This window comes from Arachis stenosperma, chromosome 8 (assembly GCF_014773155.1).
Source record: "Arachis stenosperma cultivar V10309 chromosome 8, arast.V10309.gnm1.PFL2, whole genome shotgun sequence".
Lineage (NCBI taxonomy): Eukaryota > Viridiplantae > Streptophyta > Magnoliopsida > Fabales > Fabaceae > Arachis > Arachis stenosperma.
The window spans coordinates 9,838,159-9,910,247 of NC_080384.1; the positions used below are offsets into that span (position 1 = coordinate 9,838,159).

Here is a 72,089-nt window from a genome sequence, read left to right on the forward strand (position 1 = left end):
TACAAGCATCTGAGGCTTAGTGAATATCTCTTGGATTCCCGATTGCACGATGCATGGTTGATCGCCTGACAACCGAGTGCTCGCCTGACAAACGAGCCAACCATTCCGTGAGATCAGAGTCTTCGTGGTATAGGCAAGAACTGATGGCAGCATTCAAGAGAATCCGGAAGGTCTAACCTTGTCTGTGGTATTCTGAGTAGGATTCAATGACTGAATGACTGTGACGTGCTTCAAACTCCTAGCAGGCTAGGGCGTTAGTGACAGACGCAAAAGTATCAATGGATATTATTCCGGCCTGACCGAGAACCGACAGCTAAATTCCGCTATGCCGTGACAGGACATATGCAATCGCTTTCACTGAGAGGATGGGAGGTAGCTGCTGACAACAGTGAAACCCTACACGAGCTTGCCATGGAAAGGAGTAAGAAGGATTGGATGAAGGCAGTAGGAAAGCAGAGAGACGGAAGGGAAGGCATCTTCATACACTTGTCTGAAGCTCTTACACCAATGATATACATAAGTATCACTATCTTTATATTCTATATTATTTTCATTCATCATCATATACATTTGAGTCTGCCTGACTAAGATTTACAAGATGACCATAGCTTGCTTCAATGCTAACAATCTCCGTGGGATCGACCCTTACTCACGTAAGGTATTACTTGGACGACCCAGTGCACTTGCTGGTTAGTTGTGCGAAGTTGTGTAATGCCATGGTATTGAGCTACCACGTTTTTGGAGCCATTACCGGGGATTATGAGAGTTGTGAAAAAGTATTGTTCACAATTTCGCGCACCAAGTTTTTGGCGCCGTTGCCGGGGATTGTTCAAGTTTTGAGCAAGCTTTTGGTAACAATGCCTGGGATTGTTCTAGTTTGGACAACTGACGGTTCATCTTGTTGCTTAGATTAGGTATTTTTTTTTTTCGAAATTCTTGAAGGTGAATTCTAGAGTTTCATGATGATTTGTTGAAATCTGGCTGGCTGAGAAGCCATGTCTAATCTGATTGGACCGAGGTTTCAACTTATCACCACAAGAGCGTGTTGATTCTCATCAATTTTGCTCTTGGAGCAGTGATCTGCTAAGATTTGGCTGACCTTTGGTCATGTCTAGTGTTTTGGACCGAAGCTTTCTTTGAAAGCTTGGCTGGCTGTGAAGCCATGTCTAATTCCTGGACCGGAGTCTTAGACTAGCATTGCACTGATTCCTGGAATTCTCATTAAGAATTTTGATACCTTTTCCCACTTAATTTTCGAAAAACATAAAAAAAAATTTACAAAATCATAAAAACAAAAAATATTTGATGTTTCTTGCTTAAGTCTAGTGTCTCATCTTAAGTGGTGTCAATTGCATGCATTCATTCATGTGTCTTAAGGATCCTCAAGTAATTCTTGATGATTTTTGTGTTCTAATCTTTGAATTCTATTGACTTGAAGTATTTTGTGTGTCTCATATGCATTCTCATATTGTTAGTGTCAGTAGTATACAAACTGCTAAGTTTGGTGTCTTGCATGCATTGTTAATTGATTCCTGTTGCATTTTGATTATTAAAAATCCAAAAATATTTTTAATTTGTGTCTTTTCGAGTCAATGATACAAAGAATTGAAGATTCAGAACATACTGCAGAGGAATTATACAGAAAAAGCTGAGCATTCAAAAATGCCCAGTGAAGAAGGCAGACTGGCGTTTAAACGCCAGCCAGGGCACCTGGTTGGGCGTTTAACGCCCAAAGAGGTAGCATTTTGGGCGTTAAACGCCAGAATGTATACCATTCTGGGCGTTTAACGCCAGGATGGTGCTAGGGGGAAGATTTTGTTTTCAAAATCAATTTTTTTCAAGTTTTCAAAGTTTTTCAAAATCAAATCTTTTCAATCAAATGTTTTCAAAATCAATTTCTTTCCTTTTTCAAAGATACTTACTAACAATCAATGATTTGATTGAACATTTTTTTGCCTTTTCTGTTGAGGAAGGTTTTATGTTTGAATCATATCTTTTCTTGTTAGGCAAGTCATTAATTTTTAAAATCATATCTTTTCAAATTGTTTTCAAATCATATCTTTTCAAATTGTTTTCAAATCATAACTTCTCAATCACATCTTTTTAAAACCATAACTTTTCAATCAAATCTTTTTAACCTCATCTTTTTCAAAATAGTTTTCAATCAAATCTTTTTAATTTCTAATTTCAAAATCTTTTTCAAAAATCACTTGATTTCTTTTTCACTTTTAATTTTCGAAAATTATCAATCAAATTTTCAAAATGTTTTCAAAATCTTTTAAATGAATTTTCGAAAATTCTCTTCCCTCCTTCTCACATCCTACTATTTATGGAGTACCACTCCTTCTAAATGCACAATTCGAACCTTATCTAATTAAAGTTCGAATTCTTCTTCTCCTTCTTCTTTCTATTTCTTTGTTCCTCTGACACTTCAAGGAATCTCTATACTGTGACATAGAGGATTCCACATTTTCTTTTTCTCTTCTCTTTCATATGAGCAGGAGCAGAGACAAAGGCATTCTTGTTGAAGCTGATCCTGAACCTGAGAGGACCCTGAAGAGAAAGCTAAGAGAAGCCAAAGCACAACTCTCTTTAGAGGACCTGACCGAACTCTTCAAGGAAGAAGAACACATGGCAGCCGAAAACAACAACAATGCCAACAATGCAAGGAAGGTGCTGGGTGACTTCACTGCATCTACTCCTGATTTCTATGGGAGAAGCATCTCTATCCCTGCCATTGGAGCAAACAACTTTGAGCTTAAGCCTCAATTAGTTTCTCTAATGCAACAGAATTGCAAGTTCCATGGACTTCCAATGGAAGATCCTCATCAGTTTTTAGCTGAATTCTTGCAAATCTGTGACACAGTCAAGACTAATGGGGTTAACCCTGAGGTCTATAGACTGATGCTATTCCCTTTTGCTGTAAGAGACAGAGCTAGAATATGGTTGGATTCTCAACCCAAAGAAAGCCTGGACTCTTGGGAAAAGCTAGTCAATGCCTTCTTGGCAAAGTTCTTTCCACCACAAAGATGGAGTAAGCTTAGAGTGGAAGTCCAAACCTTCAGACAGAAGGATGGAGAATCCCTCTATGAAGCTTGGGAAAGACACAAACAATTAATCAGAAGATGTCCCTCAGACATGCTTTCTGAATGGAGCATCATAGGTATTTTCTATGATGGTCTCTCTGAACTATCCAAGATGTCTTTGGATAGCTCTGCTGGAGGATCTCTTCATCTGAAGAAGACGCCTGCAGAGGCTCAAGAGCTAATTGAAATGGTTGCAAATAACCAATTCATGTATACTTCTGAAAGAAATCCTGTGAACAATGGGACTAGTCAGAAGAAAGGAGTTCTTGAGATTGACACTCTGAATGCCATATTGGCTCAGAACAAGATATTGACTCAACAAGTCAATTTAATTTCTCAGAGTCTGTCTGGAATGCAAAATGCACATGGCAGTACTAAGGAAGCTTCATTTGAGGAAGAAGCTTATGATCCTGAGAACCCTTCAATGGAAGAGGTGAATTACCTAGGAGAACCCTATGGAAACACCTATAATTCTTCATGGAGAAATCACCCAAATTTCTCATGGAAGAATCAAGAGAGACCTCAACAAGGTTTCAATAATAATAATGGTGGAAGAAACAGGTTTAGCAATGGCAAGCCTTTTCCATCATCTTCTCAGCAACAGACAGAGAGTTCTAAGCAGAATACTTCTGACTTAGCAACAATGGTCTCTGATCTAATAAAGACCACTCAAAGTTTCATGAATGAAACAAGGTCCTCCATCAGAAATTTGGAAGGACAAGTGGGTCAGCTGAGCAAGAAAATTACTGAACTCCCTCCTAGTACTCTCCCAAGTAATACAGAAGAAAATCCAAAAGGAGAGTGCAAAGCCATAACCATGGCCGAATGTGGAGAGGAAAGAGAGGAGGAAGACGCCACTGAGGAAGACCTCAGTGGGCGTGTACCAATCTCCTCTGAGTTCCAATGGGAATCTGAGGCTCAAAATGAGACCATAGAGATTCCATTGGACTTACTTCTGCCATTCATGAGCTCTGATGAGTATTCTTCCTCTGAAGAGGATGAGTATGTCACTGAAGAGCAAGTTGCTAAATACCTTGGAGCAATCATGAAGCTAAATGACAAGTTATTTGGAAATGAGACTTGGGAGGATGAACCTCCCTTGCTCACCAAAGAACTGGATGACTTGTCTAGGCAGAAACTGCCTCAAAAGAGGCAAGATCCTGGGAAGTTTTCTATACCTTGTACCATAGGCACCATGACCTTCAAGAAGGCCTTGTGTGACTTAGGGTCAAGTGTAAACCTCATGCCCCTCTCTATAATGGAGAAATTAGGGATCTTTGAGGTGCAAGCTGCAAGAATCTCATTAGAGATGGCAGACAATTCAAGAAAACAAGCTCATGGACTTGTAGAGAATGTTTTGGTGAAGATTGAAGACCATTACATCCCTACTGATTTCATAGTCCTAGAGACTGGGAAGTGCATGGATGAATCCATCATCCTTGGCAGACCCTTCCTAGCCACAGCAAAGGCTGTGATTGATGTTGATAGAGGAGAGTTGATCATTCAAGTGAATGGAGAATCCTTGGTGTTTAAGGCCCAAGGATATCCCTCTATCATCATGGAGAGGAAGCATGAAGAGCTTCTCTCAAAACAGAGCCAAGCAGAGCCCCCACAGTCAAACTCTAAGTTTGGTGTTGGGAGGCCACAACCAAACTCTAAGTTTGGTGTTGAACCCCCACATTCAAACTCTAAGTTTGGTGTTGGGAGGTTCCAACACGGTTCTGAGCATTTCTGAGGCTCCATGAGAGTCCTCTGTCAAGCTAATGACATTAAAGAAGCGCTTGTTGGGAGGCAACCCAATGTTTTATAGTTAACTATTTTCTTTTGTTATTTTATCTTTTTTGTAGGTTGATGATCATAAGAAGTCACAAAAACAATGAAAAAAGCAAAAACAGAATGAAAAACAGGAAGAAAAACAGCACACCCTGGAGGAAGAAGCTGCTGGCGTTTAAACGCCAGTAAGCCTAGCAGTTGGGCGTTTAACGCCCAGTCTGGCACCATTCTGGGCGTTTAACGCCAGAAAGGGGCACCAGACTGGCGTTAAACGCCAGAAAAGGGCAACAACCTGGCGTTAAACGCCAGGAATGGGCACCAGCCCGGCGTTTAACGCCAGAAATAGCTCAAAACGTGGATTTTGATGCTATTTGGTGCAGGGATGACTTTTCCTTGACACCACAGGATCTGTGGACCCCACAGGACCCCACCATCACTCTCTCTCTTCTTCCCCCACTCACCAATCACCTCAATACCTCTTCCCCAAAAACCCTTCACCTATCAAATCCCATCTTTCTCTTCACCACTCACATCCATCCTTCATAAATCCCCACCAACCTCACCCTTCAAATTCAAACCACTTTCCCTCCCAAACCCACCCTCCATGGCCGAACCATTACCCCCTCTCTCCTATATATACCCTTCTTCAACCCTTCATTTTCACACAACCTAAACACCCCTTCTTTCCCTTCTTGGCCGAACACACCACCTTCCCCCTCTTCCTCATTTCTTCTTCTTCTACTCTCTTCTTTCTTCTTTTGCTCGAGGACGAGCAAACATTTTAAGTTTGGTGTGGTAAAAGCGTTGCTTTTTCATAACCATTTATGGCATCCAAGGCCGGAGAAACCTCTAAAAAGAGGAAAGGGAAGGCAAAAGCTTCCACCTCCGAGTCATGGGAGATGGATAGATTCCTCTCAAGGGTGCATCAAGACCACTTCTATGAAGTTGTGGCCTTGAAGAAGGTGATCCCCGAAGTCCCCTTTTCACTCAAAAAGGGTGAATATCCGGAGATCCGCCATGAGATCCGAAGAAGAGGGTGGGAAGTACTTACCAACCCCATTCAACAAGTCGGAATCTTGATGGTTCAAGAGTTCTATGCCAATGCATGGATCACAAAGAACCATGACCAAAGTGTGAACCCGAATCCAAAGAATTATCTCACTATGGTTCGGGGGAAATACTTGGATTTTAGTCCGGAGAGTGTGAGGGTGGCGTTCAACTTGCCTATGATGCAAGGAGATGAGCATCCTTACACTAGAAGGGTCAACTTTGATCAAAGGTTGGACCAAGTCCTCACAACCATATGTGAAGAGGGCGCACAATGGAGGCAAGATTCAAGAGGAAAGCCGGTTCAATTGAGAAGGCATGACCTCAAGCCCGTGGCTAGAGGATGGTTAGAGTTCATACAACGCTCAATCATTCCCACTAGCAACCGGTCCGAAGTTACCATAGACCGGGCCATCATGATTCATAGCATCATGATTGGAGAAGAAATAGAGGTTCATGAGGTTATAGCCCAAGAACTCTACAAGGTGGCGGACAAGACCTCCACTTTGGCAAGATTAGCCTTTCCTCACCTCATTTGTCACCTCTGTTATTCAGTTGGAGTTGACATAGAAGGAGATACCCCCATTGATGAGGACAAGCCCATCACCAAGAAAAGGATGGAGTACACAAGAGACCCCTCTCACCATGAGATCCCTGAGATTCCTCAAGGGATGCACTTCCCTCCACAAAATTATTGGGAGCAACTAAACACCTCCCTAGGAGAATTGAGTTCCAACATGGGACAACTAAGGGTGGAGCATCAAGAACACTCCATTCTCCTTCATGAAATTAGAGAAGATCAAAGAATCATGAGGGAGGAGCAACAAAGACAAGGAAGAGACATTGAGGAGCTCAAGCACTCCATAGGATCTTCAAGAGCAAGAAAGAGCCGCCATCACTAAGGTGGACCCGTTCCTTGATCTCCTTGTTCTTTATTCTTCTGTTTTTCGATTTTTATGCTTTATGTTTATCCATGTTTGTGTCTTGTGATCATTAGTGTCTTAGTGTCTATGCCTTAAAGTTATGAATGTCCTATGAATCCATCACCTCTCTTAATAAAAACGTGCTTAATTGAAAAGGAGAAGAATTGCATGAATTCTGAATTTTATAGTAGTTTAATTATTTTTGATGTGGTGGCATTACTTTTGTTCTCTGAATGTATGCTTGAACAGTGCATATGTCTTTTGAACTTGTGGTTCATGAATGTTGGCTCTTGAAAGAATGATGAAAAAGGAGACATGTTACTGAGGATCTGAAAAATCATAAAAATGATTCTTGAAGCAAGAAAAAGCAGTGAATACAAAAAAAAAAAAAGAGAAAGAAGGAAGCAAACGAAAGAAAAAAAAAACCGAAAAAAAAAGAAAGAAAAAGAAAGAAATAAAGTTGTGATCCAAGGCAAATAAGAATGTGCTTAAGAACCCTGGACACCTCTAATTGGGGACTTTAGCAAAGCTGAGTCACAATCTGAAAAGGTTCACCCAATTATGTGTCTGTGGCATGTATGTATCCGGTGGTAATACTGGAAGACAGAGTGCTTTGGGCCACAGCCAAGACTCAATAAGTAACTGTGTTCAAGAATCATCATACTTAACTAGGGGAATCAATAACACTATCTGGATTCTAAGTTCCTAAAGAAGCCAATCATTCTGAATTACAAGGGATAGAGTGAGATGCCAAAACTATTCAGAGGCAAAAAGATAAAAGCTCCGCTCATCTAATTAATACTGATCTTCATAGATGTTTTTGGAGTTCATTGCATATTCTCTTCTTTTTATCTTATTTGATTTTCAGTTGCTTGGGGACAAGCAACAATTTAAGTTTGGTGTTGTGATGAGCGGATAATTTGTATGCTTTTTGGCATTGTTTTTAGTATGTTTTCAGTATCTTTTAGTTAGTTTTTAGTATATTTTTATTAGTTTAGTTAAAATTCACTTTTCTGGACTTTACTATGAGTTTGTGTGTTTTTCTGTGATTTCAGGTATTTTCTGGCTGAAATTGAGGGACCTGAGCAAAAATCTGATCCAGAGACTCAAAAGGACTGCAGATGCTGTTGGATTCTGACCTCCCTGCACTCGAAGTGGATTTTCTGGAGCTACAGAAGCCCAATTGGCGCGCTCTCAACGGCGTTGGAAAGTAGACATCCTGGGCTTTCCAGCAATATATAATAGTCCATACTTTGCCCAAGATTTGATGGCCCAAACCGGCGTTCAAAGTCACCTCAAGAAATTCCAGCGTTAAACGCCCAAACTGGCACTAAAGCTGGCGTTTAACTCCAAGGAGAGTCTCTACACGAAATTGCTTCATTGCTCAGCCCAAGCACACACCAAGTGGGCCCGGAAGTGGATTTTTCTGTCATTTACTCATCTATGTACTAGTTTTCTATAAGTAGGACCTTTTACTATTGTATTAGGGAGCTTTTGATCATGTTTTGATGATTGAACCCTCTTTTGGGAGGCTGGCCATTCGGCCATGCCTAGACCTTGTTCTTATGTATTTTCAACGGTGGAGTTTCTACACACCATAGATTAAGGTGTGGAGCTCTGCTGTACCTCGAGTATTAATGCAATTACTATTGTTCTTCCATTCAATTCCGCTTGTTCTTTGTCCAAGATATCACTTGTTCTTCAACATGATGAAGGTGATGATTGACGCCCATCACCATTCTCACCCATGAACAAGGTGACTGACAACCATTCTTGTTCTACAAGCATCTGAGGCTTAGTGAATATCTCTTGGATTCCCGATTGCACGATGCATGGTTGATCGCCTGACAACCGAGTGCTCGCCTGACAAACGAGCCAACCATTCCGTGAGATCAGAGTCTTCGTGGTATAGGCAAGAACTGATGGCAGCATTCAAGAGAATTCGGAAGGTCTAACCTTGTCTGTGGTATTCTGAGTAGGATTCAATGACTGAATGACTGTGACGTGCTTCAAACTCCTAGCAGGCTAGGGCGTTAGTGACAGACGCAAAAGTATCAATGGATATTATTCCGGCCTGACCGAGAACCGACAGCTGAATTCCGCTATGCCGTGACAGGACATATGCAATCGCTTTCACTGAGAGGATGGGAGGTAGCTGCTGACAACAGTGAAACCCTACACGAGCTTGCCATGGAAAGGAGTAAGAAGGATTGGATGAAGGCAGTAGGAAAGCAGAGAGACGGAAGGGAAGGCATCTTCATACACTTGTCTGAAGCTCTTACACCAATGATATACATAAGTATCACTATCTTTATATTCTATATTATTTTCATTCATCATCATATACATTTGAGTCTGCCTGACTAAGATTTACAAGATGACCATAGCTTGCTTCAATGCTAACAATCTCCGTGGGATCGACCCTTACTCACGTAAGGTATTACTTGGACGACCCAGTGCACTTGCTGGTTAGTTGTGCGAAGTTGTGTAATGCCATGGTATTGAGCTACCACGTTTTTGGAGCCATTACCGGGGATTATGAGAGTTGTGAAAAAGTATTGTTCACAATTTCGCGCACCAAAAACCCTTAATGATATTTGTCCCGTTTGAGATGAACTAGTCGATCTATGGGCGGTTTAAGCTTTAACGACGCGGAATGCCGTTGTACAGCTGCTCAGGTTGAGTTATAGGGCGGCCAAGCTCCAAGCACTGTGGGTGGAACACCTACAAAAGAATCTCCGATACTCAAGTCAAGAAAGGATTCAATAATAACTATAAAATAGAAAGAGTTCACTCTTTAGTCTGTGTGTTCTCTTTCTTGTTGGATCTGCCTTTTTGGTATTGTTCGTCTTGTTTAAATAAAAGGAGAGGCTGTTGTGATGAGCACCTGTTATCTCAGCCTCTTTCATTATTTTGGCTGTGTTGTTTTCGAAGTATTCTTTTAGTGGTGAAGTGATTTGTTACCTAACTTATAGCTCATGTGGTTGACTATATTTTCCTTCTAAGAACTCTGAAATTGAGAACAGTAGGAGTGAACAACATAAATTGAAAAAAGAGGTGAGCAACTTAAAAACGTAAAATGGTATGCTGGAGGAGCATATACGGGAATTGGAGACTGAGGTATATAAGTCATTTACACAAGGATTTGAATGATCCGTGGCACAAGTCAGGGCTTTATCTCCTGATGTTGATGTAGAAAGTTTGGATGCGACCAAGGTTGTTATTAACGGGAAGTTGGTTGATGATGAAATGTTGGATGAAAAGAAAGTAGAAGACTCCAACACTGGAGAAAAAGATTATTGAATTGTAATGCTTTAGTATTTCGAATATTTGAAATATTCACTTTTGTTTCGATTTGACATTATCAGTTTGTGTATTTTGACGATTGTTTACTGAGTATGAAGCTCGGTTTAATTTGATTGATTGCGTAGATTTGTAGTTTTGGACTATAAAAGTATTATAGCAATTTGTATTCATCTGTTGTGGCAAAAATATACAAGTTTTGAATTGAGCATCCGAGCTTGTTAAAAACTTCTTTGAGCAAAAACCCAGTGTGAGAAAAAAGCTCATGAGTAGAAAAAAGAGTACAATCATATGCCTTTTTATGACTAAGTTGTGTACAACCTTAAGGATGAGACGTTCCCGTTCAGGGAACTGGGTCTCCCTTTAGTGTTTGCAGCATATAATCCCCCATTCTGAGTATCTTAACAATTCGGTAGGGTCCATCCTATGTAGCTGCCAACTTGCTATGTCCATGGTTTTGTCGAGCCTCTTTTATCTTTTGTAAAATGAGGTCCCCCTCCTGAAAGGTCCTAGGGATCACCTTCTTATTATATCTTCTTTGTATCAATTGCTGTAGTGCCTTTTGTTTCAAAGATGCCTCGTCCCTGTATTCTTCTACCATGTCAAGTTCGGCTGTCCGTGCTTGGTCATTGGAAGTATTCGTATGGAGCTCGACTCTCAGTGTTGGATTGGCAATCTCTACTAGAATCATCTGCACCGTATACCAACTCGAATGGGGTTTTCCCTGTGGCTGAGTGAATGGTGGTGTTGTAACCCCACAGTACCTCTGGTACCAGGTCCACCCATTGTTCTTTTGCATCACCGAGCTTTTTTTTCAAAGCTTGTAAGACAACTCGGTTGGCTGCCTCCACCTTGCCGTTTGTTTGGGGATGCTCTACTGAACTAAAATGATATTTGATATGGAAGTTCTATAAAAAAGAAGCAAATTTGACATCAATGAATTGCCTTCCGTTATTAATAACGACCTCACCAGGAATGCCATATATGCAGATGATGTTTTTCCAAAAGAAAGATTGTACCTTATATGCTGTGATTTGTGCTAGTGGTTGTGCTTCTATCCATTTAAAAAAGTAATCTATTGATACTAAAAGAAATTTTACCTGTCCTGGCACTTTTGGAAATGGTCCTAATGGTCAATTTAGGATGGTCATTTTAGTAGGTATGCGGATGATTATTTTAAATTTTATGTAGATGATTATTTTGACTGAATTGGATTTAGTTATATATAATTAAAATATATTAGATGTTCAATTCATTAAGTAAGCATATGATTATTTTTATTCTTAAGTAGATGATTATTTTTACTAAATGTGAGTGGCGTGTGGCAAGCCAAGTAGCGAAGGTGAAGTAGGATGATTATTGATGAAGGTGGGGGTGGCAGCCGGTTGAAAAAGAAGAGGATATTAGAGTGAAATGTTTTGGTAAATTAGAATTTTGGATGGTTATTTTTTTAAAATAATTAATTGGATTTTTTAAAATTTGAAATTTAAAATTAGAACATTTAAAATTTAAAATTTAAAATTTGATGTGAAATAACTGAATGAGAATTTTTGAATTTAAGATAATCTGTGGAGGAATTTTTATTATTTATTCTTATTGGGCTAAATAACTAGCCCATTGTACACATTGTCAAGATTTCTCATTGACTCCCTAATGAAATTTTTTTTAATTAGCTGAAAAATACAAATTCCGTATTGTACTATTGTATTCTTGTATTCTACAACAAGCATCTCATTTTTCTCTTTTCTAATTATAAATCAAACAAAAAAATATCGAGTTTTCACCAATAATTTTAAGTTTTGAATTAATTCACAGATAAGTATGATAAAGGGATTAAAACGTATTTATTCATTACAAAATTATTTTATTATTTTGTCTTATTAATTCTTATCTCAATAAGGGTTGAAAAATAAAACAAAAGTTTTTTTTAGTTTGTATTATGCTACGTATACATCAAAATTAGTCACTAGTATAAAATATATGCTGCAATATAAATACACGTTAAAAATAAATTAAGTCACACTTGTATTTATACACAAATACATTAGTGACTGATTTTAGTGGCTGATTTTGATATACAAATAACATTTTTGTTTAGTTTTAAATTGACCTAAATGGGAGAGAATGTAATTAAGATTATATATTAAATAGTAATATAAGAGTTATAATATGTAATTATGTAAATTTAGTATGTATTTACCTTATTAATTAGGTACTCTTTTAAGTCACTAAAAACAATTAAGTACTCTTTAAGTACTCAAGTATTCTAGTGTATATAGATTGTTAGAGTATGTTTATTAGGATGAAAGTGTCTAGAGTTCTTGTATATATATATAGATGATTTTAATAACAAAAAACTCTAATATGTTTATTAGGATTAAAATGTCTCATATGGTGCTTGCTCCATTGTTTCATCACTCAATTCTACATATTTAAATAGAATTTTTTTAGACAATACAGATTGTGAAGTGCAAAGAGAAAAGAAAGGCATGAGACTTTTTCATATTCTCTGAGTTTTCGTTTGCTAGGCTCGCCTCAATCCCTCTCTGCTAATATATAGGCCAGCTTTTTAGTTACGGCAAAATAGGAGTAAGTATATGAGAGGGATGGATAATGGCGGCGACCAATCTAGCCAAGCTTAGAGCCAGAAGGGAGCCATTTCGAAGATCATGATCATCATTGATAGCTTCTTGTGACCTTCCTCCTCCCCATCTTCGTCTCTTTATTTGTTGTTGTTAACGATGTTGCTTTTGAATATCATCAGCTATGCAGTTCGAGGTGCTTCCTCTCGTTAATAAGTTCCAGCTCACCGAGGATCCTCACTTTCTGTAGGGGTGCCTTGGGTGTGTTATTATGGCTCATACAAAGACCTTGATATAAGCTTGTTTTGGCTTGGAAAAGATCCTGCTTTAGGTATGCACCCCACTTTACTATTCTTCTCAACACTAAGGCCTAATTGTAATGTAATACCCAATCTTAATTAGTTCATGATTCTCTGCTTTGCGAAAGATATGTCATATGTGTAATGTGTGTGGTAACTTGTCAAAAGTTAATCATATCTTCCTATGCTAAGTGCTAATCTACTCCATACCTTCAATACTCTACTTCAGATCCATTTCTGTCCTACCCATTTGAAAGAAACCGAATATTGTGGCAAGTTTGATTGCAATTTTTTTATTCATTAGTTATGTTTATTTCTTTTAGGGGTTGGCAGTGTAGGCACAATTTCCTCTGCTCTGGTAACATATGCTGCTATTCAAGCACTAGAGCTAGATTTGATCATAAATGCAGGCACTACTAGTGTCTTTAAGGTAGGCACTGCCATTCTCCTTTTTACTTGCATCACTTTTATGGTTGCTGGTTTTTTGGTTTTTTACTCTAGAGTAATTTTTATATTATTTTATCTGATAATTGATGGTAGGCCTAATGCAGTAGTTTTCCTTCTTTATCTGATAATTGAATAACTATTTTTTAAGATATGAAAACATAATGCTTTATACAGTGAAACAAATAAGACAAGCAGTTATAAGATGATGAAGCATGTAGCTGAAAACATTTCGTATTCTGATGAAGATATATAATCATTTGTATATGCATAATATATTTTTTGAAATCGTTTCATCCTGGTTGCTTTCAGGCAAAGGAGCTAATGTTGGTGATATTTTCATTATATCAGATTGTGCTTTCCATGACAAAAGAATACCCATGCCTATAAGTATTATGCTATATCTTGTAGCTCTTGCTTGATTTGTCTTTTGCTCCCTTATCTATTTGAAATGTGATTGAATATATAAATTTTCTATTTCAGACTGTGATTATAGAATAACCTATTGTTGTATTGCATATATCTTGTGGAGGGCTGCTCTAGTTTTGGTTATTGTGTTCTATCTGTATTGAATACTTTATTCACTTTTTTCTATGTATCTCCTCTATCCACCTAAACTTCTAGTTATACTATTTATTTACTTTGGAGGGAAAAAATGACAAGATACTAGGCGTGACATACCTCACTTAACAAGTTTGCATATAGGCAAGTGCATATTTGATCGAAGTATTATAAAATAACCCATTTCTCCTGTCTTCCACAGGTTTTTTATCTGTATGGAGTTGGTTTGCGTAAAGTCTTTGAGACACCGAATCTTGTAAAGGAACTCAACCTCCAGGTGTGCGCTAGTGCTGTACTGTACTCATGTATTCAAAGTTACCAAATATGCAAAAACTTATTTCTCTTGTATCTTCAAATATCCTTTCTTCGTTATGTTTGCTAAAATGAATCTATTCTTGTTTAAATTGAATTGTGAACTGAAAAGGTCCCTTAGTATCCACATTTGTGGTTATGAAAATAGGTTCCAGTTTTTCAATAGATTAATTGGAGCGTGTGTGGTACACCGTACACAAAGTTTATGTACCTCTGACCACATACAAATTCATATTGTCTAAGTTTGACACGACCACTAGAAAATTCTCTTGGTTTCAGAGTTGTTATTGTGACAATTTATGTATGCCGCATTTCATTAAGAACTAAGAAGTACTTCTATTACATTTCATTATAGCTGCTATTACTTCTACCTGTTCTTCTTTCACTCTTTCTTAAACCAAATCTTATTCTATTATATTTGTATTCTCAATATTAATCAAGTACTCAACAAAACTTAGAATCCAAAAGCTTCACAACATCCAAAGCAAGAATTAAGAAACAAAAAAATTAAACTAAATTCAGAATCACATCAGTAATAATTCCAACTCAAAATACAAAATTATTTCAGAAAATCAGCAACTCAGAATAAGAATCATCAACTCAAAATTTTAACAAATTAAGAAAAAAAATAAACAAAAACAGAAAAAGCAGCACCTTAATAAGATTTTAGCAAGGGAAGGATTTATATATTTATTTTATTTTTTTAAATTGAAAATCGGAAAAAATTGTCCGGTTCAAGCAATTCATCGGTTAACTGATTTTTTGTTTGTTTTTTCCAAACGGTTTCTGATCCAGTTCGGTTTTCAGAACACTAGTTTATAGCATGGTTCTAAAATTTGGACCGGACCAATCGATCGGACCGGTCAGACTCTGAGCCGACAGTAGGGCTGGCAATTCATACCCTACCCGCGGGTACCCAACCCGGTCCAACCTATTCGGGTAGGGTAGGTTACCCGACCCGCTGCGAGTAGGATAGGGTACGATCCGGGTATGTCTGTGGGTAGGGTAAGGTAAGGTAGGGTACCCACACCTCATATATAACACATATTTTATAAAAATTAAGTATATGATGAAGGAAGTGAGAGTTGAACCCACAACTTTCCTTATGTAATAACTTACAATAAATGAACAACCACTAAACTAGTTAGTTAATTTAGTAATTTAGAGTATTAGTTTTTTTTATGTTATTAATATGTATAAAATTCTAAATGATTGAATTTTATATTTACTTTGAAAAAATCTGATATTTCTGCCGATATGATAAGGTTTAGAATTTTAGAGTGCGGGTAGGGTTAGGGTTGAGAGATTCTCAACCTGCAGATAGGATATGATAGAATTTTAATGAAATTTTCAACTTGCGGATAGGGTTAGAGTAGGGTCCAGACCCTACTCACCCTACCCATTGTCAGCCTTAGCCAACAACGGTTTGGTTTATTGTCTAAAACCGTTCAATTAAAAACCGGATGTGAGCTGTTGAACCGGAACCGTTCGGTGTCAGTAACACGACGCCGTTTCGTTAAAAAACAAGAGGGATGCCAACCCCAGCCTTGTGCCCCCCAAGCCCCTTCCTTCAGAATTCAGATTCCAGAGAGCAACAACAAGGAACAGCTGCCCGCAACCCTAGCCTCCACCGCCTTGTGCCTCTATTGCCGCCGCGCCGTCCGTCGCACCGACCCCTGTTCGCTCTCAGACTCACCAGTCGCAGGCACGCTGTTTCTTCCTCGAGCGTCCGTCGTCTTCGTCTTCTTACCGTCATGCTAGCCGTCGTCTTCGTCTGCTGACTCTGCTCGCCGTCTGAGACCGAAGGTCAGTCCTCACGCTCACCTGTTCTTCATTTTTTTTAATGCTCTGTTCGGAAATCAAATCACAGGATGATTGATTATTGAACGTTTTGTGATTTTCTAACAAAAAAACCCTTCTCCATTCCAATCCCTTTGCCGTCTATCGGAGTGAGAGACTGCTGTTGCCGCCTCCGTTGCACTCAAGAACTTCCGTCTTCGTGCTATCGCCGTTCGCTACTTCGCTCCATTCCAATCTAGTGCTTGTTCTTCGTGTTTATTTTATTGTCTGTTCAGAAATCAAACCCTCTTCGTGCTTGTTCTTCGATGGTCAGTTATCGTCGTTTTTTAATGCTCACTGCTAGTGTTCTCACTGCTGGTGTTTTTGTGCTTTCATTGATTGATGATTATTGATTAAGTAATGTGTTGCTTTTTTTTTTTTTTTTTTTTTTTTTTTTTTTTTTACTTTGTGCTTGAGTTAATTGGATGCTCTGTCAGTGCTTAGTGCTTGTTCTTGGTTGATTGGCTTTGCTCACTACTCTGACTTGTTCTGGCCTGTTCTTGACTGATTAAGCCTGTCACTGGCTTATTGATTGATGATAAATTGACACTAATAAATTGATTACTGGCTTGTTCTTGCTGGTTCTTACTTTTTTTTTTTGTCTCTTAAATTTTGTTAAACTTTCTTGATTTTGTTGTTAATCATTGTGCTGAGCTTGTTAAAATTTGGTTAAAAACTTCGTTAATCTTTGTTAAAGCATGTTAATTTTTGTGATAACCTTGTGAAAACTATGTTAAAAACTTGATGGTGCATCTTTTGGCGTTTGATGTATAATAGGTTGATTTCAGACTCTCGGTGATTCTCATAATATTAGAGTTTTTGTGAGTAGTCTCTCATACCGGTAATGGAAGCTGCTTAGAGGAATTTCAAGCTTTGAGATTTTCTTCCAACGATGATGCTGACAACTGGGGTAACGTAACAATTGGATTATTCATTTTAGAGAGGAAAAAACATCTACATAATTTTCATATTTTATTGATGAGAATTTGAGCTGTTTATATTTGATGCTTGTAAAACAGATGGAATGCTTTCTATAAAAACCACGAGTAAGTTTAATGTTCTTCCCACGGTTAGTTTTGCTTCGATTTCGCTGAATACATGCATACACCTCAAGCTTTAATATGTTTTGAGCCATAGTATTAATATGTTTTGAATTATCTACTTGAAACTTTATTAGGGAGCAGCTCAAAGTTGGGAGTGGAGTAACTTCCAACATTGAAAACCATCAGCACAATGAACTGGTGATGGAGGCTATTTTAGGTTTTAGAAGCCAAAGGATCGATCCTCTTTTAGGTATCTTTCTAAAGATGGTTTACACAACTCAATTTATAAATTTTCACCATCATTTGAAAACACATTTGATTGGATGCTTGGAAAACATTTAATACTATCAATGTATTAACTATTAAACAAACAAGTTTTGTAATTTTATAATATAGCAATAAACTTGTTCTATAATTTTTATTGTGTTGAATGATTTATTGATTGTTTTTATTGTGTTGATGAGAGTTGTTCTATAATTTATTTGTTATTTTATTCTAAAACGGTTTTTTCGGTTGGACTACGGTTGGACCAGTAAACCAGTAAACCAGGGAACAGTGACTAGAGCAGTTTGATAATTGGTCTGGTTCTCAGAACCTTGGTTTATAGTGTGGTGTACTGGTGTTTGTTGACTCCAACTCCATATTATTCTACTTTGACATGTCCAACTCCAACCTGATATTTGATTATGTAATTCAATTTTTGCGGAAATGTCGTCATCATAAACATGAAAGATTAGACATGAAGAAAGTGCATGGGTACCTGGTGAGGAGGGGCATCCTCTTTCGGTGCCACCGTCTTCACACAGGAATGATGGCCACATACGCCGCCACGTGCCCCCATTCTTTTGCTAATAAGAAGCTTCAAACACTGATGAACAAGTTCTTGAGATGCATCAGCATCAACTCCACCAACCCCATACACTTCAATGCCATCATCTCTGATTCTTCTCGCATGGGCCTGCCCTTTCTCGCTCTCACTACCTTCTCCTTCATGCACTCCAATGCCATTCCTCTGGATACCTACGCTTTCTGCAGCACCTTGAATGCTTCCTCTACACTCGCAGATGTTCACTTTCCCAAACAGATACATGCCCACCTGGCAAAATCGGGTTGGTCCTCTAGTGTTTTTGTGGCCAGTGCTCTCATTGATCTCTACTCTAAATTGTCCACTTTGAAAGATGCAGTCCTTGTGTTTGATGAAACTCCTCACAAGAACACTGTTTGTGCCAATGCACTTTTGTCCGGTTATGTCCATGCTGGTTTCTGGGTTGAACAGCTTGAACTAGTTAGGAAGATGCCAGTCTTGAAATTGAAGTACGATCACTTTACACTCTCGGCGGCTTTACGTGCATGCACCGGTTTATCTGCCATTGAATTGGGTAGACAACTGCATAGTTATTTGTTGCGTACGATATGGGACATAGAGAGTGATGTGTTTCTGCAGAGTGCGCTGATTGAGATGTATGGCAAGTGTGGGATGGTGAAGAAGGCATGGCAAGTGTTCGGGTTGGCAGGAACCGAGGTGAAAAAAGAAAGAAGCAGAGATGTTGTGCTGTGGACTTCAATGCTTGGTGTGTATGGCAGAAATGGACACTACAAAGAAGTCATTGCTTTATATAATGAAATGTTGGTGGAAGGAATCAGACCAGATGGGATAGCATTTCTTACGGTGATCTCGGCTTGTGGTCGAACCGGCCAAGTACAAGAGGGTGTCAAGTATTTTGAATCTATGACTAATGAATTCAAGTTAGATCCTGGTCCAGAGCATTACAGCTGTTTGGTTGATTTGCTTTGCAGGGCTGGGGAGTTGCACAAGGCATGGGAAATACTAAATGAGAGAGTGGGAAAATGTAGCATCTCCATGTGGGGAGCTCTACTCAGTGCATGTGTGGATTGTGGGAACATAGAGTTGGGCGAATTGGCAGCTGAAAGAGCACTTCACTTAGATCCTCAGAATGTTGGGATCTGCGTTATGCTATCAAACCTATATGCCAAGTTTGGTATGTGGGATCGGATCAGGGAATTGAGAGCCCTGATTAATGCAAGTCGGTTAAGAAAAGATGTTGGGTGCAGTTGGGTTCAGGTAACAAGTTGAATGGCTTCTTGTCATGCCTTCAACAAAATATGACAAACAACACAGGAATAGATTTCGATCAAGTTTATGGCATGATGAGATCATTTAGTGAGGGAGATATAAAGGTATGTTACAGCAGAGGGTGATCTGTTCAAAGCCCTGGAACCTGTTTTTGAAGAGTCATTCATGAACCTGGATCCTGTGACAGCAGCCATCTCAATGATATCTTGTGGGGAAGATGTCTCCTCACAGGGACTAAAATCTGCTGATATTGATGTTCTTCAAAAGGAACAGCTTCTGAGTGATGTGTTTTATGAGTGTGAAAAGGATCTCTTGGAAAAGGCAGCAATAGACTTGCCGTTCTCCGATATTCTGGAAATCAAAGTTCCTGTTCTTAACACAGGAGAACTCAATTGAAGAAAAGAAACAATTTCTAGACATGTCACTATTACCAAAGAGCGTCAGTTCAGGAAGTTTGAGCTCAATGGACTGGATGCATGGAGCTACAATGAAGCCTGCTTTCCTCGATGTCCCAGGAATAGATTTCGAGGAAGTTTATGGCATGAGGAGATCATTTAGTGAGGGAGATATAAAGGTATGAACTAGTTGATCCATGTGACTTTTACTTCTCAAGGTGTGACTTGTACATATATTGTATCATATGCTTTAGATAATCACGATGATGTTATATAGTATCAGTTGAAGCTATAATAATATCTTGGACAGGATATATATATATATATATATATATATATATATATATACACACACACTGCAACATTGTTTGAAACTTTATATTTTGATTAGAATTTGATTCATTTGTATTTCTACTTCTCTCCCTATGTTTGGAGGAACATATTAACATTTGTCTCAAATGTTCCAAAATCTGATGAAACCAGAAATTATAAGCCAAAAAACAATGAATTCCCCGTGGTTATGTGTGATTGATTCATTTCTTGGTTAAAAGTTTGGACTTTGGTTTAATGGCAAGGCTGATGATGCGGATTTTGAATCACCACAAACTAACTGACAAGTGCACCGGGTCGTATCAAGTTATACCTCAAGTAAGTGAGGGTCAATTCTACGAGGACTAATGGATCAAGCAACAATAATTGAATGATTAAACTAGTCAGACAATAATTGAATGATTAAACTAGTCAGACAAGCTAAAATGAGTGGTTTGAGATTCAAATTGCATGAAACAGTAAATCAAGAGTGCAATTAAACAGTTAAGGTTTCAGAGATGTCCAAATTTTTGGATTATTTTTCTTGTCCCTCACTTCAATCAAGCAAAGATTTAATTCACAACAAACTATAAGTGATTAAAATCTAATTCAATTAATCGCTAATTCTTTGGTTACTTAAATCTATTTCCTTAGTATTTTAATCTCTCCTAATCTAATTCCTAAGGGATTAAAATGCACTTTTTACATATCTATTATGTCTTCTTTCATTTAATTTGCTTGGGACATCACACAGAACAATTCAGATGTCATTGTTAATTTACTGAAAACTGATTCACATCTCAGAATTGTCTTGTATTAAAATTCTATAAACTAGTTGCATCCTCTAATCTTAATAAGAAATGTTACTTGAACATAACATTTGTGGGACACCGAGTTAATATAGAATCCACCACTAGATGAGATGTGTGTGTGTGTTGGGGTTAATTAAAAGTAACAAATCATATGATGTAAATAGGTGGATCATTAACTATACATGTTCATGCCATGTCCCTCTCCCGCCAATCCGGAAACATTGTGAGTTCTGACATGCTCACATGCTACATATTTGTAATCTTTTTTGTTTTATGAATTATTATGTTTGTACTATCTCTTTTGTACATCTTTGGTATACTTTTTTTGATGGGATAATTAGTCTTTTATTAATCACTTTTAATATAAGAAATAGTAATAAAAATAGAAAGTGTATAAAAGTGGTGTATTTAATATATTTTTTGTTATTATGTTAAATTCATAAGAAATGGTTCATGGATTTGAGTTTATTCCAGGACATACGTTTTTATTTAAATTAGGTCTTTTAGACAATCACAATTCTAATTTAAAGGGGAATGTAACTTGAGCATATGAAAGTTGGAAGTTAAAGTTATAGAGTAATTATTGATAGAATTAGAAATACTAACCGAAAAAGTTAGTTAGAAATCAGTTAGTGTTATAAATTTGATTTCCTAAGTCTTCTTGGACCCTTCACAACCCGGTCTGTCTATGACCACTCTAAATCCTAACAAACTCGCTATACTCTCGGGTACTCTTTCATCTCGTGTCTATGATCACTCTACTCTAAATATTGGAATGCCTTTACAAGTATCACCCCACCGCTCCAGTCTTACTATCCTACCGAACCGACAGATATCCGATCCACCTTCTTCGGAATAAGCTACTCTCTGAATCATCACGTAAAGTCTTGCACAGTTAGGTAGTAAGTTTTTGGTTTTGAACAAAAGTTAGGTAGTAAGTTAGTTGATAAAAAAAACTTGTTAGCGTCCCTGCATGCAAGTTGTATATAAATAAAACGTGAAAATTTTTATAAGCATTAAGCAATTCAACATTTCAGTGCCAATATTCATTTTCTCCTCACTTACTTATCCAAACTCTACATACTCTACATTTTCTGCCTAACCATTCTCTATTCTTCATGAATGCATCTCTACCATTTTCAATCTTGTTTCCTTTCTTCTAACTTGATTCATTTTCTGCTCTACAAATATTCATTTTTCACGTCAAGTTTTTATTAACACAATTAACCGATTAGCTAATTTAGTTAAGTTAAAAATAAAAACACTACCTTAATTATCTTATAAAAAAATTAAAAGACTAATTAAATTATTGGTTGGTAATTGATAGCTTTGATATGGTCATGACAAATCAGCTTTGCGCATATTTACATGGTTCACAAAAAAATAGAAACTCACATGCAGTTAAATTCAATAGTTGAAAATCGTTGGATGATTTGACAGATTTGATTAAATTGTCATTTAAGAATTCTTAACTATCAACTTCGTATGAAGACAATTGTATGTGAGTTTTTACCGAAATCCCTCTTCCCTGCTATTTAAAACCACAAACCATGGCTTTTTGCTCCCATTGCATCATTCAACACATTCACAAGCTCCTTCTACACTGACATGACTCTCTTGTCTCTACACCTTATTTTAGAAAATAAATTCAACGTGGAACTTTTATTTTTCCACAAAAAGTTATTCAACAAAAATAATCACTGAATTATAGATCCAATTGCACATTAAACTTGCTGCACCAAGGTATTGAGACAAAGTAGACCTAATTACAGTTACCTAACATCGTTTATCTTTTAGATTTAATATATATTCTTTTTAATTTAGAAAACAAAAGTTCCTCTACTTTACTTGTTTCCCAGAATTTAATATATTAACTTTGCTTAGTTATGGAAAAAAAAAATGTTGAACCATTTTAGTCTTTTGGGGATAAATTAACAAATGATGTTATCATTTAGCAAGATAAACACACGTGATTATATTACCTTTCTAATAACAAGGAATGGTGAGAAGAATCTCTTCCATGGTCTTCACGGTGGTCGTGCAAAGAACGAAGCTTTCGTTCCCAAACGGCCAAACCCAAAGGGCGAAGAAAAAATAAAATAAAATAAAAAATTTAAAAGAATATATTATTTATTTTTTGTACATATTAAAAAACAAATAAAATTTTAGACCATTTTCTCGTCATCCATGATTGATACCCGATGTTCCAAGACTCATGATCAGAACCAGATTTTTTTTTCCTTATAAAAATTGAAAGATAACAACACCAACAGAAAAATTGAAAGATAAATTTAATTAAAAGAAGGAAAAAAGTAAAAGCCCACAGATTTGTATTGAATTTAGAAATAATTGGTGAGTGGACTCACCAGAACTCCGTTTACCGATTCATTCACTTCATCTACAGAAAAAAAAAAAAAACGCACCACCTCATATTAGATTCTTAGGCTAAAACATCGTTTAATTCCCCATTAAATGAAATCAAATTATTTTATTGAAGTTACAAACTTTTTGGGGCAGGTTACTGTTTGGACATCGTCCTCTTGAAAAAACCTTCACCCCCCACCGGAGAAATGAGGGACAAGAAAGAAAAAAAACACTTTCCTTAAATATCTAAAAAAAATCCCATAACCAAAATATTCATTATTCAAATCCTCAATCTCCAATCCAAGGCATGAAGTGAACACAACAACAGTAGTAAAAAATCATAGGACAAAAACTCATGACAACAACAAAAGGAGACATGTCTCAAATATATAGACAAGTTATAAATGACGGCGCACACACATTATATAAACTCCAAATTTCTTGGAACAAATTTCAGCGGTGTCATTGTGTGTGTTTTGTTCACTCATACACAAACACGCCATATCCATTGCAAGTTTGAAGCTTTTTGCATTAAAGCTTTTAGAACTTGGTATAATGATGACACCCCTGAAACCCGGCCCAAGATGCCGAACCAGAATGCCATGACCAAGGAAGAAGAAATTGCGGTACCCACCACACGCAAAAAGCGCAAGTTAGCAACCACCTAGTTGCATTCTATAACAAACAAGATAACGCTCAAGAATTCTCTTTCTCTCTCTTAAGTCTTACTCTGTCACCTCTTCCTTTCTCTCTCTAAAAACAACTTCTTCCTTAGTATTACTTACAACACCTCCTTATCCAATCCCATGTTACAATCTCTTTTGTTCAGTCCCATAAAAATTACAAATTACATTGTAATCCGTCCGAGGATTCTTCCTTTCACAAAAATAATAAAACTTTTCCTGTTTCTCTCTCTTCTCTCTGTCTTCTTAGGCAGTTGGTGAGAGAGAAAGAGAGAGAGAGAGAGAGAGAGAGAGGTCTTACCGAAAACAAGATCCCTTTTGTCACAGTCTCTCTGCTCATTCGATCTTCCTCGATCAAATTCTTCAACGACGTTCTTAAACTCAAATTCCTTCCCTTTCTGACACCCTTTTATCTTCACTTTCCATTCCACTGCTCAGAATCTCGACTTGCGCAAGCTTCGTGTTCTTCCTTTCTTGCTCTGTTTTTTTTTCCTTCGAATACCAATTCGGAGATTAGGGTTTACGTGCCGTCCTCATCGCAGTGCCTCAAGTCCGAAAATTCTCTTTCTGGGGTTATTTAAGTTCGATTTTTGAGGCCACCCGAGACTCCAATTGAATGCGGTGATCGTTCCCTCAGCGAGAAGAGAAGAGAACAAGAGAATGATCATAAAGCGGAACCTGAAATCCCAAATGCCGAGTCTGAAACGGTGCAGACTCAGTGACTCGGTTGGGAAGAACGACGAGTGCTCTGAAACTCGGAAGAAGAGGAAGAAGACCAACAGCAACGGATACTACCCTCTGAACCTCCTCGGTGACGTCGCCGCCGGCGTGATTCCGATGAGTTTACACGGCCTGCTGAGCGCCGCCGGTGTGTCGGAGAAGGGATTCTCCGCTTCGTGGTGCACTGAAGTCTCATGCTCCCCTAGCGGCGAGGTGGATTCGACAAACGAAGGAGGAGGTGGCGGAGTTGGAAACGGTGTCCTTCGTGTCAATAGGAACCGTGCCGGCGGTGAGGTTCAGCGGCCGGCACTGGTTCGAACCTCACGGGGGCGCGTGCAGGTGCTTCCTTCGAGGTTCAACGACTCTGTTATTGATAATTGGAGGAAGGAGAGTAAGAATAACCATGGCAGCTTACGTGATTGCGATTTCGATGATGAAGAATACGAATGCAAGCATGAGAGGTTAAGGTTCAAGGCACCAAAGAATGGGAGGAAATTGAGGAACGATGAAAAAACAGGTCACAAGCATCGAAAGTACCCGGCATTGTGTGATGTTGGAGAGTTAATGAGGGATTGCAAGGATTTTGGTTCGAAGCGGCGTGACAGCGTTTTGGTTGAGGATGAAAATGGGAGGTTTGTGGAGGTGGAAGGAGTTGAGTTAATGGGGAGTAAGAGGAGTGAAGGGCAATATGGTCCAGAAGATTTTTATGCTGGTGATATAGTGTGGGCAAAAGCTGGGAAAAAGGAACCTTTTTGGCCAGCCATTGTGATTGATCCTATGACTCAGGCACCTGAGCTTGTGCTCCGGTCTTGTATAGCTGATGCAGCTTGTGTCATGTTCCTTGGTTATGCTGGGAACCAAAGCCAAAGGGTGTGTGTGAATTGTGAATTATGAACTATGAATCAATGAAGTACCTTATATGTAGATTTTTAGTTAATCTGGAAATTGTTGACTATTAATATTGTTGGTGTTTTTTGAGCAGGACTATGCATGGGTGAAGCATGGAATGATTTTTCCATTTATGGATTTTGTAGACAGGTACGGAGTTGTTGTCATTTTTTTTTTTTTTTGGGTTTTCCTGTTGTGGGAGAATCTTTGCTTACTAGGCATGATATGATGCTTGCTTGGTTCAGGTTTCAGGGGCAGTCTGAACTTAGTTCTTATGATTCTTCTGATTTCCAAACGGCAATAGAGGAGGCATTCTTAGCAGACCAGGGCTTCACAGAGAAGTTGATAGCTGATATAAATGCAGCAGCCAGTAATGCCGGATTTGATGATACTCTTCTCAGAGCCCTTCATAGGGTCACTGGTTCAAACCAGTATGCAGGGTATCGCTTTCTGAATCAGGTGAGCAGAAACTAATAATATTAACTTAGTTTTCAACTAGAAATTGACATTCTTTAGTCTTTAATCCTTTTCTGGGCTGTAGACCGAAATTTGCTTCTTTTGCTTTGATTATGTAACCAACTAATCATTAGTCATAACCTTGTGCTCCATATTTCACTAAAGTGTAGGGGAGTGAGGAATGCTACTGAAGTTTGGTAAACTTTAAGTATTCATTGATTTGAATTGCCAATGCAGGATTTATTTGATAAGAAAGACACAAGACCCTGTGAAGCCTGTGGATTGCACCTTCCTTTGACAAAGAAATTGAAGGATTTGGCTCTGAATGGCAAATTCCTGTGTAAAACATGTGCTAGGGTTTGTATATTTTGTCATTTCTTCTTCTCACAATTGATGTTTAAATCTGCTATGAAACATGGAAATTGAAGTTCTGTATTTGTTTAAAAAATTGTATATTTTGTGGTCTTTGAAGTCCGTATTTATTTATTTATTGCAGTTAACAAAATCAAATCATTATTGTGGGATATGCAAGAAAGTTTGGAATCATTCAGATAGTGGAAGTTGGGTAAGCTAGTTGGATCCTGATCGGTCATTTTTTTCATCTCAAAAACTATTCGTTTGTAGTATTAATATTTTGTTTCCATTTATGGATTACCCACTAAATTAGGTTCGCTGTGATGGATGTAAAGTGTGGGTGCATGCGGAATGCGGCAAGATTTCTCGAAACCATTTCAAGGTTTGTCCGTTACTCGATATCTTAATATTGTCGTTTCTCAGCATGCAAAGCTCATAAAGTGACATATTGGAAGTTTGCTGATTGGGTATGTTCTGTTTTCCGAAGAATCTTGAGGGCACTGATTATTACTGTCCTACTTGCAAAGCCAAGTTTGATTTTGAGTTATCTGATCCTGAAAAACCACAGTCAAGAGTCAAGTAAGTCTACTATGATTCTGTTGTTGTTTTTTGTTGTTGTTGTTGTTGTTGTTGTTATTATTATTATTATTATTATCTCCTTCATCCCTGATTTCTTGCAAGGTTCACATGAATTTATCTATGGGATTCAATCACATCTACCAATTTAGAAGTTCTTTATTTCTTCCCTAACCTGCTATTGGGGGGAAAAATGTCTCATTTTTACTTTGTATTTTTTCTAACCATAATAGAGGCTTTGGTTCAGATCGAACAAAAACAATGGGCAGCTAGGAGGGCTTCCAAATAAGGTCACCGTTCTCTGCAATGGCGTGGAAGGCATATATTTTTCAAGCCTTCACTTGTAAGCATCACTTGTTCATATGTATATGTCCTCTGTTATAATTTTTTTTAAATATCTGTTGCTAATTACTACGTATAACTTCTTATTTGTGAGGTGCGGCAAGTGATAATACATTCATGCCTTTTTCCTTTTCTTGATTGTCAATTAATATTTTGCACATATTTTCTAATAGCTAATGCAACTTATCTCTCAAGCTTCATTAATGGATTTCAAACTCATTGATGCTAATTTTGAATCTGCTGTTGCTATTACTTCTGTATGTAAAATGATTCATTTATTGCTTTTGGGTTAATATACATTTTCCTCTACTTCAGAGTTGTTTGCAAGTGCGGTTTTTGTGGGACTGAAAAACAGGCACTCAGTGACTGGGAACGACACACAGGTTCTAAATTAAGAAACTGGAAAACAAGTATTAGGGTCAAAGGCTCCATGTTACCACTTGAACAGTGGGTATGTATATAACTATTATTTTATTCCTTTTTGTTTGTATAACTACCTATTTTTTGTTACTTTGTTAAAATACTGTTTAAGTGTCTAACCATTCTCTTTTGAAACTAGTAACTGATGCTATGATATTTCACTTCTCAGATGCTGCAATTGGCTGAGGTCCATGCTAATGCTCAAGTTTCTGTCAAACCTAAAAAGCCTTCTCTAAAAGAGAGGAAGCAGAAGTTGCTTGCCTTCTTGCAAGGTACTCTTTTACTCACTTTTTCTGTGCAACTTAATGGTACATTGATAATGAGCTAGTTTCTGGTAATGATGATGGTGCTACATGCTATTTTTTCTGGCAGAGAAGTATGAACCTGTTTATGCTAAATGGACGACAGAACGATGTGCTGTTTGCAGATGGGTTGAGGACTGGGACTACAACAAAATTATCATTTGCATCCGGTAATATATGTTTTTCAGTACATCAATTGTTACTTTATTATCAATGTTCAACCCTTAAAAGACATAGGGGTTGGAAGACACTGCTGGATTATGCTTTGGTTTTTGGCATTTCAGAATTATACACCTTCCCTTGTTATGCTTCCTTGATCTATTGTCAGAAACTTATTTTTGTGATTGCTGTGTTATTGCTATATTGCATTGTCAGTAATATACAAATTCACTATATATTTTACAGATGCCAAATAGCTGTTCATCAAGAATGCTATGGAGCAAGAAATGTTCAAGACTTCACGTCTTGGGTCTGTAAAGCTTGTGAGACACCTAACATCAAGCGCGAGTGTTGTCTTTGTCCTGTCAAAGGTATGTCTTCCACAAAAATCGAAACAATGATGTTTATAAATTTATCACATTTTATTTGTTTGAGTATGCTGTAGAACCACTTCCTGAATCCTTTGTCTTTTACCTTGGATTCTAGCATATGTGCATATGCATATAATTGAGTTTGATTCCTTTGACATTATAGTTGCCTGTGATTCAATGTGCTTTCTTATTTTTGGACCCCAGGCGGTGCGTTGAAGCCAACCGATATTGACTCATTATGGGTGCATGTCACCTGTGCTTGGTTTCGACCTGAAGTCTCTTTTCCCAGTGATGAGAAGATGGAGCCTGCTTTGGGTATTCTGAGTATTCCATCAAATTCTTTTGTGAAGGTGAGGTATCTGCAAATCAACATATATAGGGGACCAAAGAAAAAATCACTTTATGGCATTGGTCTTTAACAATTGAGGCTTGAAAAAAAAAATCTTAATATGTTATAATATTTATGTCTCTTGGTCCAGTCTAATAAGATTGTTACTTCAACTTCAGATTTGTGTTATTTGCAAGCAAATTCATGGTTCATGTACACAATGTTGCAAGTGTTCCACTTATTTCCATGCCATGTGTGCATCAAGGGCTGGTTACCGAATGGAGGTAAGGATTCACTAAGATTGAATTGGTTTGTTTAATAGCATATTGTAGCACTAACCATATATTTTGATGACTGATTAAAGATTTACTCAACGGTTATATGCATATATAACGTCCCAATTGTTCTTGATGTTGCAATATTTTATTGAATATCTCCTCTTTCATTGCAGTTGCATATTTCTGAGAAAAATGGTAAGCAGACAACAAGAATGGTCTCTTATTGTGCTTACCACAGGTAAACCATCCTCCACACACACACACACACACACACACACACATATATATATATATATATTAACACCTTAATCTGAATATTATTTTCAGGTTTTGATCTTAATGATGACAAATTTTTTCTTGCAGGGCCCCCAATCCTGATACTGTTTTAATCATGCAGACCCCTCTTGGGGTCATTTCAACCAAGAACCTTCTCCAAACTAAGAGAAAAACCGGATCAAGGTTAATTGCTTCAAACAGAGTAAAGCAAGAACATCCTCCCATTGATAACACCGAGAACGAGCCGTTATCTGCCGCTAGGTGTCGTATCTTTCAAAGGACAAATCCAACAATAAAGGTAGCTTGGAGAATCATTGTTAATGGTGAAAAGTTCATAAGAAAACCAACTATTACAATAACATGATTAACATGCTTCTTGCTTTAATTACTTTGCTTCTATGCTCATAGTGTAGGTTATGTTATCAACTATTGCTTTTATTCTTTTCATTTATTTTGCATCTTTAAATTTTTCACATTTTTCTTAGAGAGCGGCAGAGGAAACCGTTCCGCATAGGGTTGGAGGACATCGCCGTCACGCGTTAGATGCGATACAGAAACTAAATACATACAGAGTAAGGCTTCTATCTTGAAAATTAGATGGGATATCTCTTTTTCTTTCTTTTCAGTTTTCACACCCTTTTCCCTCACAGGCAGTAGAGGAACCTCCAACATTTTCTTCCTTTAGAGAACGCCTTCGCCACTTACAGGTAACTAACTGTTCTCTTTCTTCTCGTGGATTATTTATTTCCTCTCTGATCCATGTTCTAACTTCTTATTTTCGGACACGAATATGACTCCAGAAAACCGAAAACGAACGAGTTTGCTTTGGTAGATCAGGCATTCATGGATGGGGCCTCTTTGCACGCAGAAATATTCAAGAAGGAGAAATGGTATAATCATAAGTGATATATTTTTTGTATTATTTATTTTTATATAATTTTGAACAACCATGAAATTTTGGGAACCCTCCTAGAAGACCAACTTTGTGACCTTTCCCCATTTCCATAAATGTTTCTTTTGATGCCACTTCTACTGGTTGAGATACATTGAACAACATCTTAACAAATTTTTGGCTTGTCTAATTGGTTTCACATTGTAAAACAAAGTAAGAAAACATGCGAAGTTTTAAGCCATATTCCCTCATCTCTTTCCTTGAACAATTTGCAACAACAACAAACTCATGCTTTCATGTTCACATGTAGGTTCTTGAATATCGTGGAGAACAAGTGCGAGGCAGCATTGCGGATTTGAGGGAGGCGCGCTATCGGTCCGAAGGGAAAGATTGCTATGTGAGTGAATTCTTCCTCTTTCATTTGTCTACGAAATTTTTTTATCAACAATTCATTATTCATATTTGTTCTTAATTCTCTTATTTTATGCAGCTGTTTAAGATAAGTGAAGAAGTGGTGGTAGATGCCACTGATAAAGGGAATATAGCCCGCCTAATCAATCATTCTGTGGGTAAACCTAAGCTTGAATCAATTTTTATACAACATTAATCTCCCTCATTAATGGATATTCATCTTACTATTCTTTGGTTCAGTGTATGCCAAATTGCTACGCAAGGATCATGAGCGTTGGTGACGATGAGAGCCGGATCGTACTCATTGCTAAGACAAACGTATCTACCGGCGACGAGTTAACGTATGTATCGATATAACTAACTTGCCATTCCATTTTTATCTCTGTAATTCATACATATAATTATTAGGCTAGGCTGCATACTTTACACCATTTTCTAGACTATGCGTTAGACTATGCGTTATCGCAGGATGCTTCTGCACCAAACTGCCCTTTTATTCATCCATGTATCCCATTTTGTTTTAAGTTGATGTTTGGTTGTTTGTCTTGTGCAGATATGACTACTTATTTGATCCTGACGAGCCTGATGAATTTAAGGTCCCATGTCTATGTAAAGCTCCAAATTGTCGAAAATTCATGAATTAGGGAAAATGATTATACAAATGAAGACATGAAGAAGATGACATGACAGAAAGCATTGCATTGTTTCTTCTCCGCAAGGAGCACTAACCAATCCCTCTTACACAGGGGAACTCACAATTAGTCAACACCAAAAGCTGTAATTTTTTATTTTATTAAATCAAAGACATAAGGAAAGAAAAATGATAGTGAGAAAAAAAAAGTAGTTGTTTTTCTCTTTTCCCCTCTCTTAGTAGTTAGTAGTGTTTTTTTCCCTAATGTCCTAATAATAAAAGCCACAGATTTTTTCCTAGCACCTGCCATCTTGTAAATATGACTAGATATTACTTATTATCTTCTTAAATTTAATTTAATGTTAACCAATTTCTTCTCAGTGTATATTACAGATGGTTTCCTATTAATCCAAATAGAAAATTTGTATATATTAGTAAGGATATGAGATTGAATCATCAGTATTCTTAAATAGAAAGATAAATTAAAAAGAGAAAAAGGATTTTGCAAATTTCATTAGAAGTTTATGGCATTTATAAAAGATTTTGTAAGTTTTAAAATACTTATGTATCATATTGTTAAAAAGAAACATGGAATGACAAAAACTAAATAAAAGTTCATATTGAAAAACTGACCACGTTGGGGTAGAAGCTAAGTTAATCTAAGCTGAGCAACTCTTCCCTAAGAATTTCAATGGAAGAATTACCTTGTAAAACACTTCGGAGTTCGGAATCTCAGATTTACTAATCATTATTTATTTTGGTGGTGATAATTGGCAGAGTTTAAAACACTAATTTTATTTCACAATTCGAAGCAATCTCACAACATAATAATCGTTTCAATCACCACAGTTAATTTTTTGAATTAGGTGATTATGATAATGGAGGAAATCTTTTGTTGTTCAATAAAATTGCAAGATAAAATAAAGTCTTAAAAAATCTATAAGGGTACCATGGATTTAAAGAGAAACATGAAAATCTATTAGGGTTAGGTTTAGCATAGTAACAAGAAACATGAATTTAGAGAGATGTACCTGTTGCTGGTTGAATTAGAATTGGAACTTGTTAACCACCACCAACACACTCTTTCAGTCTTTCGCCCTTCTCCAACATGAAATAAAACGTCATGTTATTATTGGAGACACAAAAAAAAAGGGGTTCAACTTCCAACTTCTCAGTTCTCACATGTTTTTCAATCTAACCATTTCTCTTGTTTGTCAGAATAATACGAGGGTTCACTTTATGGAAAAGGCCATTATTTAAAACTTGATGACTGGTCTTAATATTAATAGTTAGGATATTTTGATTAAAAAATAGCTTCAAAATAATATTATTTATTAATACCTGAGAAAACATTTCTGTAGCGGCCATATTATATTATGGAAAAGATTATTATATGAGTAAAAAAGGTTTACATTTACCAAATATATAATATGTTAATGCTTTTTATTCTGGGTGAAACTTATCATATGTACAGTTTCGGTGACCGGTTTTGTTTCAAAAAGACAAAACACTTCAAATGATGAAAGTAGACATGGTAAAGTTTTATATGATTGACCTTTCTTTCCTTTTTTTTTTGTTTCAGTAATATGAACTTTTTGTTTTTATCAGTAATACGAGCATCATTTTAGTAATTAACTCCGTTATATAACAAAACAAGCAAATCCATCAAGTACTTTTAACATTATTGAATGACAATTCCTCTTTTTTCCCTTATCTATGTTGGTTTGGTTGCTAGGGACTCTGAATGTAGTAAACTAGTAATTGATTCTTCAATTATTTCATATTTATCATCAAGTGCTTTTTAAGTTTTAACAATTCCTTATCTAAAAGGCTAAAACTGTGAGAATAAATAATAGCTAACTTGACTAAAATTATTCTACATGTAAAGACCAATCATATAGAGGAAACAACTATATATGGACAATACGTTTCAGAAGATCACAATGGACTATTCTATAAACTGAAAAGAAGCTATATACATAAATCATAATGATGAATCTGCTGCTATATTAACATCTAACTAGAATTATTAGAATTATTCTTATCTACAAAAGACCTTGAAAATAGGAGTGCTGATCCATTAACCCCGCGAAGTACAAGCATCCTGGAGTCCACATAAGTTCCACAGACAACCTTAGACAAATCAAACATTTCTGGTGGGATTTGTGTTCTTAGTTCTTGAAGCACATTTCGTGCCATATCAATGTCTCTATTTAATGGATCGTCAAGATTCATAGTCACATCAACGTCACTTGAAGTAAGCTTTGCTGCAGGAAGACTTGATGGAAACTCCTTGAATGGTGTTATTTTTTGCCATTTTTTGCCGGTGAATTTCTGAGCTAAAGCCTCCTCACTACCAAAAGGGCCAAAAAAGAACTTCTTCTCTGTTGTCTGGTCTTGCTTCAGATATAACCGTCTCCCAGCTCTCAGCATAAATGAAGAATTCACCTGTAATCTCCCGGTTTTGCCAGCTTTGTCGTGCGGCCAGTCCTGGCCAATCATGACGGAGAAACTAATGTCAGAGACAAAAGAAAGATTGGCCTTCATCTTTGATTCTCTTGTCACCGTTAAATGCACATCTCCGATGAGTACACGGGCAGGAGGTTGGCGAAGGGTCAGTCCTACATGCCTCCCAGTGCAGTACAATAGACGCCATTTGCCTGGAAGCAGCTCCAGCCAGTTCTACTCAAATGAATAGTTAGCCTTTAGCATAATGTTATATATATATATATATATATACAAAATCCATGACAAGTTTTAGGTTCTCCTGATTTCAACCCTCCAATTAATTGGATCATTCGGCAATGCCAAATGGTGGAGGCTACTTAATTGGATCATTTGCTTTTGGGGTTGGGCGGTAAATTAAAATGCAGGAAAGAATGGTGAAGAGGAGAAATATACAAAAAAAGGTTATTAACCACAGAATTTACCTTCGGCTTTGGATGAGGATTCAACATCTCCATTAAGTCAATGAAATGGGCAAGTCTACTACGCTAAAAATAAAAACATTGAAACACATGTAAGTTGACTCCGTAGACATAACACCAATAACAATAAAAACTCTTTTATAGTTGTACAAGGACCCAAATATTCACTATTCGGGTAAAAAGGAGAAAAAGTTGCATATCTCATTGCATGAATACCTGAGGCTGACGATAAATGTATTCCTCACTGATACGCATTGCAGTAGAACCTAGGCCCCATCGGATAATGTCCATTGACGGAACTACACGCCATCTTGGACCACAAAGAAATGGGTGTCTTAGAGCATGCAAACAACTGTACCACAGTTAACATTAACAACATTAGTGGTAGTTATAAACTAGGTTAAAATCAAACTACTAGCTCTATGAAAATGAAATTTATGTCTTCATGGCCCTACACTTCTCTATTATGAAAGTCTTGACATGTATGTCTCTGGTTCATGTCATACAGATTCAATAAAGATTTTAAATTGTCCAACATGGCAGAATTGTTGATTAAATTATTACCTTATCCTTTGTGAAGGCTTGTTTGCAAGCAATAAGGACAAAAGGTGCCAACCAGCACCCCAGTTCCTATCAAGTATCTGCATCAAAATAATATTAGGAAGTCATCAGAAAACACAAAAAACAAGATTAAAACTTTAAACGAACATCACTAAAGAAGCATAAATTTACTTGTAAGCCAGCATTTCCATTTGGGGAACTTCTGCCAAGGATTTCTAACATAAGTTCTCGCAGACATGAAGGATCATATCCCTAAAATTCAAAAGATACATATCACAAAATGTTAAATTGAGAGGTACATCAGTACTAGAAAAAGTGTTTTCTTATTAATTTTTTATTAACCTTCCAACAACCACTAAGTTTAACTAATGCACTATCTCCAAATTTTTAGTACATAGGGCAAAAAGAAAAAGAAAAAGTTCTGTACATGTTAGTTTGAGGTAAGGACGTTAGTTTTTTTTATTATTATTTCAAAAGAAAAGAAAAGGTTGAGCAATTTAGAATTGGTCAAGAGCTTAAGATATAAAATCAAATAAAAAGTTTAGCTTCCTATACCTTTGTGAGGAATAATTTGAACTTTGCAAAGATCGAAGGATCCATAAGCTCCCTCATTACCATTTTAGCCATTATGAAACCCACGCATCTATGCAACACAGATAATACAAATATTATATAGCTCTGAACACCATCCTTCAGTAGCCCATGAAAATTCCCCAAGGCCTACCTCATGTCAAATGCAATCATCATCTGCCGTCGGTCCATGTTGTCCATAGAATCATTATTTGAACCATCCTCATAAAAGTCGGCAGCATTTCCCAGTATACCTACCTAGTAAACAAACACTAAAGATAAATCAAGCACACGAAGAAAGGTTAAAACAGATTCTACAACGTTTCCAATTTATTATTCCATTTTAGCACAGGTGGTTAACCAAAACTGTTATAATATGATTATTTCCTGTGATTTGCAGTACAATAATTTACAAACTAGCTGCTAAAACAAAAATCTAGGACTATATGATGTATGTAATATATTAACATTCCTTTGATCAGCAAACAGCAGAGCTAATCTACAAAACTACAGAAATGAATGAAGAAAGGATGCGTAACAATAACAATGCTTACTTTGATATGTCTGTCCACTGGGCTTATATGCACATTTTCCAGCCTCAACTCTGTATGGGCAAGACCATGGCTATGCAGGTAATTTACCTAAATTATATGAACAAAAGAGGAAAATATCATTCCTGCTATGACTATGTAGAATATACAAAGTACTGTTTAGTAAAGATGCATCCCATTCAAGAGAGTATAAAAAATTGTACCCCAATTAGAAGATCCCTCATCAAGATCCGTATAAGTCGCAATTGCCTAGAAACAGCAGGACCTCCAGTTGTGTCTTCTCCCACCTTCCTAACAGACTCTTCATCCAGTGCAAGAGTGGCCTCTAAAGTTGGGAGCCAATCAGACTGCTGGAGCCAGTGCCTCAAGGAAAAACTACCATGATACTGCAACGAAAATTTATTAAAAATACTGAACGTTCAGTCTGCATTCTTGGGTTACAAGTGAAGAAATACTCAAACTAGTAAATAAATCTTAAAGACAAGGACCTACCCCATGGACTAGGATAAATGAACTACTACCACCATTTGCAGGCAAAGAGATGTACCCATGAACATGCATGGAGTAAGAATGATACAGAAGCTTTCGGCGAACCAGCTTCTTCAATACCTGGTAGACGCCACAAAAGAAAACTTAAGTACATACAGACATGCATGGATATATCATGAAACATAACCGTAATAAACTACCTCTATTGCTCGTTTGCCTCTACGCTGAGCTTGGGCACTGGAAAGCTGTCTAAGTACAACTCTTGTGTTATACAGAGGGCTGCAAAGGAAAATTAATGGATATAGATATCATCAAAACTAATCATATTCCCTTTCAGTGAAAGAAATAAAGAACAAACTTACCTACCGCTATCTTTCACCTTGGCTTCGAAAACCACCTCATCTGCCTACAACAGAATTCACAACAATCAGACCAGTTTGTGGGGCAAAAAAAGAGCATTCTGGTCAGAAAATAAGATAAAGGCATTTTCATATTTCATACCCGCCCACCAAGGCCGATGCTAACACGATCCAAAATCTTAAAGTCTGACATTTTGAATCGTATAACATGATCCAGCTCCTCCTCCTCCAAGCAAACTGATAATACACTTTCTTCCTGTGACTCCATAGCAGATGCAGATGCAGCTTTCTTCAGTGATGAGCAGCATATTCCCTTGTGCCTCCTTCTCCTGACCAAATAAGAGCTCTGTCCAGTAAAACGCAGGGGTATATGTCCAATAAGTCTTGTCGACAAATTTCGAGCCGAATTACTCTCCAGAATTGGGTTAAACCCAGTTCCACAACAAAGTGCCATTGATCAAACCTATAACTGGATAGCAACAAAAAAACATGAGGGTATCCATCTACAAAACTTCAAATTAAATGTAACTAACATAAAAAGAACTAACTTTACAATTTACATCGTGTTTAACAGTCAAAAGATATAAACAAAGTTTACATTTCCCCGAGTTGATAGAATAGTGACATAGAAAGAGACCAAATACTGCTCCATTTTGTACGAACATCAAAATTAGTTTCAACTTTCGATCTATTTCCAACATTTCAGGAGCTAAACTAAGATCTATTTCTTTTTGTTTGTTTCCGTCTCCAATGATGAAAGGTAGTTACGTGTACGTGTACAATTACAAGCAGTTAGCTACATCAAAGCAAGGAGTTGGTGAATTTTAACTACTTCAGATTGAAATTCAAGTTGTTGAACGTTAAGATCATAAGTTCATAACAGAATCACCAATCATATGGAGTACTAACAAGTTTTAAAAAAAATGAAATAGACGAAAAAAGAAAAATGAAAAGGAGGAAGGAGAAAATCAGGAAGCTAATTTACCAGAAAGAAGAATGAATTGAAGCCCAAGAAGAAGAAGACGGTAAATGAATTCATAGATATAGAGAGGGAGGCGCGTGGGGATTGCGTGCGACGGAACGCTGAAAACGTTTTGCCACGAGTTTATCGCATGTCAACGTCTGCCTCCCCAAATATCTCTCCATCCATTTTATCGAGCTAACGATGTATAATAAAATGGTTATTAAAATTTATTAGGATAGAATGTAAATATAAGTCATTAATTTTAGTATAAAAATAATATTTTTATTTTATTATTATTATTATTATTGATATTTATTTAAATTAAAATTAAAATTTTAATTTAAGTGAACGAGTAATAACATAAAATAGGAATAGAATTTAGATTTCATCTTAATTTTATTTAAAAGTTTAAATTTTTCTAAAATTTAATTCTACCGTATTCTATCTCATATTGAGAATTGTTTAATCTTAACTCTATCTGTATTTCTATATCCAACTATATTAGTATTTTTTAATTAAACATAATATTTATAAACATACTAATAAAATAAAAAATATAAAATTAAGTACATATTAAATTAAAAAATAATAAATTATAATAAAATTTATTTTTAAATTACAAAAAAATATGAATTTAATTTTCATTAATTTTATTTATATATATATATAACAATTTTTAATTACATATTATAATATATTTAAAATGTAAATTGATGGAATTAGATTAAGGGTTCGTTTGAAAAATTTTAAAAATAATTTTTTTGAGTTTTTGATTTATGAAAAATAGTAGTATTAATATCTAATATAATTGTCAAGATCAAATTGCAGTTTTCTAAAAAAACTATTTATAAATTTATAAAAAAATTAAAAAAATAATTTCTCTCATAATATTATTATTTTTTATTCTCATTTCTATAAAATAAATATTTTTAAAATTAAAAATTTAAATATAAAATAATTTATTTATAAACTATTTTTAATATAATTATTTATTATTTAAAATATATTATTAAAAAATTTAATTAAACTGTTTATCTAAATTAACTCTAAGTATAAATCTGTCTCCGATCATTATTCGTAGCTTAATTTGCTCTCCTTTTAACTATCAAATTGTTAATTGTTAATCTTATCGGAACAAATTGAATCGAATTACATACCCAAAATACAATTAATCTTGCCCGCTCTGGTAATTACATGACCGAACAGGGGACGATGACAAAAAATGAATCTACCACGTTTGTGGATCAAATTCATTTGATATACATATAACGACATATTTGAGGTCCATTTGGCGAAATGATCAAGGCACAGTTTCCTATGGTAATCCATACTTTTTTTTTCTACGGTATTTCTAATTCAATAAATCGAGGATGAATTTAATTCTATTTAAAAATTTGTTAGTAATCAATAAATTTTATACGTATAAAATAAAATTTAAATTTTTGACATTTGTTTAAATAGACGAATAAATTGACTATTCGACTAACTTAAATTAGTTAATAACCCATACTTTATAATTGTATCTCATTACTTATACATCTCATTATAAAATATATTTTTAAAATTTTTTAATAACTACTAAATAGTATTTATCTAATTTTAGTTACAAATTAATTTTTATATATTATTTAATTATAAAACTTATTTTTTATTTTATAAATTATTATTTTATCATTCATCTATTATATTTATTAATAATAAAAAACAAAAACAATAACGAATTAGATCTTCCATTAATCATAATAATCTTTTTGGCCACCCGATTAAAATTTTATCTTTGATCCGTTACATCCATATAGGGTTGTGAAATCGTGTTTCTTAGAAAATCAATCGATTGAAATTCAAGTTTTCACTAAACAATATTGAATGTTGGACAATAGTATGATTTTTTCAAATACTAATCGATTGTAACTTTTACACAATTGATTGAACGATGCTTAGAATATGGGTTTTTTTCTAATTCAATTGTTATTCATGCTACCCAATCAATTGAAGACTTCAAAGCAATATGAGATCTCACAATTCAATTGATTGGTTGTATTACTCAATTGATTTAAGTATTCAAAACAATATAGATTTTCACAATTCAATCAATTGGTTGTGTTATCCAATGGATTGAATTGTGCATTACGTTATATGTTACGACATTCTCAATTTTCCTGCTCGTGTTTATAAATTATTATTTTATTATTCATCTATCTTATCTTTAAAATTCTATCTTCAATTTTTAAGTTTTTATTTTGATTTAGATATTCTAATTTTATCTTTTCTTTAATATTAAGATTATAAATTGGTGAATAATCTATCATCAATTACTCAATTCTATAATTGGAATCGTTTATCAGTCTCCTTGATTATCACAATTTTCATTGTTTTTGTTCTAGTTATCCATCTACTTAATATATAAGTTTTTTCATTTTTTATCCATCTCTTTAATATCCAATATTTGTTTATCATTAATTGACAATCACAGTTGCAGTAATTAGCAAAGATCCAATCAATTTTTTTATTGTACTGTTCAGAAAACAATCCACTTGTTTTGATTACAAAATCAAGGTCAGTGAATAGAATCTCTAATTTTGTTATTCTTCGTTTCGATTCTTTATTCGTGAAATTGATTGTGTAATGAAAAAATATTTTTTTATCTTTTAGTAATTCATAGATATCGAAAAATACTAAAAATAAATAAATTTTATTATTTTTTATTATTAATTAACTAGTAATATTTAAAAATATGGACTTAAAATGTATTATTGGATTATTATAATAAAAAAATTTATATAACTTATATTTTTGTTTTGTCATTGTGAGTCCCACTATAATGAAACTTATATTCTATGGTAAATCGAATTAGATAAATTCAATTTATGGAATAGGTTGAGCGTCATAGCAAATCGAATCAATTAGCATTTTATCAAATATCTAAATCGAAGCAATTAGCTACGAATTATATCACGGGTACTCACCTTTAAGCAAAAAAAATATTAAATATTTAACTACTAAGTCTAGCAATTCAAACACTTCCATTAAATATGTTTATTTGTGCTTTTTAAAAAAAATAAAAAAATAGCAATAATTTTTTAATGTTTTTCTATTTTTTTTAATTTTTTTTTAGAATAAAAAAATGTACTAGTATGTAGATTGTTATTAAATGATTGTTTTGTTCTCTCTCTCAACTTTTGTAGATTGTGGAACTTAATGGTTAAATATTAATTAGTGTCACCAAATGCAATAAGATGGTTATGTAGTGTAGATTAGTGTCAATGATGAGAACAAAGAAAAAAAATACTAATTATACAAAGTTTTATTTAGTATTTGAAAGTGGTTTTGCGAGTTCATTAAGAATAATATTTTTGTATGTCTAACCATTTAATTTATAATATTTATTTTAATTTTTTTATTATTTATTGGTGAAGAGGACTGCTCAACTTGAAGAAGCTGAGGATGAAGTTACAAAAATGCAGAAGAGGAGATCGGTGGAGTTCTTAAATGAAAATAAAAGAAATACAAAATTTGTTATATTAAATAAAATATTTCTCATTTTTCTCTCATTCAATTTTATAATTCTTCTTCTATTTTTATTTCTGATTTTTATTATAACGGGTAATCAAAATATCAATACGTACTAATAATGTTAGGATTTGAGGAGAAAAATTGTTTGAATGTGATGATTAAATCTAATTGTCTTAGTAAACCTGTAATCTGCAACTACTTTTGATGTTTGAACATTTAACATAAATCACTGTAATAAATACCAAATTTTAATTTACTAGTTTATATTTGACAATTTCAATCACATTTGCAGCAAAAATATTATAACTATGGTAAATAAATTTTGTTTAATCCTTATTAGTTGAAATCTCTTCTGATTTTGGACCTTAATAAATTTAAAATACGCCTTACAAATATAAATAAGAGAATTTAAGAAAAAAAATAATTACTCGAAAGATCCTTTATCAAACTAGTTCAAATCTTGAATATATGGAAACATATAAATAGAATGCAAATAAACAAAAAAATGAAAAAAAATATTTTTTTAAAACATTAATTGTATAAAATAAAATATAATTCACAAGACATAATAATTGTATCACATTGTTGTTGAAATAATAAATGAAAATGATATTACTTCATCATAAAAATATGAGTTCTTTTAAACTAAGATATTTATATAGTGCATAGAATTAGAGAAAAATTGTAAAGCCACAAAGCAAAAAATATCTATTTAAGAAGTCATTGAAAAATAACTAAAGAAGTACATACATCAAACCTAACAAATAAATACTCAATAACTAAAGTATTATAATTTATCTAGATTACTAATATTATCTTTACATCTCATGGTTTGTGTGTATATTCCAAAATTCATCGGCCGACGCTATAATTCATGACTTCTTCTAGTTGATTCGACTCTTGAGTAAATGCACAGCGGTTATCATGCGAATATCATGATCCTCAAGTTGCAATTTAATTATTACAAATTAGTACCACAAAATGGAGTATAAATATTAGAGATTTATTTTGGCTGCTCACTTTATTATTACCTTTTGGTTTAAACTCAAAAGTCATATCTATCTCGCATTATTGGCGAAGGAGGCGGTGGTGAGTGGGATTCTTGGGATTGTGCTTGCACTTCAGGGTTTTGTGATTGTCCTTGTACCCGAGGTTTTTCAGTATCCAGATCTCTTCTGCTGTCATCAATCTTAGCTACTTTACTCAAGGCGATACTTTTTTCTTCACTCAAGTTAATTCCAAGCCATTTGAAAATCTCGGTCCATCGGCAAGCATATCTTAAACCAACACTTGATTTTCTTCTCTTCATTTCAAACATATAATAAACCATAAAATAATGTCAGTTTATCTCCTTTCCGGTTACCATAGCCCAAAGCACTAGAATATGTTCGTTAAACAAGATTCCATGATTATGTTCTCTTGGAATCAACACGTATGAAAATAAATACATCAATATACGCTGCTTATTACCCAAACCACTGCAACTTATATTACCTCTAGCATCCATGTGTGGATCCTCATACTGTAGACTCTACAAACCAATCAATCTTTCATATTCACCTCATTCCTCATCTGCCGCAATACCTCCAGTAAATTTTGTCCCATGATAAACTAAATTTCATTATTCAGCTAATTGTTCCAAAGTAACTCTATAATGCCGTGACATTATTTCCTCATCCTCTTCATCACTTTCAGGAACAACATTATTTAAAGTACTATAAATAGTCCTAACCAAGTGAGGATAATATTCATCCTTAGTTTGTACAAAATCAGTCAAGTGTTGTGTTTGCAAAGCATTTTAGACCAAATTATAATGTCTACCATGAATGAAATTGGCTGTTATGTACCTGAGAGGAACAATCGCCCTTGACTTGAACTTCTCGACATAGTTGTTCAATGCCTTCGGAGATGACAGCCACCTTGCCATGTAATGGGATGAAGCCACCAGTCTGGCGGATGTAGAACTTTCACCCTCAACCCTAGCTCTCTTTGCGTTTTTAGTTTTGGCCATTTTGGGGATATTGGTTTGGTGGGTTTTGTAGAAATTTGAATGAGGATTAATAAGATGTATGTAGTTTGGAGTGGGTGTTGATGCGATTGGAAAAGATGAAGAGAGAAGTTTTCTGGATTTAAAGAGAGAAGAGAGGTTATGCAGAAATGGAGTTATTATATTAAAAAAAAAGAGGGATACCAATCGATTGAATGTAGAAAAAACCTTATTCACGATACATTTCAATCGATTGAATTCGAAAAAACCATTAATCACGTAAAAACTTTAATCGATTATATTATCATACCAATCGAATAAATTTTGATATATCATTTTAATAGCGTAAGTTAATTGGTTAGGTAACACAACAATTGATTGAATTGTGAGACCTCATATTGCTTTGAAGACTTCAATCGATTGGGTAACACGAACAATCAAGTGAATAAGAAAAAGCTCACATGTCTTGCAAAATTCAATCGATTGAATTATGGAAACCTGAAATTCAATCGATTGTTTTGTGAATCTAATCGATTATTTTCTAAGAAAAACCATTTCACAACCCTATACGGATGTAACGGATCAAAGATAAAATTTTAATCGATTAGGATCGCCAACAAGATTATTACGATTAATAGAAGATCTAATTCGTTGTTGTTTTTGTTTTTTATTATTAGTGAACATGATAAATGAATGATAAAATAATAATTTATAAAATAAAAAATAATTTTTATAATTAAATAATATATAAGGGATTAATTTATAATTAAATAATTAATGGTCCAAACGTTCTGTAACTATTAAATCCTTTGTCAGTTTAGTTATTGTTGTTGGACTCATTAGTTGCTAATTTCATAATTTCTCAGTGCTACTAAACCTTGAGGCCGTATTTTGCAGGGTCTTTACTACTGTAACAAAATAAATTGATTTAAAAAATTTGTTCTTAATTTTTCAAATAATCTTACTTATATATAATATATTAAGGGTGAGCACGGGTGGGATTAATTCGGGTTTAGGGTGAAAATGAAATCAAACCAATTGAATTGTAATTGATTCAATTTGGTTCGAATTTACATTTTTTTTGTATATGTACTCAAACAAAACTAAACCGATTAAAAATAGATTGGTTCGGTTCAGATAATTGGGTACCCGATGAAATATAAATTTATAAAAAAAAATATTTCTCTTAAAAATTATGTAAGTACAATAAACATATAAAATCAATAGAAATAATCCAAACATATTAGACATTAAAATCCAAATACATTAAACACCAAACATATTAAAATCTAAACATGTTAAATACCAAACACATTAAAAACTAAATACAAAAGTGCAATAGAAATAATCATTCGAAGGAATAATCTTTCAAAGTCTTCACTTCATAATGTTTCATTAAAAGGCATATATATATAAATTTTTTTTATTTGGTTAATACATGGTTGAGTTCACGGGTTGGTTCGGATTCTGCAGCCCCAAAACCATTATCTGAACCAATTACTAGAGAGAGCCATTGGTTTGGTTCAAGTTGAACCCGATTACCCGTTGATTTCAGAACCAATTTAATTAATTTGGTTCGGGTTCGGACGAATAATCGCGTACTCGCTACTCGTGCTCACCCTTATAATATACTAAAAATAAATTTTGTTCTCTTTTTATAGTGGTAACATAGGGTTTTTTATTTTAATAAATAAAATAAATGTAATATTTACCAAAATAAAAAATTTTATGAATATTTATCGATTTAAATTCCCTTGCCATATCTCATTTACACTGTGAAGGAGATGATTTTTCACGTATCTCATTTACAGTGTAAACGAGATATGGAACGTTAGCGTGACACGTGTATATGTCGTTTACACTATAAACGAGATATACACATCTCGTTTACACTGTAAACAAACTACGTGTCAATGTCATTTCGTTTACACATCTCGTTTACACTGTAAACGAGATAATAAAAGACAAATATTAAGCATTTATAAAAGGATGTGTAACCCTTGGTATTCTCCACACACATTTCATATCCTTTCTCTATCTTGTTTTTCTCACAAAAACAAAGCTGAGTGACCAGTAACAATCTATTCATAGTTGTGCTTGTTTATCCCAAGTGTTGTATGAGAAATGACGACAACGGAGTGACATTTGAGCGTCAGGATCAGATATTGTTTCGCACTCAGCGTGTGGAGATGTTATCGGATTTGAAGAGTTTGATATTGAGTAAGCTCGGTGATACACAAGCGAGGGAGATAGGTAGGGTGGCATATAGATTGCTGGCACCCATGGGAAATGGAGTCTTCCGGTTTTGACTATTCCGATTTCATGGGGACGAGCATGTGCGACTGATATCCGAAATTCATGGGAGGATCATGTGTGAACAGGTGATGGAGCTGTCCGCCGAGGTGGGTCACGGTGGTAGTGTGAATTCCGTACACGAAATCTATGTGTAGGACTACCGACCTCTCGCACCACCGCCCATTCATGTCGCGATTCCGGAGCATGAGGCAGAAGAGGGTGAGGAGGAGTCAGACAAGAATTATGTGGCAGACAGTGCGGACAGTGAGTCTTCTGATGGTGGCGATGAGGATGAGTTTGTGCCGGAGACACCTGTCGGGGCTGTGGAACGCCATGTGCTGCCTCCACCTCACCCGATTTCGGCGCTATCGGCTGTGCCAAGTCACTATCATAGTCTAGATCTGGGTGCCATGCTTGAGAGGACCACGGTTTCTGACACCTGTAAAGTGGATTACAACCTAGACGGCGGTGTAGAGTTTCGAGTCGGACACAGGTTCAGAAGCCGAGAAGCGGTGCTTCAAGGTGTGAAGAACCACAGTATTCGCAGCAGTACTGAGTACTGGGTGATCGAGTTCGACCAGTTAAAGTACCATGTGCAGTGCCGTCAAGCCGACAGTGGGTGTCAATGGAGCCTCTGTGTGGCCCTTTGTCAGAATCTCGGTTACTGGTAAGTTCAAATTTAATTGTGAATTTGAGTACTTTTGTATGATATGTGATGTAGGTTAGAGATATAGTGTAAGCATATTTTTTTGTTGTGATTAGGGAGGTTCGGAGGTTTGGTGGACCACACAGCTGTCTAGTACCCACCATGTCTCAAGACCATCGTCAGTTTGATTCAGTCCAACCTCTCTGTCAGTAGCGCGATCTTACAAGGTGCGGTCCAGGCAAGCTATAACTTCAGACCCTCATATAGAAAGGTGTGGATGGCAAAGCAAAAGGTAATTACATGGATCTACTATTATTGGGAAGAGTCGTATAATAAGGTGCCAAAACTGCTTCAGGCACTGCAGAGCTATTTCCCCGGCACCATATATGACATACGCGTCAAACTGTACTATGATGAACACCTCATGGTGCGCGACTGCAGCATGTTTGACAAAGTATTTTGGACTTTCCCGTCATGTGTCGAGGCCTTCAAGCATTGCAAGCCATTTGTATTCGTAGACGGCGTGCATCTGTATGGCGGCAAGTACGGTGGAGTGTTGCTTATTGCGGTGGTGCAAGACGGGAACAGTAACATACTGCCAATTGCTTTTGCCATTGCTGAGTTTGAGAGCACCGAGTCATGGTCGTTCTTCCTTACTAATTTGAGGTGCCACGTCATCCCACAAGATGACTTGCTGGTTATATCCGACAGATCTCAGGCCATCAAGGCCGCCTTAAGCTCCGATGATAGTGATTGGCATCCCCCTAGGGCATTCCAGGCTTACTGTATTAGACACATGGCTGCAAATTTCATGAGCCAGTTCAAGTCAACCGACACATCACAGGAGAGCATATATGGTTCGTTAAGTAACATACCAAAATATTTAACTTAAATACATAAATAGACATTTCTCACCTCGCAGCCAAAGGATACTGGTAGACCCCTCTATCTGCTGGACACCACTGAGGAAATATCTAACAGATTCAGGACATCAACAGCAGAGTGTAGCCAGCGATATCTGTGATGCCCCACTGTGCCGCAGAACAAAGTCACTGATACATCCAGGCTAGCACAGCCGAGCCCCAGAAAAATGTCCTACACTCCTCAAACTCCCGGAGCAACGGTAGCCAACAAAGGTGCACCAGATTGTTGGACTTGTCAGTCATCAGATACCCTCCGATCAGTAACATGATATAATACCTGGCGTACTGTCGGAGGGTCTCGGGATCGTCTGTCAGGGGCATCTGGCAGACACGATTCCGCAGCCACACAAGCTTTAGCGTGAAGGAGTCCTTCCTCTGCTCCGCCTGTTGTGCTGTCACGAGAGGCCTGGCACCGAGTAGCTGCTCCACCAACGCCCACGTCTCCGTATGGTACCACCTACCAAAGTCATGGAGGCACCCCCCGATGGGGTTACCGTGTGCGCGTAGGCCTAGGTGGTACGCCACGTCCTGTAGGGTGATAGTGACCTCACCCCACGAGAGATAAACATGTGAGTCCCTGGATGCCATCGCTCCACCAGTACCGAAATTAGGGAATTGTCAAAAGTAAATTCCCTGAGGGGCACCGTGTCGCTGAATCCGGCCTCAGCCAGATACGGGACGATGGTGTCCGGTGGAGGTAAAGTATGGCTCACTTTCCGGGCAGTAGGAGGTGAGGCCTCTGAAGAATGAAAAAAAAATTTAGCCTTAAGAATACAATATTTCAACTTTCTAGCCTACACATATCTCTACATTACATATTCGATAATAGGCAAATCCTAACTACAGCGTTATAAATACTAACAACATAGCACAAGAATAACAGAGTTCTAAACTAATAATTATGTCATACCAACCTAGCACAAGTGAATAGAGTTCTAAATTTCTCCTACAGACCTAACTCCTAATTCATATAACTACGTTCCAGTTCTTCATGACTACCCTAACAACAGCCACATTCTTAAATTAAACAAACATAAAAAAACTAATCTCGAAGTCGGCTGTCCCAGCGTAATGTGTCGTCTCGTTCAGCCTGTTGATGTCTCCATCATTCTCCGCTTGGCGCGCCATCACCGATTTAGTCAAAGATATTGTCAGAAAGGATTAAAAAGGGAAGAAAAAGGTTGACAGAGTCAAACTGAGGCCCGAAACTAAACTGTGAACGACTTCTATATATAGGCGCGGACAGGCCATATCTCGTTTACACTATAAACAAGATACGTAAAAAATCATCTCGTCCACAGTATAAACGAAATATGATAAGGAAATCTAAATCGATAAATATTCGTAAAATTATTTATTTTGATAAATATTATATTTATTTTATTTATTAAAATAAAAAATCCTAGTAACATATCATTCTCTTATCTACCAGAAGCACATTATTTACTTATATTAAGTAATGTATTTGTTCTCTGTTTATTTATTTATTCTCTTATATTTAATAATATAATAATATTATTTGTATCTATCGTATATATTTCTTATGTTCTTTCTTCGAATAAATTAATTTATTTTTTTATCCTTAAATTGTAAAGAATACAATTATTTTTGTCTCATATTCTTTTCTTTTATATTCTTTCAATTATTTATATTCTCTTGTTAAATCAATTTTTATTTTCTATTATATTTTCTTTTCAACGTTAATTAGTTGGAAAATAACCTATCTTGTTTTAACATACCACAAAATGACTACAAAATCATTAAATAATATTTCGGACTTAGTATTCTATGAAACAATGTATGATAACTAATAACTTCAATCGAACACTTGTTTTCTTTTCTTAAAAAAATATAATAATTTCATTGAATGAAATGGATAGTAAAAAAAACGAACATTACAGCAAAAATAAAGATGAAATGATCCGACTTAAGTCATAATACCATAATTTAATAGAAAGAAAAAAAAACCAAACCTTAAAGTAATTAAAAAGTAAAGGGGATTTTCAGGAAAAGGGAGGTCAAGGGTGGTGTCGGTCTTCTTCCATAGCGTGGCGATCAGCATCAATAATTTGAAGAGGATGGTGTCTCTGGTTTTCGAACAGAGTCTCGTTCTGAGTCTTCCAAATCTGTCATACTACGTTTATTACAAGCTCCTTCTTCTTTGTCGAGTTGCTGCCAAACTTCAGATTTTTGTCAAGCTTACTCCACCAAATCCATGATTCTTCAATTAAAGCTGGAATAGGTAGATTAGTGATTCGCCAAGCCTCAGCAGCGTCTGTGCACATCCAGAGGCAATAAGCAATAGTTTTAGGGGACCAGTTGCATCGCTGACATAATGGACTCACTAATGGAAGTCTTTCATTTAGCCGTTGTTGGACAGGTAGGCCTTTGTGCATAATTTTCCATAAATTTTTCTTATCTTGGGTTGGCACTTGATGCTCCAAATATCATACCATAGTTGCTTATTTCAACACTATTCTGGCATGAACTCTACTTGGGGGTGAAAGAATTGGAACGCTAGCTGGTATCCAGACGCAACTGAATAGCATCCATTTTTCTCCTTCAGCCAGGTAACCTCATTATCACCTTGTTGGATTTCAATGTTTATGATAGCCTGAGTAATTTCTAGTCTGAATAGTTCTTGTATTAGTATCTAGTTCCATGTTCTGTTTGGTAAAATTAGGTTTGAAACCCTTGTAGGATTATGCTCTGAATTAGTCTCTATATTAGGAGTAATAGACAGATAATCACGAACCCATGGATCTTCTCTTATTCTGATATCTGAACCGTTGTCCACCCTCCATAGGATACCTTTTTCCAAAACTTTTCTGCCCTCTATTACACTCCTCCATCCCCAAAAAGGGTTGTTTCCAACTCCTGCACTAAGAAAATTAGAGTCTTTGAAATATTTACTTTGGTACACCTTAAAAATTAGAGAGTTTGTTCTTGTAAGTAGTCTCCAACCTTGCTTGGCTAGCATTGCAAGGTTGAAAGCTTTAATATCTTTGAAAATGAGACCCTCTTGACTCTTGGGCCTACAAGTAATTCGCTATCCAATCCATTGCATCCTCCTTTCCGATCCTTTTTGGACCCACAAAAACTGTAAGATGGCTCTTTGTATATATTCTATTAGTGTTTCTGGGAGTTTAAAGCAACTGAGAGTGTAAATAGGCACTACTGTTGCTACAGCCTTAATAAGGACCTTTCTTCCACTCGATGATAGTAGAGTCTGTTTCTAATGTTGCAGTTTCTGTAGCACTTTATCCTTGATGTAATTAAAGGTGGATTTTTTTATCTCTGCACTATAACCGACAAGCCAAGTATCTATTCTGGTTACCCACGTGTGGAACGTCTAGTAATTCAGATAACATATCTCGGGTTTGGGTGGGTGTATTCCTGCTAAAAAAGATTGAAGACTTATCTAAGTTAACTATTTCTCAACTAATCTCTTCATAGTTACGTAAGACCCTGAGTAAACTTTGGCAATCATGAACAGTAGCTTTACTGAACAAAATTGAGTCATCTGCAAAAAATAAGTGGCAGACTTTAAGACATCTGCAATTAAGTCTCAACCCAGAAAACTCTAGCCTCTGTTCTCCTCTATGGAGCATATGGGATAGACCCTGTGCACAGAATAAAAAGTGATAGGGGAAAGAGGAACGCCTTGTCGCAATCCTCTACATAATCTAAAATAACCATGAGGTGCACCATCCACAGTAACAAAGTAGGAAATCGTGGTAACCAGTTCCTTAATCCAATCCACCCACTTTTTATAAAATCCCAATTTTTCCATCATGGCTCTGACAAAAATCCATTCAACCCTGTCATACGCTTTGTCATATCAAGTTTCAAAGCAAATTCATACTCTCTATATCTTTTGTTCTTCAGCGAGTGCATAAATTCATGGACTATCAAAACATTGTCATTAATGAGTCTTCCTTTTATAAAAGCACTTTGTGAGTGGTACACGAAATCGTGATTCACACTTTTCACAACTCCGTGCAGCTGACCAGCAAGTGCACTGGGTCATCCAAGTAATACCTTACGTGAGTAAGGGTCGATCTCACGAAGATTGTCGGCTTGAAGCAAGCTATTGTCATCTGATAAATCTCAGTCAGGCGGATTCAAATGGTTATGAAGCTTTGATAATTAAAAGATAAATAAATATAAAATAAAGATAGAGATACTTATGTAATTCATTGGTGGGAATTTCAGATAAGCGTATGGAGATGTGTTATTCCTTCTGAATCTCTGCTTTCCTACTGTCTTCATTCAATCATTCATACTCCTTTCCATGGCAAGCTTTATGTTGGGGATTACCGTTGTCAATGGCTACCTCCCGTCCCCTCGGTGAAAATTGTCCTCTACAGTTTCTGTACGGCTAATCAACTGTCCGATTTCTCGTCTCGGATGAAAAATACCAGGCACAGCTACCGCATGGCTAATCAGCTGTCAGTTCTCAATCGTGTCGGAATAAGATCCAATGATCCTTTTGCGCACTGTCACTGCGCCCCACAGTTGCGAGTTTGAAGCTCGTCACAGTCATCCCTTCCCATATCCTACTCGGAATACCACAGGCAAGGTTTAAACTTTCCGGATATCAGGAATGCTGCCAATTGATTCTAGCCTATACCGCGAAGATTCTAATCTCGGATTCAGATGCTCTGTTGTCAGAAAACACGATGTGAATCATTGAAGAAAGATCCAAGAGATATGCATTCAAGCTTGTTTTCATGTAGAACGGAAGTATTTGTCAGCACGTATTCATAAGTGAGAATGGTGATGAGTGTCACTTGATCATCACATTCATCGTGTTCTTGTGTGCAAATGAATATCTTAGAATAAGAATAAGCTTGAATTGAATAAAAGAACAATAGTACTTTGCATTAATACTCGAGGAATAGCAGAGCTCCACACCTTAATCTATGGTGTATAGAAACTCTACCGTTGAAAATATATAAGTGATAATGGTGTTCATTGGTTTTGGCCCCCAGAGGGGGAACCAGAATAATCAAGACCGTCTAATACAATGAGAAAAAATAATATTTATACTAAAACTAGTAGCTAAGGTTTACAGAGATAAGTAAATGATGCAAAAATCCACTTCCAGGCCCACTTGGTGTGTGCTTGGGCTGAGCATTTGAAGCTTTCATGTGTAGAGACTTTTCTTGGAGTTAAACGCCAGTTTTGGTGCCAGTTTGGGTGTTTAACTCCAGCTTGTAACTCAGTTCTGGCGTTTAACGCCAGAATTGGACAGGAAGTTGGCGTTTAAACGCCAGTTTGCGTCGTCAAAACTCGGGCAAAGTATAGACTATTATATATTTCTGGAAAGTCCAGGATGTCTACTTTCCAACGCAATTGAGAGCGCGCCAATTGGGTTTCTGTAGCTCCAAAAAATTCATTTCGAGTGCAGAGAGGTCAGAATCCAACAGCATCTGCAGTCCTTTTTCAGCCTCTGAATCAGATTTTTGCTCAGGTCCCTCAATTTCAGCCAGAAAATACTTGAAATCACAGAAAAACACACAAACTCATAATAAAGTCCAGAAATGTTAATTTTGCTTAAAAATTAATAAAAATATACTAAAAAGTAACTAAATCATACTAAAAACAATGCCAAAAAGCGTATAAATTATCCATGTAATTATAGGTGTTTCCATAGGCTTCACCCATGTAATTCACCTTTACCATTGCAGGGTTCTTAGGATCATAAGCTTCTTCTTCAGAAGATGCTTCTTTAGTACTGTTGGATGCATCTTGCAATCCATTCAGACTCTAAGAAATCATATTGACTTGCTGTGTCAATATTTTGTTCTGAGCCAATATGGCATTCAGAGCATCAATTTCAAGAACTCCCTTCTTCTGAGGCGTCCCATTATTCACAGGGTTCCTTTCAGAGGTGTACATGAACTGGTTATTTGCAACTATTTCAATGAGTTCCTGAGCTTCTGCAGGCATTTTCAGGTGAATAGATCCACCTGTAGAATAGTTCAATGGCATCTTAGACAATTCAGAAAGACCATCATAGAATATATCCAAGATGGTCCATTCTGAGAGCATGTCAGATGGACACTTTTTGGTCAGTTGCTTGTATCTTTCCCAAGCTTCATAGAGAGATTCACCTTCTTTCTATCTGAAGGTTTGAACATCCACTCTAAGCTTGCTCAGCTTTTGAGGAGGAAAGAATTTGGCTAAGAAAGCCGTGACCAGCTTATCCCAAGAGTTCAGGCTATCTCTATGTTGAGAGTCCAACCATATTCTTGCTCTGTCTCTTACAGCAAAAGGGAAAAGCATAAGCTTGTAGACCTCAGGATCAACTCTATTGGTCTTAACAGTATTATAGATCTGCAAGAATTCAGTTAAAAACTGAAAAGGATCTTCTGATAGAAGTCCATAAAACTTGCAATTCTGTTGCATCAGAGAAACTAATTGAGGCTTAAGCTCAAAATTGTTTGCTCCAATGGCAAGGATTGAGATGCTTCTTCCATGGAAGTTGGAAGTTGGTGTTGTAAAATCACCAAGCACCTTTCTTGCATTGTTATTATTGTTGGGTTCGGCCATTACTTCTTTTTTGAGATTCTCTGTAAGGTTTTCTCTGGATTGTTGTTCTTTAGCTTCTCTTAGCTTCTTTTTCAGAGTCCTTTCAGGTTCAGAGTCAGCTTCAACAAGAATATTCTTGTCATTGCTCCTGCTCATATAAAAAAAAAGAGAACAGAAAAGAAAAGAAATCCTCTATGTCACAGTATAGAGATTCCTTAAGGTGTAAGAGGAAAGTAAGAATAGAAGGGTGAGGTAGATAGAGGCGAATTCGAATATATAAGGAATGAGAGAGTCCGAATTGCTAGTAGAGGAGAAGTGTTAGTGATTAAATAGAAAGAGATGAGAGGGGGTAATTTTCAAAAAATTGAATCAAAATTTAAAACAATTAGTTAATTAAAAAGAAATTTGAAAATGGTTAATGATTTTCGAAAATCAAAGGTGAGAGAGTGGTTATGTGGTTTTGAAAAAGATAAGAATTAATAAATTTGAAAAGATAAGAAGTTAGAAAGATATTTTGAAATTAGAATTTAAAAGGATATGATTTGAAAAAGATATGGTTTAAAAAGATATGGTTGAAAAACAAATTTTTGAAAACGATTTGGTTTTAAAATTTGATGACTTGACTAACAAGAAATCAAAAGATATGATTCTAAAATTCAAATATTGAACCTTTCTTAACAAGAAAGTAACAAACTTGAAATTTTTGAATCACAATATTAATTGTTAGCAAGAATTTTTGAAAATAAAAAATGAAAAGATTTGATTTTGAAAAAGATATGATTGATATGAGAAGATATGAAAAAGATAAGATTTTGAAAATCAGCTTTAAAACTTGAAAAATTGAAAAAGATATGATTTGAAAAGATGTGATTTTGAAAGATATGATTTCAAAAATAAGAATTAAAACATGAAAATTTGAAAAAGATTTGAATTGAAAACAAAATCTCCTCTCATGTGCCATCCTGGCGTTAAACGCCCAGAATGGTATCCATTCTGGCGTTTAACGCCCAAAATACTACCCTTCTGGGCGTTTAACGCCCAGCCAGGTACCTTGGCTGGCGTTGAACACCAGAAATGCTTTCTTACTGGGCGTTTTTCTGAACGTCCAGCTTTTTCTCTGTGATTCCTTTGCTGAATGTTCTGAATCTTCAATTCTCTGTATTATTGACTTGAAAAGACATAATTTTAAAATTTTTTTGAATTTTTAATAAGGAGAAAGAAAAACAACAAAATGAAACTAATCATGAAAAATTATAATCAAACAGATAATGCATGCAAGAACACTTTGAATGTCAAGATGAACACTAAGAACACTTTGAAGATCATGATGAACATCAAGAACATATTTTTAAAAATTTTTAAGAAAAGAAAGATATGTCAGACACCAAACTTAGAAATTTTCATACTAGAGACACTAACAAGTCGAGAATGCACATGAAAAATAACAAAATACACAAAACAAGAGAATTTAAAGATTAGACAAAGAAAATCATCAAGAACAACTTGAAGATCAAAAAAGAACACATGCATGAGTTTTCGAAAAATGCTAGAAAAATAAAAATATGCAATTGACACCAAACTTAAAATTTGACACTAGACTCAAACAAGAAACACAAAATATATTTTTTATTTTATAGATTTTTTGTATTTTTTCAAAAATTATTTTGAAAAAAAAATAAGAAACTCAAAATTTTTAATAAGAATTCCAGGAATCATGCAATGTTAGTCTAAAGTTTCAGTCTAAAAAGATTAGACATGGCTAGCCAAGCTTCAGCAAGACATTACATACAACAGCCAAATTGATGGGAATCAACTAGCTCCTGTGATGATAAAAGCATCATCTGAAACTCTAGAATTCATTCTTAAAAATTCTAAAGAACAAAATAAAAAGAAAAATACCTAATCTAAGCAACAAGATGAGCCGTCAGTTGTCCAAACTCGAACAATCCCCGGCAACGGCGCCAAAAACTTGGTACACAAAATCGTGATTCACACTTTTCACAACTCCGTGCAGCTGACCAGCAAGTGTATTGGGTCGTCCAAGTAATACCTTACGTGAGTAAGGGTCGATCCCACGGAGATTGTCGGCTTAAAGCAAGCTATGGTCATCTTGAAAATCTCGGTCAGGCAGATTCAAATGGTTATGAAGCTTTGATAATTAAAAGATAAATAAACATAAAATAAAGATAGAGATACTTATGTAATTCATTGGTGGGAATTTCAGATAAGCGTATGGAGATGCGTTATTTCTTCTGAATCCCTGCTTTTCTACTGTCTTCATTCAATCATTCATACTCCTTTCCATGGCAAGCTGTATGTTGGGGATCACCGTTGTCAATGGCTACCTCCCGTCCTCTCAGTGAAAATGGTCCTCTACGGTTTCTGTACGGCTAATCAACTGTCGGATTTCTCGTCTCGGATGAAAAATACCAGGCACAGCTACCGCATGGCTAATCATCTGTCGGTTCTCGATCATGTCGGAATAAGATCCAATGATCCTTTTGCGCACTGTCACTACACCCCACAGTCGTGAGTTTGAAGCTCGTCATAGTCATCCCTTCCTAGATCCTACTCGGAATACCACAGACAAGGTTTAGACTTTTCGGATCTCAGGAATGCTGCCAATTGATTCTAGCCTATACCACGAAGATTCTAATCTCAGATTCAGATGCTCTATTGTCAGGAGAGACGATGTGAACCGTTGAAGAGAGATCCAAGAGATATACATTCAAGCTTGTTTTCATGTAGAACGGAAGTGTTTGTCAGGCACGCGTTCATAAGTGAGAATGGTGATGAGTGTCACTTGATCATCACATTCATCATGTTCTTGTGTGCAAATGAATATCTTAGAATAAGAATAAGCTTGAATAGAAGAACAATAGTACTTTGCATTAATACTCGAGGAACAGCAGAGCTCCACACCTTAATCTATGGTGTGTAGAAACTCCACCGTTGAAAATACATAAGTGATAATGGTGTTCATTGGTTTCGGCCCCCCAGAGGGGGAACCAAAATAACCAAGACCGTCTAATACAATGAGAAAAAATAATATTTATACTAAAACTAGTAGCTAAGGTTTACAGAGATAAGTAAATGATGCAGAAATCCACTTCCAGGCCCACTTGGTGTGTGTTTGGGCTGAGCATTTGAAGCTTTCATGTGTAAAGACTTTTCTTGGAGTTAAACGCCAGTTTTGGTGCCAGTTTGGGCATTTAACTCCAGCTTGTAACTCAATTCTGGCGTTTAACGCCAAAATTGGGCAGGAAGTTGGCGTTTAAACGCCAGTTTGCGTCATCAAAACTCGGGCAAAGTATGGACTATTATATATTTCTGGAAAGCCCAGGATGTCTACTTTCCAACGCAATTGAATTGAGAGAGCGCCAATTGGGTTTCTGTAGCTCCAGAAAATCCATTTCGAGTGCAGGGAGGTCAGAATCCAACAGCATCTGCAGTCCTTTTTCAGCCTCTGAATCAGATTTTTGCTCAGGTCCCTCAATTTTAGCCAGAAATACCTGAAATCACAGAAAAATACACAAACTCATAGTAAAGTCCAGAAATGTGAATTTTTCTTAAAAACTAATAAAAATATACTAAAAAGTAACTAAATCATACTAAAAACTACCTAAAAACAATGCCAAAAAGCGTATAAATTATCCGCTCATCAGTGAGTTCCTAATAACTGGTTGCAATTTGTGGACGATTATCTTTGAAATAATTTTATAAACTACAGTGCTAAGACTTATAGGTCTAATCTGTTTCAAAGAATTAGTATCATGCACCGTAGGAATTAGACACATATTAGTATGATTGAAAGCTTTTAGTACTTTACCTCCACCGAAAAAACTCTTAACTGCACAGAACACATCTCCTTTGATAGTCTCCCAGAAGTATTAAAAGAATTTAGCCGTGAAACCATCTTCACTGGGGGCTGAAAAAGGGTTAATTGAAAACACAGCTGATTTAACTTCTTTTTCTGAAATAGGTCTCACCAGAGTTCAGTTTATTGCTGCTGTTATTTTCCTAGGCATTCCTTGTAACTCTTTAGTAGGATCTTTAGGAAAGATGGTTGAGAAAAGTTTTTCAAAATACCTTTGAGCAATTTCAGCAATACCCATCGCATCCGATGCCGTCCCCCCATCCTCATCTCCAAGCTCTTTAATTTTGTTCCTTCTGTTCCTAGCTTGAAACTTGGAGTGGAAGTACTTCATATTTTTATCCCCCACCCCCATTTCAGCCATTATACTCGGGATTTTTCTCTCCAGTATCTTTCTTCTTGCTCAAAAGCTTCCTCAAGTTCAGCTTCCCAAATACGAATGTTGCTCTATTTGCAAGCTGCCCCTTGTTTGTTTCATCTAATATCTTCTCCTTAAGGCTCATGATTTGTTAATTTGAATTGGAATTAGAGGTTTTTTGCCACTCCACTAGCTTGTGCCTGCAAAATTTTAACTTTCCGACTAATTTAAAATCGCTGACCCCACTACCTCGTGCCTTCAAACTTGCTTGATTAAATTGACAACCTCTTCGTTCTCACACCATCACTCTTGAAATAGAAATCTTCTTTTATATCTCCTTTCCTCCTTGTATGACCATAATGGCAATGCCTTATGGTCTGACCCGAAGTCATCTAGGTGTTTGACAAAGGCATCAAAAAATTCAAACCTCCATGCCATTGAAACAAGAGCTCTGTCCAACCTTTCTTGTATAAAATTACCTCCAAACTGTCTATTGTTCCAAGTAAACTTTTCTCCTTCAAATTCTATGTCAATCAATCCTCCTGCATTAATGAAATCATTGAACTTCTGGATGGAGGCATCAGATTTAGCTATACCACTCTCTTTTTCGTGGTGCGCTCTGATAGCGTTGAAATCCCCAATTAATAACACTCGGTCTCCCCCATGCGCCATAATCTGCAGCAGCTTTGTGTATTACTCATCTCTTCCAGACTCGTTAGTGTGTAAGTAAACACCAATAACTTCCCATTTCCTACCCTCCTATTGGCTTTCCATGATAAAGTGAATGAAGAACGTATCATAGTTCAAAGTTTGCACATTAACTCCCTCCTTCCATGTTACAACCAAACCTCTCGCCATTCCAATAGGGTTCACTGCAAAGTAAGACTAAAAATCTATCCTCCACAGCACTCCTTCTACAGTCGAGATATTATTTTTTGTTTCGGATAAAAATAATACCTTGGGGGAATGGGATTTATTAATCCCTTTGATGTTGTGAACTATCAAGGGTTTTCCCAAACCTCGACAATTCCACATCACCATCTTTATACCTCCTTGGGTGCCAATTGTTGGGTCGCACCCACTCCCTATTCTGATTCAGTCGTTTCCTCCGAACACTATTTCTTATAGCTAGCTATACCGCTGCTCCCTTCTATCCTCTTTTTACTCCCTGAGATTGCACTATACGAATTTTTCCTTCTACCTATCTGTTTCATTTTCAATTTCTTCAGATTTTCCATCTTTCCCTTCACATCCACCAACCCAATAGAAAAAGTTAGCTCCTCCATTTTGTTCTGATTTGCAATTATGCTTTTTTATTTTCCCCCACTTATAACCTCCACTCCTTTTGCTATTTCAGTCTCTCTTCCTTCTTCCTTCATTTTTCTTACTGGTCAGGATCCTACAAGAGCTCTGAACCTTGTTTTCCTCTTTCCTTTTTGTGAACTTTTATCTTGGATAGAGAAGTTTGCGATTTCCAACATTAAATTAACAGGTACTAGCTTCTGTTCTCTGCTTTTTCCAAGTCTGTTGTTGTTATTGCTGTTTGGATTCTGATTTTCTTTTTCCTCTTCCACTCTTCTTCCGAATTGGTCTGCTCGGAGCCATCCTCCCCATTTCTCCTCTATTTCCCTTCCAGTTGCCATATTCTCCAAGTGTTGTTGACAATTTCTAATTTCATGTCCAATACTCCCATAACAATAACAAAAATTACCAATGTGTTCGTATTTGAGTTGAAGTTCAGTAACTATATTATTGCTACTAGAGCTTTTTAGCACTCTTCGCAATGGCTTTGTAGTATCGAGCATGACCTTAATTTTCAGCAAGCTTCCCTTCTTATTCCTTATAGAGAAAATACCAACATCTATCACCTCTCCTAAGGTTACTTCTATCCTCTTTCCCAGACCTTTTGTTTTGCACTGCTCTGGGAGGCTCCAAAGCTGAATCCAGATGGGTACAGTGGTAAAGTCTGCATCTCATATCAGAAAATTCTCCTTCCATTGTTTCAGATTAAGAATATAATTCTTGAAAAGCTATGGAGCTCCCTTTTCTATTCGCAGAACATCAATCTCTTTTTCAAAAAAAATTTGATAAAGGCTACCTCCATGCTCTAGAACTTTAAAACCCTCTGGTTGAGACCAAATGGCATAGAGGGCTGCCTCCAATGTTCCTCTGCTGAATTGTCTATCAACGAGGAGTCTTCCAACCAAACTTTTAGAGAAATTCTCTATTCCTTCTTGAATATCTTCATCAGCGTACGAAATCATCTAATTCTCCTCTGCATCACTCATTCCTTCTTGTGTATTTAGGGGGGCAGCATGGGCTGCCATTATAAAACCTGAGGCATTTGACAATAATTGACTAGCAATTTTTGTATTACTCTAAAATCCTAACAGAGCACTGAAACCCTAGCAGCAGCAGGACATGATTAAATATAATCGAACACTTGTTAAACTAATCGATATTCGAGTGGGATGCTATTCGTACATGGTTCCAATGGTAAAAGATCGGTTGCATATGTTTTTATCTGACACTTCTTACTTCTACAACCCGTAGAGTCCTAAAGAATGAGGCCTAATAAAATCCTAAGAGACATCCAACTCAACATAGGTTCAAACCTTCGCTGCAACTGAGGCTTTGATTGAGTGGTTATATATGTTATCTCTTAATATATTGTACTCAAATTTAAATATTGACAATAGTCAAATAGTAAATAAATTCTTGTGTAAGTGTAATGTATATAAGTGTATACAAATTGGGTCAAATCATGAGATAAGACAGGGACTATCAACCACTTATCCATTTTTCCAACCAAAAAGTCAATTTCTATCTTATCTTTATTCTACTGAATTAATATAGTTAGTATTGATCGATGATCGATGACATAGATATCCAGTGGGAATCAATTGGTCACTTTTAATTCTTCTAAATATTATAGAAGATGCAGAGGTTCTCTGTTACAAGGAATTCCTGCACACCAAGTGAGATTTCGCATCTCCACCTACAAATAGACTCGCCTTTACGGGAATGGTAACTGCTAGATATCCTGTTAAAGAGTAACTCATTGCTCAACCACCACTAGGTTGCCACTAAGAAACATTTTTAATTAAAAAAAAGACTAACCTATTTATATACCTGCTTACTTTAGTATTAGAGCTCCTCACAAATATCCTTAACCGTCGACTAAATTGTCGTGGATAGACCACACAAAGTTCTTATCTCATATTGCTCTAGGCTCAGTCGACTTACAATCCATGGTGATATGATAATTATAAATGGTTATACATTATAACTCGGTTATGAGTGTTATAGATTGGTTGTTAATAACAATCATCAAAGCAAATACCAAAATGCTCAAATATGCTACTACTCTCCGTTTAAAGCAAAATTACTCAGAGATGTAACCGTTATTCTTCACTTCAGATATAAAGGAAAGGATAAAAAGATTGTTCAGATTATTACAATTTGTATAGCCTATTATTCACTTACCGACTTGAGCGTCAGAGTGCCTTTTACAGGTACCCACCCCTTGTTTTCTCATTGCCGACGTATAACTCATCCCGACGAAAAGCTTGCAGATACTCATCGGCGGACGAGCTTTACAGCGACCAACCTCTATAAGAACAATTAGCGCCAACCGTGGGGCCTAGAAACAAAATCCCTTTTTTCCTTTAAGTGACAAAATTTCCAAGTCTGCCTATGGCCGATCAACCTCCTCCCACACCTTCTGAGCTTCTTCGGATGGTGACAGAGATACAACAGGATAACCAGTGTATTGCAAAAGAAAACCAAAGAATGGCAAACCAGATAGCTGAGCTAACCAATGCTTGGATTGCTCATAACGACGATCATAATGAACGACAAGATGATGAGGAAGAAAATTCTGATCCATCACATATCTCTGAAACTCAACAACCAGAGGGAGACTAACAAGACAATGAAGGCAACGAATCGGACAACACAGTTGGACCATTCAAAGCTGAGGTCATGGATTTTAAATTGCCCAGAAACTTTATATTGCCGATAACATTAACTCCCTATGATGGCATGGGGACCCAAAAAAGCACATAAAAAAATTTGCTCCATAATGATAGTAAAAGGTGTTTCTGATCCTATCTTATGTCATTGTTTTCCTACTTGTTTAAATGATCCTGCACTTGATTGATTTTCCTCTTTGCCTGCATATTCTATCTCACGCTTTCAGGAGCTTGCTACATTATTTGAAGATCAGTTTGATGCATCTTCCATATATTTACATGACTCCGATTATTTGAACACCATAAAGCAAGGTAGCATGAAAACTTAAGAGAGTATGTTACTCGCTTCACCAAAGTAGTAATGAGCATACCAAATCTTACCCAGAGGTACACCTACATGCTATCAAAAGCGGCCTTCACCCAGAAAAATTCTAAGAGGCTATCACAATGGCCAAACCTCGGACCTTAGCTGAGTTTTGAGAGAAAGCCAAAAGCCAAATGGGGATTGAGGAGCTGCGACAAGATCAAAGATCAAAAAAAGGTCAAACCAACAAGGATGATGACAAAAACCAAGATAGCAGAAGGCCTTTCCGATTAACACCCCATTGTGATTCTTATACCCAATTCAACACAAAAAGGAAATAAATTATTAAGGAACAAAATACTAAATTCAAAGTTAATCAAACCTTCTCGAATGGCTGGAACCTATCAAGATCTGAAGAATGTAGACAAAACAAAGTACTGTGCCTTCCATCAGAAATAGCCCACACTACTTATGAGTGTATTGTTGCCAAAGACTTGCTCAAGCGCTTAGCTCGACAAGGACATTTGGACAAATACATCAGCGGCCATATCCAAAAGCGCACTACACATCCATCTAATTTATCTTCTGCAGGTCAATCTTCTTGGGACAAGAACAAAGCACATACTGCTCAGCCCAATCAACTTCGAGGTGTGATTAATTGCATATCTGGGGGCTTCACTGGTGGTGGAGTATTAAGCTCTGCTCGCAAATACACTTACCGAGCTATGCTCGCTGTAGAGAGCACCATCAACAATCATCAAACTTTTCCCAACTTGCCTGAAATGACATTCTAACCGTCTGATTTCAATTCAACCAAAATCAACTTAGATAACTCGGTCGTCATCTCTATTCAACTAGGAGACCTAATAGTTTGCAAAGTCTTGTTGGACCCAGGAAGTAGCGTCGATATTTTATTTTACTCTACATTTCAGAAAATAATTAAAGTTGAGTGATAACATACTACAATCATCCACTAGAGACTTGGTGGGATTTTCAGGTGAACGAGTACCTGTATTGGGATCAGTGTGGTTTGTCCTCTAACCAAAACTCTAGATGTTCAATACCTTGTAGTTGATTGTTTTAGTCTTTATAACCTAATCCTTAGCCGGCATTTTTTGAATAAGTTCAATGCAATTGTCTCTATAATTTATCTCTATGTTAGGTTTTTTGTGCAGGACAACCTTGTTGCAATAATTCACAGTGACCACCTTGACTCTCTGCACTACTAAAACATCAGTCTCAAAATGCCTATATATAACCGAGTTATAGTGCATAAATAAATGCTGCCCACAACTCATTCGAGCTTCCCTTTTTAGCTGAGTTAGACCCACGAGCCGAATTTCAAGATCGTCCTACCCCAATGGAGGACTTACAAAAAATTTCTTTAACTAACGATCTAAACAAGTTCACTTTTGTAGGATCATCCATACAAGAAGACGAGAAAGAAAAGCTCAACCAATTTTTTTAGCAAAATGCCAATATTTTCGCTTGGACTTTCGCTGACATGCCCGATATTGATCCTTATGTGACATCTCATAAGCTAACAATTAACTCATCAATCCGACCTACATCACAGAAAAAGCGTAACCTTGGCTTGGAAAAGAAAGAAGCATCCTTGAAGGAGACCAAAAAGCTCATTGATGCAAATTTTATTTGAGAAATCAAGTTCACAACATGGTTAGCTAATGTTGTCATAGTAAAGGATGACATAATAGGTGAAACTTGGACGAATACTGTTGCAACACGTGGCACAAATAGACACGTGGCAAAATAGCACTGTAGCATGTGGCACAACCATCCACATCAGCATGCCACGTGTCACTGGTCAACACATCATCATATCATTATATGTGGATAAATCATGGAGAAACATGTGTCACTAACAACCCACGTCATCAAGCCATGTCATCACGTCCTTAGTGGGTGAATGGCACATGTGCGTCAACTTCACTAATTAAACAAAGCATGTCTTAAAGATGCATATCCTTTACCATCTATTGATGCTTTAATTGATAATGCATCTGGCTTTGACACTTCAAGTTTTATGGATACATATTCTGGTTATAACCAAATCCTCATGCATCCATCAGACCAAGCTAAAACTACTTTCATAACTGAATATGGTAATTTTTGCTATAAAGTTATGCCTTTTGGCCTTAAAAATGCAGGGGCTTCTTATCAGCGACTTATGGACAAAATATTTGCCAAGAAAATTGGTCAGAACATTGAAGTCTATGTTGATGACATGGTTGCAAAAACCAAAGTCGGCAAATCTCACTCAGACGACCTTATGGAGATTTTCGCCCACAAATACAACATGAGATTAAACCCTTAGAAATGTGCCTTTGGTGTCTAAAGAGGTAAATTCCTTGGCTTTTTGCTAACAAGCCGAAGTATAGAGGCAAATCCTGAAAAATACCAAGCTGTTCTGGAAATGCAAAGTCCTCAAACAGTAAAAGAGGTCCAATGATTAACAGGGAGACTCGCTGCTTTATCAAGATTTTTACCTTGTTTAGCTTCCAAATCTTTCACTTTTTTCATTCACTCAAAAATAAAAACAACTTCAAATGGGATGATGAATGTAAAACTGCTTTTTCAAAATTAAAAACTATCCTTTCAAAATCTCCCATTTTGCAAAAACCTAAACTTGGAGAAGAGCTTTATCTATCTATTACTGACTAGGCAATTAGTTTTGTTCTTGTTAAAGAAAGGGACAAGATGCAAAGGCATATATACTTCATTAGAAAATCTCTCCAAAATGTTGAGCTTCGCTATCCGAAGATAGAAAAGCTTGCCCTTGCCTTATGATGGTAATCAATGGCTAAGAGAATGAGGGGTTGAATCTTAGCCCCTTTTTCGCTAAATATTAATTTCTAAAACTTCAGGAGATATTTCAGTTTTTGTCTCGTGTCGAATTGAGAGACAATTTTTGTTTTTTTCTCCAGATCACCAGAAACTGAGAAAGAAGTAAGGAAGAAGAAGTAACACCAAATATATACTGGTTCAGCTACTACGTGCAATGTAGCCTACATCTAGTTTCCATCACAACAATGATGGAATTTCACTATGTTTTCACAACATTACATTCACCAATTTTTTCTCTAGGAACTACCCATTCCTATCTGGGACAAATCCAGATTCTAACCCCAATTTGAACTTGACTAGACCTCAATCTAGCTTTCAACCGCAAAGTGCTAACCCAACTTGCAAGGGGATCCCCTCAGGATCATGACAACAAAACAGAAATACATTCAAAGAATTTCTGAGATAACTATGGCTTTTTCTTTAAATCTCTACCTTTTTTCACTCATTGGATTTTTCTTACAAAACCTCACATTTTGCCTTTTACCAATGAAACACAGACAGACTAAACTGAGAAAAAGAAATATTCAATGAAAGTTATGAAGGAGAAGAATAAATAACTCAAAGAGCTATAGAAACCCAAACGTGTGCTCTCACTCTTTGATCTCAACCCTTGGCTGTTCACCCTTATTATAGAAGGGAAAGCTTCCAAGGTTGAAACTGGTTCAACCAAGCAACTTCTTATCTAACCAAAAGCAGCAGCAGTTCTGACAAATAGAAGAGAGAGGGAAAACCAAAAACCAACATGCATGTACCACTTTCAATCCTTTTTCATCAAGATCCTTCAATCTGAACACTTGATCTTGCCTTTGGCTCCAAGAAAGAATTCGGACCCTTGATGATCTTCTGATCTTGGATAGCTTTTTTTCTTCCATTTTTGCTTCTTCCTATGCATATCTCCTGAGGTTATCTTCTTTCTTTGATGAACAAAAATGGAAATAAACTTTTGCAACTGAGATCTTCTTCTCTGACAGAGGCGGATCCTTTCTTTTCTTGGTATGGAGAATCTTAAAGCTCTTCTTCAAATCATGCCTTCAATGGCAAATATCTTGCTCCTTTCTTCAAATCTTCACTTCTGAAGAAAGATCTTCACTAGCCTTTTTACTTGCTAGCCTTTTTATTCTATATCCTTCTGATAACTTCTTCTATTTGCTTCTATCTTCTTCTGATGGATGTGACTGAAAGCAAGAGAGAGGAGAGAGAGGAGAGAGAAGAGAGAGAAAACTTTTAAAGGAAGCTTTCAATGTGAATTAAACTCAATTGAATTTGGAGTTGCAGTTATGAAGGAATGTAGTAACCGAAGCATGCTTTTAATGAAATTAAATTCAATTGAATTCCAAGTTCCAGTACCCAAGAAATAAAGCAACGTGTGTGAATTTTGTAAAGTGAGACCTTTTGATTTTCCTCCTTTTAATGATCAGCCACTAATTTTGAATTAATATAGTACAGGGCTGAATTTGTTTAGTGACCAAATTGGGCTTTCATCACTTGGGCTTTAGATCTCTTTCTCTTTTAATATTCAGCCACTATTTATGAAATAAATTTTGTGTAAGGCTGGCCATTCAATAATCAAATTTGGTTTGATTGCATTTTAGCCCAATATTGAAAACTAATTTGCTTCTTGCATACTTGAACAAAAATCATCAAACAACTTATTGGAAATTATTAAATAAAACACTTAATAATAAGTTTTAATAATTTCCTAATTTATATTTTAATAATGTTTGATCATCGTATAAGTTTTCCAAACTCAACACCTTAGTCTTCTCAGCTAGGCATCTCCGAACTTATTTTCAAAGTCATATCATCAACTGAGCAACCACTACAAAAACTCCTGACAAAACCAGAGTTAGCCGAATGATTAATAAAACGATCTATCGAACTATCCGAGTTTGACATTAGATGTCAAGCCCAAGGATCCATCAAATCACAATACCTTGCTGACTTTGTTGCCGAGTTTACTGCTCCCACCTCTGATGATATGCCAGCAAAATGGATATTATACATCAACGGCGCTACTAACTCCCAAGAGTCAGGAGTTGGAATTCTTCTTGAAGATACCAATGGAATTGTTTTGGAATATTCTCTTTCTCTTTCAAAGCCAGCAACAATCAGGCCGAATATAAAGCATTAATTACAGGCTTAAGGTTAGCCATTGAGTTAAATATTTATGAAATAAAGGTACACTATGACTCTTTACTAATTGTACAACAGGTAAATCAATCCTTTCAAGTAAAAGATCCTCTCTTAACAAAATACTTAGATGTGGTCAAATCACTCATACCTCATTTTTTAAAATTTGAAATTTATTATATTCCAAGAGAACAAAATCACCGAGCTGACATTCTGCCAAAGCTCGCTGATACACAATCACACACTGTTACTCTCTAACAATCCACTTTGGTTACACCAAGCATCCATTTCTTTAATATTTGAAACATTTTTAAAGAGGATGATTAGCAATGGCCTTATATCCAGTATCTGGAAACTGGAACCATTTCTCCCGAAAGTAGTAATTTGAAGAAATTCAGGAGACAAGCTTCATTCTTTACATTGTTAAATGATAACTTGTATAGGCGAGGATATACTCGTCCTCTATTAAAGTGTCTAAACATATAGGAGGCCGATCTCGCCTTAAACAAGGCCCATGAGGGAATATATGGTACGCATATCGGAGCACGGAGTTTATCCTCCAAAATTCTCTATGCTGGCTTCTTCTGGCCAAGCTTACAGAGAGACTGTCATCAAAAGGTAAAAACATGTACAAACTATCAAAAACATACTCCGATAATACATATACCATCTGAACTATTGCATAAGTCCAAGGTATGTTGGCCCTTCTATCAATGGGGTATTGATATCCTCAACCCGTTTTCCATTGCACTAAGTCAGATAAAATTTTTAGTTGTAGCTATTGACTTTTTTCTAAATAGATTGAGGCACAATCATTAGCCAAAATCACATCACAGCAAATAATTTTCTTTGTTTGGTATACCTCAACATATGTCACTGACAATAGTCGCCAGTTTGTCGATCATAATTTCACATCTTTTTTACAGAACTTAAAAATCTAGCAACACTTCTCTTCAGTGGAACATCCGCATACTAACAGATTAGTTGAAGCTGCAAATAAAGTCATCTTACATGCTTTGCGAAAGAAATTGGATGATGCAAAAAAACTTTGGGTCGAGCTGATTCCTGAAATCATTTGGGGATATAACACCACTATGCATTCTACTATTAAAGAAACCCCGTTCAGATTAGTCTATAGGTCTGATGCTATGATTTCTCTGGAGATCTCTCAATCCTCGCTAAAACGCACCCAATCAATCACAATAAAACTCGAAGACTCGAGCTAGATTCAATTGAAGAGATCCGAGATATAACCACTCTTAACATAGCTCGGCGATACAATCAAAAGGTCAATCCTCACTCATTTCAACCAAGTAAGCCAAACGACCTTCATCTCATGGAAAAGGGTTAAGTACGATTTTTGTCTCTAAGGTATAGACCAAAAAATTTTTTCATCCCCAACCTTATTCTGTATATAAAATCATCCCTAAGGTTTAAAACCAAGTTTTAAAATCATTCTTTTTACTTAAAGATTAAAATTTTGAACCAAATTACCCATAAAATTTTATAAAAGAAAAAAATATTAAGAGAAAGAGAGTATTTCTGCTCTTACAAAGGGGGAGGGGAAGAAGAAGAAGGGAGAAGGGAAGAAAAAGAAGAAGATGTCCATGATCTACCTCTGTCTTTACCTCCACCACCACCTTTGTATGATTTTGATCCCTAAGGTAAGGACGATTTTAAAATCAAGTTAAACCTTAGGGACGATTTTGTATACAAAAAAAGATTGAGGATGAAAAAAATTTTCGGCCTATACCTTAGAAACCAAAATCGTACTTAACCCCATGAAAAACTTGCAGCCAAATGGGAAGGCCTATTCCGAGTTGGTGAAGTCTTAGGAAATGGAGCATATAAGCTCCAATCTTTAGATGGTACACTTTTTTCTAACACTTGAAATATTTCATCTTTAAAGTACTATTACAGTTAAAAGACAAGGACAGACTTATACTCTTTTTTCTACTCACAAAATTTTTTTCCAAAGAGAGTTTTGCTTGGAGAGTTTTTAATGAGGCAAGCCTACCTACACCTTTGTAACAAAGGACATATAACAATTCATTATGGCTAGAGAAAGTCTGATCTATATCAACTACTTTTTTTCTTCTGATCTCTATCAAACCGAACTATGACTATCTACAGTCAGCTAACTCATTCAACCACATACTGAATAATCACAAAAATTTATCCACAGTGATAACTCTTCAATTCAAATCGCAATATATAAACATGAGAGCTCAAACTCAAACATCATCAATTGTCAAACAAATCAAGCGAGATATTCTCGCTCAATACAAGTGCACTTATATCAAACCTATGAAAAATAAGGATCAAACGTTTGGTATATATAATACAATACCAACTCACGACAATCTAAATGGTCATTGCCAAGGAATCAAATCCACTGATCAAAAGTTCATAACTTATCAAATAGTTATTAGATATCATCCCAACAAGATAAGTTCAAAAAACTATATATGTAATCCAAAAAAAGCCAAAACAAATTGGCAAATGACAAGTCTAAATTTTATCAAAACATTGATTATCAAAAGTACTTAATTTAAACTACAAACATCAATCAGCCAAGTTGTCATCCTCATCCTCATCTTCGACAGCATTATCGTCATCCACTAACAATCTCTCTCTAATGACTTTGCCTGGATCTATCGCTGAGAAGTTACTATCGGAGGCTAATAGCTTCGCTTGCATAATAGCACACTCAAATCCTTTAGCAAAGACATCTAAAATTTCAATTTACATACTGTTATCCAAATTTTTCAGCTTTACAGTAACCTCAATCATTTGAGTATTCATATTAGAGAAATCACTCTCCCTCTTCTTCAACAATTCTGCTTCTTTCTCATAACTACTCTTAACAGATTTGAGCTCTTCTTCTTTCTCCGACAACTTCTTTTTAAACTCGGCTATGATATCATTCTTCTTATCCAAATCACTTTTTAATTTGGCCAACTCATCAGTTTTCTCCAACAACTTTTTATGCTTCACCTCCCGATTTTGACCAATGCTCGCCAGTTGAAATTCGAGCGCCTAAATAAAGAAAACTCTCTCAGCTAGCTAATTTTACAATCTAATTACACACACACGCACACACACACACGCCCGCACACACAAACACACACACACACACACACACACACACATAATAAACTCGTACCTATAAGTATTGATCAATTGTAACATCTCCAAGCTCATTCACTAAGTTCACATCGGATGATGACTGCAACATCTCATCCACAACAACCATAAAAGGAATATTTTTGTTCCATACCGAGGAACCATCACCATTCTCAATAAAATCGTATATTTTTTCTTGATTATTTACAAAAGTGGCCAGCTCTTCCAATGGAATCTCTTTTGATTTTTCCACTAAGTCATCAAACACATCAACATCAATAAGGTCGGATTCCCTCTTTTTAAAGATGATCTTCTTCCTCCCCCGAGTCGATTAATTGACCTCCCCTTCACCATCCCCTTTGCCAAGATTTGAAGACAAACCCCCTTTTCTAAATTTTTTGTCTCGAGACGAGCTCTCAGGCTCGCAGCCAAGGTGTTTTCCAGCTATAAAAAGAAAAACACACATTAAGATACAAATACGAGCTATTTCTAATCATATAAACATTTTCTATCAAACCTTATCAAGATAGTTCACCACTGATATTTTGTCTTCTTTCCACGAGAGCAAATCAAAAAGAGAAATTAACTTTTCTCTACCAATAACACCCAACACATAGTCTATTATACACTCATTTCTCGGATTTATTTCCTCCGGACCCAAAATATGTTGTGGTTGTGAACACCCCCAGAGAGAAAACTTTTCACGAAGATATTCATCAAGATAAAACGAAAAATAATTTTTAAAATCTTTGAACGACGATTTATAAAGTTTGAAAATCACAAACTCAGTAGAGCTATTCAAATTTATCCAAACCTCCTTCCAAACCCATTTAGCCTGAAACATAAAAAAGAACAACTCTAACAAAATTTTCACTTCCAAAAACTCCATTAATATTTCAAAATACCTAAAAAACACCCCACCATTTGGGTATAATCGGGACGGCGAACAATTCAACTGCTTCAAAACACTACACTCAAAATCTATAAAAGAAAGCTTCACCTGAAGCTCTTCTAGAACACAACTATACATATAGAAATACTCAAATCACCTGAAGCTCTTCTAGAACACTTAGCCCTTGTGCATAACAACAGTTCTACCCGAATCACAGACCTTGCTATCTTTGAGGTATCTATTTCATCAACACTATCTTTATCTATGAAGAGAGACCCATCCTCACTCACCCAATTATACGACCCATCATCATCAACCTTATGCAACTCTTTTCCCTTTTTCTCTACCATTGTTTACCATAACACAAAAAAAAATGAAGACGGAGGGATCAAAACTAGAAATAAAAGAGAAAGAGACTAACCTCTTTTATTCATATTTTACTCTTCACAAACATTTTTAATAAAACTGCACTTGCTTTAATGAAAACCTTCAAGATTTCAAATGAGTAGGTTAACATTCAATAAAAATGGTTCAGTTCCAATCAATCACAACCGTTGTTTCTCTCAGAAACCAACGGCAATAAACCTCATTGGAAACTAGAATGCTACCCACTCTTCATTTAATGAAAAGAATTTTTTTCTTTTTTTTCAAGAAACATTAAAACTTCTACATTTAATTGTTTCAGATTTCATATTTATTTTGAGAAAATATGTTGAATTGGGGACTCCATATCCTTATCAAAACGCCGAGTTATAACTCAATAAAAGTTCAACCTGTTTTATCAAAATACCAGGCCAAACTTAGGGGCTGTGATAAATCGATTATATGTTATAAATCGGTTATACGTTAAATTCGGCTATGAATGTTATAGATCGGTTTTCAATAACAGTCATCATAGAAAATATTAAAATGTTTAAATATGCTATTACTCTCCATTTAAAGCAAAATTACTCGAAGATATAATTGTTAT

At 36.1% G+C, this 72,089-nt stretch overlaps 3 protein-coding genes and 2 pseudogenes across 11 annotated transcripts; 4 read left to right on the plus strand and 1 right to left on the minus strand.

The window, feature by feature from the left end:
* Nucleotides 1-12,699: 12,699 nt before the first annotated feature.
* LOC130945345 (5'-methylthioadenosine nucleosidase-like) lies at nucleotides 12,700-14,400 on the plus strand (annotated as a pseudogene).
* A 1,433-nt stretch (nucleotides 14,401-15,833) lies between these two features.
* Nucleotides 15,834-19,411, plus strand: LOC130944812 (pentatricopeptide repeat-containing protein At3g12770-like). Of its 8 annotated transcripts, XM_057873346.1 has the most exons (6): nucleotides 15,834-16,136; nucleotides 16,281-16,438; nucleotides 16,947-17,079; nucleotides 17,189-17,238; nucleotides 17,347-17,462; nucleotides 17,950-19,411. In XM_057873346.1, exons 4-6 carry the CDS (start codon nucleotides 17,225-17,227, stop codon nucleotides 19,305-19,307), a joined length of 1,488 nt encoding a protein of 495 aa, XP_057729329.1. In that variant the 5' UTR covers nucleotides 15,834-16,136; nucleotides 16,281-16,438; nucleotides 16,947-17,079; nucleotides 17,189-17,224; the 3' UTR covers nucleotides 19,308-19,411. The 8 variants fall into 8 exon arrangements, 7 of the variants coding, with proteins under 7 accessions (XP_057729329.1, XP_057729328.1, XP_057729335.1 ...); XM_057873345.1 differs by lacking the exon at nucleotides 16,281-16,438; XM_057873352.1 differs by lacking the exon at nucleotides 16,281-16,438 and having other exon boundaries at nucleotides 17,189-17,215; nucleotides 17,945-19,411.
* Nucleotides 19,410-19,887, plus strand: LOC130945346 (uncharacterized; annotated as a pseudogene).
* Nucleotides 19,888-23,750: 3,863 nt separating this feature from the next.
* LOC130944552 (histone-lysine N-methyltransferase ATX4-like) lies at nucleotides 23,751-31,661 on the plus strand. 2 transcript variants are annotated; one of them, XR_009072066.1, is made up of 23 exons: nucleotides 23,751-25,460; nucleotides 25,573-25,628; nucleotides 25,724-25,937; nucleotides 26,172-26,291; nucleotides 26,431-26,499; nucleotides 26,602-26,670; nucleotides 26,776-26,867; nucleotides 27,112-27,207; nucleotides 27,522-27,657; nucleotides 27,796-27,898; nucleotides 27,999-28,098; nucleotides 28,334-28,458; nucleotides 28,663-28,808; nucleotides 28,966-29,070; nucleotides 29,238-29,302; nucleotides 29,428-29,638; nucleotides 29,826-29,912; nucleotides 29,991-30,047; nucleotides 30,141-30,230; nucleotides 30,543-30,629; nucleotides 30,723-30,801; nucleotides 30,884-30,984; nucleotides 31,197-31,333. XR_009072066.1 is itself a non-coding variant. In XM_057872912.1 (23 exons), the coding sequence occupies exons 1-23, from the start codon at nucleotides 24,531-24,533 to the stop codon at nucleotides 31,285-31,287; spliced, it is 3,225 nt and encodes a 1,074-aa protein (XP_057728895.1). In that variant the 5' UTR covers nucleotides 23,760-24,530; the 3' UTR covers nucleotides 31,288-31,661. The 2 variants fall into 2 exon arrangements, 1 of the variants encoding a protein (XP_057728895.1); XM_057872912.1 differs by having other exon boundaries at nucleotides 23,760-25,460; nucleotides 30,723-30,797; nucleotides 31,197-31,661.
* A 1,453-nt stretch (nucleotides 31,662-33,114) lies between these two features.
* On the minus strand, nucleotides 33,115-37,912 carry LOC130944284 (probable plastid-lipid-associated protein 14, chloroplastic). Its single transcript, XM_057872549.1, has 14 exons — nucleotides 37,717-37,912; nucleotides 36,874-37,200; nucleotides 36,735-36,778; nucleotides 36,573-36,651; nucleotides 36,376-36,492; nucleotides 36,087-36,269; nucleotides 35,887-35,973; nucleotides 35,487-35,590; nucleotides 35,318-35,405; nucleotides 34,934-35,014; nucleotides 34,766-34,842; nucleotides 34,418-34,553; nucleotides 34,205-34,267; nucleotides 33,115-33,956 (listed from the first exon to the last, which is right to left on the minus strand). The coding sequence occupies exons 2-14, from the start codon at nucleotides 37,183-37,185 to the stop codon at nucleotides 33,291-33,293; spliced, it is 2,037 nt and encodes a 678-aa protein (XP_057728532.1). The 5' UTR covers nucleotides 37,186-37,200; nucleotides 37,717-37,912; the 3' UTR covers nucleotides 33,115-33,290.
* Between the last annotated feature and the right edge of the window lie 34,177 nt (nucleotides 37,913-72,089).

What these genes read in the sequence shown, in the direction of transcription:
- LOC130944812 (XM_057873346.1), top strand. An exon ending in AAGGATCGATCCTCTTTTAG is followed by an intron (nt 17,463 to 17,949) that starts GTATCTTTCTAA and finishes ATGAAAGATTAG; the next exon opens with ACATGAAGAAAGTGCATGGG.
- LOC130944552 (XM_057872912.1), top strand. Translation starts at nt 24,531, where the DNA reads ATGATCATAAAGCGGAACCTGAAATCCCAAATGCCGAGTCTGAAACGG. An exon ending in CATCAAATTCTTTTGTGAAG is followed by an intron (nt 28,809 to 28,965) that starts GTGAGGTATCTG and finishes CTTCAACTTCAG; the next exon opens with ATTTGTGTTATTTGCAAGCA. An exon ending in CCGAAGGGAAAGATTGCTAT is followed by an intron (nt 30,630 to 30,722) that starts GTGAGTGAATTC and finishes TATTTTATGCAG; the next exon opens with CTGTTTAAGATAAGTGAAGA.
- LOC130944284 (XM_057872549.1), bottom strand. Translation starts at nt 37,185, where the DNA reads ATGGCACTTTGTTGTGGAACTGGGTTTAACCCAATTCTGGAGAGTAAT. An exon ending in GCATCGGCCTTGGTGGGCGG is followed by an intron (nt 36,779 to 36,873) that starts GTATGAAATATG and finishes ATTCTGTTGTAG; the next exon opens with GCAGATGAGGTGGTTTTCGA. An exon ending in TCAAATTATTCCTCACAAAG is followed by an intron (nt 35,015 to 35,317) that starts GTATAGGAAGCT and finishes TTTGAATTTTAG; the next exon opens with GGATATGATCCTTCATGTCT.